The sequence below is a fragment of the Cucumis melo genome, chromosome 9 (genome assembly GCF_025177605.1).
Source record: "Cucumis melo cultivar AY chromosome 9, USDA_Cmelo_AY_1.0, whole genome shotgun sequence".
Lineage (NCBI taxonomy): Eukaryota > Viridiplantae > Streptophyta > Magnoliopsida > Cucurbitales > Cucurbitaceae > Cucumis > Cucumis melo.
Genome location: NC_066865.1, coordinates 9,930,321 through 9,998,736, shown reverse-complemented (window position 1 = coordinate 9,998,736; position 68,416 = coordinate 9,930,321). Strand labels below are relative to the sequence as shown.

Genomic DNA, 68,416 nt, shown 5'->3' with positions numbered 1-68,416 from the left:
TTCTTTCGGCTCAATTCCCACGTGATCAAATTGCTTTTATTAACTTCCACTTTCCTTAACTTATTTTATCTGTTTTCTTTGAAGAAAATGCTATAATTCGTGTGAAATTTTCTGTGTATTGGCTGAATTATTTAGGGTTAATACGTCCCTTTTTATACAGAAACAATCCCTCTAATTGATAAATCTAAATATTACATAGATTGTACAAATGGCAGTTATTGGTTGGAGGAATTTATAACAGACTTTACCTAATGGAAGTTTCTGGGTTTCTATGAGGTGATACATTGGATTGCTAAGCTGGTACTACCGTCGCATTCTACTTTGACGTGGATGAACTCCCCTGGAATGAGTGGGTACCTAATTACTCCCAGTTTGGAGCAAACATACTAATATTGGGTGTGTAAGAGACTTAGTAAGCCAATCAACTAGTTGATTGCATGATGGCACATATCGAACCTCAAGAACTCCACCAGCAATTTCGTCCTAAACAAAGTGCACATCTATCTCGATCTGCTTTGTTTAGGCATAAAAAATAAGATTAACAACAAGGGCTTCTACGCTTATATATCACACCATAGAATAGGTTTGGAAGAAGAACAAACAAATTAAGAAAGAAGCTGATTAATCCATATTGTTTCAGAATTAGTAGCATGAGCTAAGGCTTGATTTTCAGATTCAGTGCTTGAGCGTACGATGACAATATGTTTCTTTGATGATCAAGAAACAAGATTAGGCCCGAAGAAGACACAATTAGCACCTAAAGATTTACAGTATCATCACTATTGGATGGTCAATTGGCAACAAAATAAGCAGTTACTAAAAGATGTTTGGCTGGTTGAGAGTGGAGACCAAAGTGTTCGGTACCACTAACACAACAAATAACTCTTTTCATAGCCGGCCAATGAACATGATCTGTGTGGGTTTTGTTTTTTTTTTTTTAAGAAATTAACTACAATGATTAACAATGTAGGCGATATTTGGGCTTGTGGGAAGCCACACAAGATCTATTTGAAGTTCAGCCAAGAGGAGAAGAAGACTACGTCTGCCAAGTTTTTCAAACTACCAGAAAAGGTAACTCTCCCATGGAAGATTACGTACAAATTATGCAAAAAATAAATAAATAAATGCTGATAATCTTAGTCAAGCTGGTGGTCATGTTCCAGTAGGTCCTTGATATCTCTTGGGGCTAGATGAAACCTACAATCTAATTATACTTGTCATTCAAGAGAAATTTGTGTTGCTTCCCGCAAGTCTTTTGCATTGTTGAAGCTCATTAGTTGGATGGCTATTGTTGGCTTCATAGAATTGTAAAGTCATTGCAGCAGATGAACCGTAACCCATTGCTCAAACTTTGGGTTAACGATTTGTGCAACAACACCATTACTAGGGGAGGATGCGTGGGCTTCAGTACACGCTTCAATACCAGATTCACTAGTTTCTCTTGTCGGCTGCACAATGAATAATTTTCTTAGGGCATGGGTTTCTCCCATATAAGATGAAGACTATTCTACTCTTTCCTTCATTTCTCCGTTATTACTATTCTTTACTTTCCTCTTTCTCCTTTATTACTATTCCTCACTCCTCTATTTCTCATCTATCACTGTTAATTAAAATAGCATTTAAACATTCCTATAGTCTGATTTTCATTTTTATCTTTACAAAATTGTCAAACGTGATTTTATATTCACCTAGCGGTCATAAATTCCCATTAACCCAATACTCTCATGACATATCATGAATAAAATTTCTTGACTTATGTAATGACAATCTTTTTTTTTATCACTAATTATTGTTTTAAATTAAAAAGAAAGTATTACTACTTTACTTTTTTTTAGCAATTATATTTGTTGACCGAAATGTCTAATTCCTTGTAATGACCCTTTCTACGTCCAATTCCTTGTACTTACACCAATTATCGGACGATAGTGAAAAACTTAGTTTGAAACTAAATTTATTAAATAAACATTATTATAATTAACTATTATAACTAACTATGTTTGATAAAATCAATTGAAGAAAAATGTGCATTTCATATATAGTTTATATATGTCAAAAAAGATTAGTGAAAAATTTATATTATAATAGTCTTTATCCCAAACGTAGATTATAATAACATAGACTATAATAATATGCACCCCATGACACAGACTATAATAAGAGTGGGTTAATATTTTCATCATATATATATTATATCGTTATTTTCTTTGATATAAATGTTTGTTTATTTTAAATTTATAAAAATTACTGTAAATTTTTAAAAGTTTGTTCTCTCTTTTAAATATTTTGTTTAATCTTGCTAATATTTGAAAACAACTCTTACATTATTCTTTTAATCTATCAATTACTCTTAGAAATATCCCTCAACGTTGAAATTTTAATGTATTCTCAAGGATAGTTTTGTAAAATTAAAATATCGATATTTCCTTTAATATTGATATTTTAGTCGTGGATTGTATCCAATATGTCTTAAAATTTTAAATACAATATATTTGTGAATTTCATTTCTAATATAGAATGGATGAGATTCACAATTTTGAAAATTTTGGAAACATTACATTAACACCTCCAAAAATTTAAGGTAATTTTGTTGTTTGAATAATTTATGATTAAATTATTATGGATATTAGATTAGTTGGAATTGGAAGTTAGAATTTATTTGATGCAATGTGTTGGATTAATTAAGTACGTACATATAAATTAGTATGTATATTTAATTAAAGATTTTTTTTTTTGAAAATGATACTTTAGGTCAGTAGGTGCACCCAGACATCTACACTAGGTGGACACCCCCTTAGCACCCTTATCATCCCCGCTTCATTAATATATAGAAAAAACAAGTACAACGAAAAGCAAGGGATACAAAATATCAAGAATTGGCTAGAGGTAAGCCCAAATAAATTTAGAAAGCATGAAGATTAATGGCTATAGTACTAGCGTTGTAACCGGAGAAAGCTGGATGTTTAGTAGACCAACACATATGTTTTCCAAACGATTGATGATATATAGATTTTGGGATTTGGCGAAGATTGTTATTAATTTATATTCATCTTTTTCTCCAAAGGTACCCAACTATCGTCTCTCTCCCTTACTTCTTCATTGTTTCGCTAGTCTCGTCTCAAATCGATTGTTTGTTGTCATCTGTTGTTGTTGCTCACCAATTTTGATTAAGTTTGATGAGTTAGGTGAGTGTCTTGGGTCTTTAGTGTGGGTTTTTAGTACCTATTAAAAGTTAATTGAGACTCTAAATTAAGTTTATTGTTTGATTAATTAATCAAAGTTTTTTCTTCGTGTTGTAGCTCATTTGGAGAACTCTTGGCTTTAGTTCGTGGATTTCACATTTTATTCCTAGATAGGTGGAATTGTGGTGTTTTGGCCAAAGGTCAAGGGTAAAGCTAATAATTTCTTAAATTGTGAAGGGTAGTGGATTAGGCTAAGCTAAGGTGTAAAGGATAATTAATAGTATATTAAGTAAAAATTTTAATTATTATCACTATTATTATTTAAATATCTTTTAAATATACAACTTGGATGTATGAAATTGAATTTGAGAAACTTGTTGTCCTTGGAAACATAGTTAAGTAAAGCTCATATTTGCTTAATTATTTTCCTTATGCTTAGGTTAATGTGTGGTTTAATTTTCATCAAGGAATTTTGCAAAGAATTTTAATATATTAAGGTAAGATTAAAATTGTACTATATAGATTGATTGATTGCACATAATTAAAATGCATTGACAGACTTATGTGAAAGTTTTACTAAAATTGTGTTATTTACTTATTTGACTGGACATGTAATTATGGAGTTTGTTGGATGAAGTTTGCATGTTATGTTTATTTGTATCAATAGTAGTTATTAGCTTTAGCTATGTTATGATTTCTACTCTAATTCAAAGTGTGAAGCTAAAACAGAACGTAACAATCCAGAAAGTACAATTCAGACAGAATCCACATATGCAATAAAGAAGCAAAGAGACCACAAGGATATATAGTGGTTCGACCAATTTGGTCTACATCCACTTTGAGAACCAGCTTGGAAGGATTTTATTGAGAGCAAAATTCAAGAAATGATTACAAAAAATCAACAAGATCAACAATCTGTAATTAAAACAAGCAAATCAAACTATACCGTCAACCCAAATACTAAGAACATGAGATACCCCCAGATACCCTTTGAACTGAGACCCAAACCCGTCGGAACTGACCCAAAATGGTAAAACTATCAAAAAAACAACAATACACGAGCCGTCGAAGTGTGTCATCACTACCTGTCGACCGTGACCCAAAACCCGCAAAAAATAAATGCCCAAACTCTGCCCAACTCATGCCGACGCTACCTGTCGCTGTGATGACCAGAGAATGGCACCGTTAAGCTTCGCTTTGAACGTCGAACAAGGAGCACCGCCCGAACTCTATCTCTTTCTCTTCGTGTTTGACTATCAGCTTCCTCTCTCTCAATTTTTCTCTTTGTTTGTTCTTCACAGATTAACCTAATAGAAAAGAAGAAGATTGATATATTTGCAAAAATGCCATTAGGCATAATTACCATTCTACCCTCAATGTTAAAAAGCGATTTTCAAACCTCTTAAATAATTTGTCAATTTTTTCACAAATCTCCGTCTTGACAAACTATTTAAGACACCAAACTGATTCTCCAAACTCCCTATCATTTAAATTTAACATTCAGCTCATCTAATAGGTATTTAAACCTATGAGCTGAAAGAACTTTAGTTAACATATCTGACAAATTCTCAATTGTATGAACTTTGACCAATTCAACATCTTTCTAAGTAATAACGTTTCTTGTGTAATAAAATTTGACATCGATATGCTTAGATCGTTCATGATGAGATTGATTCTTCGCAAGATGAATAGCACTCTGGCTATCACAATGGATGATAAGAATAAACTCTTGCAATAACAACTCACCAACAATTCTTTTCAACCACACTGCTTCCTTAACTGCTTCACCAGGAGAAATATATTTTGACTCGGTAGTCAACAAAGCAACAACTAGTTGTAGGTTAACTTTCCAACTGACAACATTACCATACAAGCATAAAATGTGACTTGATAAGGATCTTCTTTTATCAAGATCTACAGCATAATTTGCATCTGTGAAACCTTCCAACAGTGTTGATTTATCACAATCCCTGCTATAACACAACGACACACTGACACTACCTTTCAAATATCGTAACACCTATTTAACAGCTTTCTAATGTTCCTTCTTAGGATTTTACATAAACCTATTAATCATACTTATAGCATAACCCAAGTCAGGCCTAGTACAAATCATCATATACATAATACTTCCAACAACATTACAATATGGAATATTAGACATCTCTAACCTTTCTTGTTCAGTAATAGGACATTGAGACAAAGAAATTCTAAAATGAGATGCTAAGGGTGTTGAAACCGCCTTGCTACTAGACATATTATACTTTTCAAGCAGTTTAATCACATAACTCTCCTACAAAATGGTTAACAAACCTTTCTCTCTATCTCTCTTTACATCCACGCCTAGGATCCTTTTTAGTTCACCTAAATCTTTCATTTCAAACTTATTACTCAACTGTTTCTTGAGTTCACATATTTGAAGCATTTATTAGAGCTCTTCACAAGTTCGTTACTTGTTAGTGAATTGTACAAGCATATAATCATTGTGGCATCGCTCGATTTGCAAAATAGTTGAACCAGGTATGTATTGAGATTGTTGTTTACTCATTTATGCTTTTGTGAACTATAATATTGACTCGTGAACATAGGGAAGGTTAGCTCTAACCATTGAAATATTGAGTGCCTTGAAGTTGCTAGGATCCAACATTTTGTTTTCAAAGTTACCTTATTAGAATTCTAAAGATTAAATGGTTTATTTTGATATTGCTTGTAGAATGATTGAAGTCATCAGATTGAAAGCTAAGCGATTGTGTAGATAGTCAGGCAATTGTTGAAGGTTGAAGACTGAGAAGACGTTTAGGATTTCTTATTAAGTCTTGTATTAGGATCTTGTTTCATGTACTATTATAGAATGTATATATAAACACAATATTAAGTTTTCATTTTGTGTATACAAATGTAAAAGATAAATATTATAGTTTCTAAAATAATATTAATTTTATTGATTTGTTGGAGCGAGAAAAAATATTTATCTATATGGATTCAATGTGGGTTTATAAAAAATGGACAATAACACAAAAATTAAATAAATATAAATTTCTAAAAATCGACAAAAACGTCTTTAATGTCGGTTTTAAACTGACATTATTGCCCTCTTTAATGTCGGTTTTAAAATGACATCATAGCCCAATCAACATTAAAGGGCTTCAATAACACTATCAAAGATGTCGGTTTTAAACCGACATTAAAGGGCTTCAATAACACTATCAAAGATGTCGGTTGAAAACTGACATTAAAGACCTTTAATGTCGTTTTTAAACCGACATTAAAGAGGCCTTTATGTCGTTTTTAAACCAACATTAAAGCCAAACCGACATTAAAGACCTTTAATAACGCTCACAAAGATGTCGGTTGCCAAGTGACATTAAAGCCCTTTAATGTCGGTTTTAAACCGACATTAAAGGTCAGATTTCTTCTAGTGTTAGACACTAGTATCATATCATCTACATATAACAGTAGATAGATGTACGTACCTTTCTGAGATGGTTTCCAGTAAACACAAACATCATGAGTTCCTGTGGAATCCATACCTTAGAATGAAAGTATCAAACCTGATATACCACTATCTTGGAGATTGTTTTAGTCCATAGATGGATTTGTAAAGACGACAAACCCTGTGTTCTTTACCCTTCACCTCATAGCCCTTAAGTTGAGCCATGTAAATCACTTCCTCCAATTCTCCATGAAGGAATGTTGTGGTGACATCCATTTGTTCAATAAACATATTAAAGTGAATATCAATAGTTAAAATTAATCTAATGGACGAATGCCTCACCACCGGAGAGAAAATCTCATGAAAGTCAACTCCCTCCTTCTGAGTGTAGCCCTTGGCTACCAACCTAGCCTTATACCTAGGCTTACTGTCACCTCCTATACCTGGCTTGATTTTGTAAATCCACTTTGATTGAATGAGTTTTTGATTAGGAGGCTTTGAAACCAACGACCATATCAAATTCTTCTGTAAAGAGAACAACTCTGCTTCTATAGCATTCTTCCACTGTTTCTTTGAATCAGACAATTGCCTCTTTAAAAGTAAGAGGCTTTGTTTCAATACTGTCAGCTGCACAAGTAAGAGTGTAAGCAACTAAGTCAGCATAACCATACCTTATAGGAGCATGTATTTCCCTCTAAGCTCTAGCACGAGTAAGCTGATAATTCTGTAGGTTATTGTTACTTGCGCTTTCTTCAATAAAAGCTCCCTCATCAATCAAAATCCTCTCCTGTTGAGACCGTATATCATCAAATTCAGACTGTTGTGTATCTTCTGTCTCTAAAACTAGTGGCGGCTGATCACTAGATACATCTGAGCCAACTGATGGTCATATCTTTGAAGCAATTCTGACTTCTATCACAACATGATCACATGTCTGTTACTTCTGCTGCTCTTTGACACAATAAGGCATTTTTGTATCATTAAAGGTTACATCTCTACTGATAATGCATTTATTCATCCCCTTTTCCAAGCACCAAAGTTTATAACCTTTTACATCCTAAAGATAACCAATAAACATGCATTTTAGTACCCTCTTGTTCAGCTTTCCATCTTTAACATGAGCATAAGTTGTGCATCCGAACACTCTAAGATGATCTAAACTTGGAGCTTTACCTGCCCATACATCCTGAGGAGTCTTTAAGTTTAAAGTTGTAGAAGGACTTCTATTAATGAGATAACATGCTGTTCGGGCAGCTTCCCCCCAAAATTTCAAGGGTAATGAAGCATTAGTTAAGAGACACCTTGTACGTTCCATGATAGTTCTATTTAACCTCTCAGCCAAACCGTTTTGTTGTGGAGTGTACGTAACAGTGAAATGCCTCGTGATTCCCTTAGATTTGCAAAAGTTGTTGAATTTGTTATTTACAAACTCTAAATCATTATCTGTTCTCAGATACTTAACCTTTCTACCTGTTTGGTTCTCAACCTGTTTCTTCCATTCAAGAAATTTTCCAAAAGCTTCATCCTTTTATTTCAATGTATACATCCACTCTTTCTTTGAAAAATCGTCAATGATAGAAATGAAGTATCTTGAACCTCCCATAGAAGGCCCATTCATAGGACCTTACAAATCTGAATGAACATAATTCAAAATACCTTTGGTTGTGTGCTTCCTTTTCCCAGACTCTACTCTAGTAGACTTTCCCATTATACAATGTTCACAAAATGGGAGTTCAACATTTTTAACTCCTCCCAGCAAACCTTGTTGAGAAAGTGCTTGTAAGCCTCTTTCACTCACATGAACTAGCCTTTTGTGCCATAACATAGACATATCTGTAACTTTGTCTGACGCAATATCAGCACTACTTGAAACTATAGTACCTTCCCTACACATATAGACCATGTCTCAAGGTTCCCCTTAGTTTAACCAAAGAACCTTTGGTAACTTTCATAACTCTATTTTCAGATTTTATGCTATAACCTGATCTATCTAATTCACCAAGAGATATTAGATTACATTTTAGTTTTGGGACATACCTCACATTAGAAGTATTCTGACCATCCCATCATATGTTGCAATTTGAATTAAACCAGTTCCCTTTACATCACAGATACCATTATCACCCAATAAGACTTTTCCCCCATCATCTTTTTAAAAGTTAGTCAGAAAATCCCGATGAGGGGTCATGTGAAATGTGCACCCTGAATCCATGATCCAAGCATCCTTTATATCTCTGTGAGACACCATCAAGACCTCTACAGACTCATACCTATTAGTAGTCTCTGTTGAATCATACACATCAGTAACATTCGCTTCACTAATTAATGCTTCTTTGCTCTTGTTCAAGGGACAAGTTTTCTTAAAGTGTCCTTTATGACAAGGAAACACTTTCTAGATTTCCACTTTGATTTCGACCTAGAACTCCTCTCTTTACCTTTCCAGCTCTTTTTCTCACTTCTCTCTCTGGCCATGAGTAACTCGTCATCCTTGCATTCTTTCTTAATTTCGAGATTTCTAGTCTTCAAAGCATCCAACACTATACTCATGGTCAATGAATCCCGGCCATATTTAATAGCAGCTTTAACCTCTCGATATGTTTCTGGTGATGAATTTAAAAGAATCACTGCTTGATTCTCATCCGAAATCTTCTCACCAATGTTATTGAGATCAACTATAATCTTCTGAAATTTATCCAGGTTCTCTTCTAAACTTTTACTTTGGTCCATCTTATATCCAAAGAATTTCTCCTTTATATATAATTTATTTTGCAAGGACTTTGTTAAGTAAATGCTCTCTAGCTTTTTCCACAACTCCCCTGTAGTAATAGCCTCATCCACTAGCCTAAGAACTTCATCTGACAAATATAAAAGAATAGTTGAATAGGCCATTTCAACCATATCTATTTTTTCATTTTCTGTAATATTTTCTGGAAGTTTCTCTTCATCTAAGATTTTAGCTACTTTATGTTGAACCAAAATAGCTCTAATCTTTTTTTCTCCATAGAGCGAAATCTCTATTCCCATTAAACTTAGACACTTCAAACCACGTCGAAGCTATCTTTACAAAAAGAAAAATTAACCAAGATATATCAACTACAAACTACTACTCAAAACCCAAATCTCTTTTGGATCGAATGGAGCTCTCTGATACCACTTGTTATGTTTTTCGCTCTAATTCAAAGTGTGAAGCTAAAATAGAACGTAATAATCCAGAAAGCACAATTCAGATAGAATCCACAAATGCAATAAAGAAGCAAAGAGAACACAACGATATATAGTGGTTCGACCAATTTGGTCTACACCCACTTTGAGAACCAGCTTGGAAAGATTTTATTGAGAACAAAATTCAAGAAACAATTACAAAAATCAACAAGATCAATAATCTGTAATTAAAACAAGCAAATCCAACTATACCGTCAACCCAAATGCTAAGGATATGAGATACCCGTGGATACCCCCTGAAATGAGACCCAAACCCCTCGAACTGACCCAAAACGGTACTCAAACTGTCCAAAAAATAATGTTGCACGAGCCATCGAAGTGTGTCGTCACTACCTGTCAAGCGTGACCCAAAACCCCCCAAAAAATTGATGCCCAAACTCTGCCCAACCCACGCCAACGCTGCCCGTCGTTGTGATGACCGAAGAATGGCACCATCAAGCTTCTCTTTGAACGTCGAACAAGGAGCACTGTCGGAACTCTCTCTCTTTCTCTTCGTGTTTGACTGTCGGCTGCCCCTCTCTCAATTTTTCTCCTTTTTTGTTCTTCACACATTAACCTAATAGAAAAGAAGAAGATTGATATATTTGCAAAAATGCCATTAGGCATAATTACCATTCTGCCCTCAATGTTAAAAACCCATTTTCAAACCTCTTAAATAATTTGTCAATTTTTTCACAAGCTATTAGGCTAGTGTACCTTGCATGTACGATGTCCCTCGGCATCACCACCTTTAGATTGACATTGATAATTGATTGACTAGTAAATGTATCTTTAGGTTCCCTTTATGATCAATGTGTATTCCTATAGGATCACAACAAGTAGTAGTGGTCTCTTACTAACCATACAGAAACTGCTTGCTTTTAAACATAATTAAATTAGTAATGATCCCAGCTTGGTTATGAAAATTTTGGATTGTTACTTTTTATTTCACGAAATTATGAAACATGATAATAATGATATTCTAGAAATGGAATAAACCTAGAAAATTTTAGAAATTAAATTTGTAAATTAACTTAATATTTTTCTTAATCTTAAATCGGTAAGATATATTTTGACTTAAGAAAAAGAAAGAAATTTAAACTCCCTAATCAATGGAGACATGCAGTTTCTATTATTCAAAGATTAGAACTTTAAATAAATAAAAGAACAACAATCCCAACTTGTGAGCTATTTTCCACAAAGAAAAATCTGATGCTTTGAATGGATTCAACATTAGTCCAAGTCAATGATAAACAGACCACAACAGAATAAAGAATATATATATATATATATATATATATATATATATATATATATATATATATATAAAGATTAGCCTTCTTTCTTTTTTTTTTTTTTTTTAATTAAAAGATAATAATTAAAAATCTCTATAAAAAGCTACTCCAAAAAGGATTTGGAAATAGTGTCGAGTGTATTATTTTGATGATTGAATTAGTTTTGTAAGTGTATTAACTTAAATATTAAATTATTGTAGGTGTAGCAAATAAAAGGTTTGATTGGATATTATTTATTTAGATAAGATAGTTAAATAAAAAGAAAAAAGAAAATATAAAAAGGAAGCGATTTGAAGTTAGGAAGGGAAGTTTTGGGTTAGGGAGCAAAAAAGGTTTAAGGAAACAAATATAGGAAAAGGAAGAGATAAGTAGAAGGTGGTAGACCACATAACTCCCTACTACCACTCCTTCACTATCTCCTTATTTCTCACGACACCAATGACGTAATCTTACACTGTCTACTAATTCTTAGCCTGCGGACGCCTGTACTTGATTCCTCCTCACCCTTCTATGTTTATGCTTCTTCTAAATTGTGTAATAATTAAGGATATCCTCATTTCATTTTAATTAACATTCATATATATATATATATATATGTGTGTTTAGAAAATACAAATGTTTATTTTAAAACATATATTCCCAAGTTGTTGATGTGTGAATATTCATCCTACTTAGAATTTATTACTTACTTTGAAAAAATTTTATTATTCTTTTAAAAAAATTTAACCGCATTCAATGTGTTACTTAGGCAATACATTAGTCGAGTTAATATTTAATGATATGATAGTGATTTGATATATCCTATCACTCATATAAGCTTGCTTGTTTGATTTTAAAAAAGCTTAATTTTTTGTTGGAAGCTTAAATTCATAATTTCATCAAATCTGCATGATTCTCGGAATATATAAACAGAAAAATGATTTCAACTAAAAAAGAGTTTTTTTCAAGTATATAGATTTAGATTAATTGTTTGATATGAAATTCATAGTGAATTCACATAATAATCCATTAATAAATAGGAAATATAGGTTGAAAGTTATCATTCAACTGGTCATTTAAAACACTGACCAAATTAAATTGTGAAGAAAAATCACATTCTTTTTGTTTTAATATTACAAAATTAAACTATCAGATTTGACATAGTAAAGTACTATTTAAGAATCGAATAAAATTATAAATATATATATAACTTGTGTACTTCTATTGTACAAGATTTATGTTGTCAAATTTGATGTAATAAAATATTTGACTTTTTATCTTTACTTTTCAATTTTATGGTGAAGAAATAATAAAAATGTAATATTACTCGAAGATCATAGATTGAAGTGCAGTATGTTTATTTCTTTGATAAATTTCCAATTTTTGATAATAATAATAGAATAGATTGAAGTGAGAGAGAAAAAAACACATAAAATCAATTGCAATGTATGCTAAAGTAAAAGATTATAAATCATTAATAAAATTTATAATTTCTTTAGGGAATAGATTGTTTTTTTCAATTTGGTCAAATTTAAAAAACTTTTTCAAGTTAACTACTTTTTTCAAAAAAAAATTATTTTTTTTGAAAATATATTAAAAATGCTTTTTATAATGGTTTGAAAAAATCATTGATTAAAAACAAGTAAAGACAAATTAAATTAGTGGAAATAATATAACATGTAATCTTAAAATTTCAAAGATAGAAGGATATGGATGACTACAATCACCACAAATGACAAAAAGATATTCAATAGTAACTTAAATAAAATCATACACAAAGTTTTCCAATTGGCTTTTAACAAAAAAAAAAAAGAACATTAAATATCACTCTTTTATAAAAAAAATAATAATTACAAACAAATAAACAAATTAATTAATTAATGAAATAGGCCAAGTTGGCAACATGAGCAAAGTAAAATTTAACTTTCATTACACAAAAATCAAACAAAAGTTGGCCACTAGCTTCTTCCATTGGCTGCCCCACTTGCAAATACTATTGATTTCCCATTTTGTAAGTTTGTGCTTTTTTTTTTTTTTTCCTTCTAAAAACAATAACCAATTAGGTAAAAATAAGAATTTAAAAAGAAAAATATCATAGCTCTCCTATAAAAGTCAACAAAATCCACAAGATTGATCTTTTAAAAATAAACCCACCATAGGAATAAATAAATATTAATATTATTGTTTTATTAGGAGAAAAATGGTTTATGTTTTATTCCTTTTGATTTAGTTATTTATAATATTAAGAATAGGTAATGAGAAAAGGACGAAATTAAAATTACAAAGAAATGAGACTTTTCAAATCTTTCTGTAATTTTGTGGTCTCTTTTTTATCATAGAATACTGAGTAGTGAGGCAAGAAAATAGCGTAATTTTGAAATTGTAATACAATTATTTGGATTTAACATAAATTTTGATATTATTATATCAATAAAATAGTGTGTCAATGAATAATTTTGAAAAATCAATCAAAAATAAAATTCAAATAAATATTTTAAACTTGAATGCTTATTAATTACTTATAAATGATATATTTTATTGCTTTGTGCTTTTTATTATTATTTAATCAACAAAAGAATATGGATCGAGTTGATAGGAATAAAAATAGGTATGAGAATGTATATAGAAAAGAAGAAAAAACAGTATATAGCATTATCAATTACATTGAAAAGTTTGATCTCCAAACGCTAGCTCTTCATTTCATTAATATTTTCTTATATAAAACAAATATATTTGAGGTTTTGATATGGAAAATATTATTAGTATGCAATAATGTTGGAAGTCAATTATTTGGTGGTAGTGTGCTTTGAAGACATTTGTGGCATTTTCCAATCCAACAAACCATGTGAGTTTGATTATTCACTACAAACTCTAATTATATATCTCACCAAATTTTCATATTTATTCTATTTTAATTTCACACTTTTAAATAAAATAAAAGAAAATGTCTCTATTTAATGTTGCTTAATCTTTTAATAGATTTATTGACTCTATTTATAATCTAAAATCCAACTTGTTACATGTGGCATTAAGCCCATCAGTGTCTGAGTGTTTTCTAATAACAAAGTTTAATGCAAAGTTTAGAGATGAATAATAAAATAAAATAATTGGGAGATTTGGTGGAATTTTAATTTGTTTATATATAATTCAAATTATAGTCTTTCAAACTCAACCAAATTGCTTGTTAAGTTTGTTTTAAATCATTTGACTCAAATAATGGAAATTGAGAAAACAAAAAATATGAGTATTTTTTAATTTTTAAAATATAAACAAATATATTATTACATGTTTACATACTCATGTTGTTACCTTTTTGTTAAATTTAAAACATCTATTTCATAGTAATGTATTATTATAAAGTAAATAATATTCAAAAAGGGTAAAATAAAACATGCTAATTAATTCAAAACACTTTAGATTCAACTAAATATTAAACCACTAATATTTTTGTTATCTACCTAGAGCTTAAATTATAAAAAAAAATGCATTCAACTTTGTAGTTCGGTTAGAAAAATATCCTTAAAAGTTTAAAATACACTCAAACTTAAAAATGCTTCAAAAATATTACAACCTAGTATTGGATGAAAATTGTTAAATTTGGTTTAAAAAATACCAATAAATCAATTGAAAATTATAAATACCTTTAAACTAAAAATTATATTTAAAAATGCTCTGATTGATTCAAATTTTACATAAATTTTCTCACCAATTAAAATAAAAAACCTAAATTTTAAGTCAAAACATAAAATTCTAGAAAATCTTACAATATTTTAAATAAAAATTTTCCCTTAAAACATACTAAAACAATAACCGACATTAAAATTTTGAAAATACTCTAAAACTTTTAAAAGTTAAAAAAAATATACTTAAAACTCTTATTAAAAAAGAGTTAAAGAAATACTCTTGTTGTTATATAGCACAAATATGTTAATACCGTCTTATTTCTCTTCTTTTTTCTCCTTTCTGTTTTTCAATATAAATAAATAAAGCGGCACACTTTAGTAAGGTATATTGACTATAATAAGAATAAAAAGAATAATAGAAGTAGCTAGAAATTTTAGGATATAAATGTTTTAACGAAATTGTATGTTAATAATTGAGTGTGTGTTAATAGTCAAATACATTTTTCTTTTGAATTTATTGTTTTAGAATATTTTAAGTAGAAATTTTTATTTCGAAATTGGTGAGATTTTATGGGATTCTATGTTTTAACTTAAAATTTTGGTTTTGATTTTGAATATTAAGAAATTTAGTGTAAAAATTAGATAAATTAAAGTATTTCTCAAATTTTTTTTTAGTTTTAAGGATATTTATAAAACTTCTCAATAATTCAATTGTATTTATAAAATAAAATTTCAACGATATTCATTCAAAACTAACGATAAATATATTTTTTAACTTTTTTTTTTAAGTTTAAAGAACATTTAAATTTTTTTAAAAAATTTAAAGATATTTTTTAATACAAACTAACATTTTTTATAATTTAGTGTTTAGAGTATATTAATTAAGCTGTAAATCAATATTCAAAATTTAAATTTACTATCAAAGGCATTTAAAAATACCGAAAATATAGAGTCTCCTTTTGATAGAACTCTTTATTTTGAAAGATCTAAAGGCTGTCTAAAACAAAAAAACTTTTCCTTTCTATCATAACCATTATGTAGAAGGAAAATATAGCATTAGATACTTTCTCATTTTTTAGCCAAAAGAGGCATTCCATTCCATTATTTGTTTGTCTCTATAGAATAAAATTAGTTTAGTATTTTATTATTACGCTAATTTACATACATATAATAAATTTTTAAATATTTACAACTCGTATAACATAATAAGAAAAATCTATAAAATCCAATTATTTTTCCATAAATTGGATATATGCCCATACACAATCATTTAGAAGAATATTACATTACACGATTGTTGGTTGTTTATGTTTAAAATTTTCTCACTATCATTTAGAGTATTTTATCTTATCGTTTAAATTTAAAGTTTTTTTCTAATATTTAAATTTGAAGCATTTTTTCTCATCGTTTAAAATGAACTACACGATCATGTATCATGATGATCTAAACCATTATTAGACTGTAATACATGATCGTTTAAATGAATATTATATTTTGCGATTATTTATGTTTGAAACTTTCTCATCATTGTTTAGAGTTTATTGTACGATCGTTTTGAAGTCTTTTTCTCCATCATTTAAAATGAACTAGACGATCGTATATCATAATCTAAATCATTATTTAGATTACAGTAGAAGCTTATATTATACGATCGTTTGTGTCTATCGTTTTATCATTTAAATTTTAAAACATTTTTTTTCATCATAAAATAAACTATATAATCGTGTATCATGATCTAAACCATTTTTAGATTGTAATACATAATTATTTTTAGTTGATAATAATAATTTAATGATGTGTGTGTTATAAAGTGAAGTCAACTGCGGGGTTGCATGGACAGATGGCTTTGGCCACAAAAGTCAAAAAAACAACCAAAAAGGAAACAAAAACCAAAGCCTTTTTCTTCTTTTCTTTTCTTTCCTTTTTTTTTTTTTTTCTTCTTTAATTTTGTAACATCACATTTTCATCCACAATTGAATTTTAAATCCTCACTGTTTCACACTCACCAATTCCTCTTCTTTTCCTTTTGTAAAAACCACTGATGTGGCCTTTTACAAACCTTTACTTAACTTCAAAACCCCTTTTTTTTCAAAGAAAATGAAAAGTTTGTTTGAAAGTTTTGGATTGGAGAATTTTCAACTTTCCCCATCATCCAATCAAATGTGTTGAATACTCTCATCCCACATTCCCTGTCACTGACTTCTCATAAACTCTTCTCTCTTTCCTTTTTTTTTTCTTGTTTCTATTACATTCAAACCAACAAACTTGTCTTTTGAATTATATATATATTCTTCTCTATTAAACTTAATCTGTGATTAACGAGTGGCTGAGGAATTAACAAGTAGAAGACAGAGAGGTCCCTATAGAACAACCTTACAGAGATTAGATTTGACTCTAATAGGATGATGAAGAATTCCTTATTCATTTGGAAATTGCGTAGGCAATAAAAAATTATGTTCCTTCAACTTAAAGTTATTACATTTTTCTAAAATAAATAGAAGTAATCTCATGATTATAATCATAATTAAGTCGTACTTAGGTATATTGGGATTATTTGGAACTAAAAGGAATAGTTAATTGAATTATAAATTTGTTTTTGTAGAGTCAGAGATTGAACAGACAAATTGAAATTTCTTTAAAATACCAACTAGCTAGTGGAGACTTCTAAAACAAGATCTCTCTCTTCTTTTTTTTTTTTTTTTTCTTTTAAATTGTAAAATGCCAGTGTTTTAATAATGGGAAAAATCTTCAAGTATGAAGGCATCAAATTTATTCATTGAAAGTGAAGAAAGAGCCAAAGGAAACAGCAAACATGATGAAAGACAGATTGCAAAAAGGTGGGTCATGTTCCTAAGCTTAAATTAAATAATAATTATTTCCTAAAAGAAAACTATATAATAATTTGAATTTTGCAAGAGGAAAAAATATATAAAAATAAATAAAGAGACTGTTTTCTTACATTCAGCTTTTGTTTCTGCCTTTTTAGAGGCAAATATTCAAATGTGAAATGGTTGGACATCTCTGCAGCAAAGTCACTTTGAATTCTGACATCTTTGACAAATTAAAAGTAATAATCAAAAAACAAAATCAATCCTGTTTTTCCAAACTTCTGTTCTATTGTTCATGAATGAGAAGATTTAGTTTCCATTTCATACCAATCTTATAGATTCCTATTTTCATATCTTCGTCCACTTACAAATTTTATTTGCTCTACTGCTGTATATTAAAATAGAAGTGTTCTTTATTAAATTTTGGATCCTTTTCCTAAATTTTAACTAAACAATTTTTTGGAAAGAAACTCTTGATATGATACACACTTCTTTAAAATTAAAATAAGATGATTGATCATTTCCATCTACGATTTCAAAGATATTATGATAGCATGTAAAAATTGTAATGAGCTATTTTACTTTTAGAACTTATTTAGCTACATCCCTTCCAAATGTTTGAACAAATGGAAATATTCATATTTAGAAAATTTACCAATGTATTTATCACCTCAAAAGCTTACATTTTGTCCTCTCCTGTATTTCTACAAATAAAAATAAAATCACAAGAGAAAAGGAATTTACCTTAGAAAAATTCAACAGCAAAGGAAACTCATCAACCTAAAAGAACATTGAAATGTGGAACAGACTACTATTCAATAACTGGTACAAGTAGTTCATGATAAAAACTGACTACTATTCAGCCAAATCACTCTGTATTTACACTTTTAGAACAGAACTACATATTATAAAGACATCTCATTACATTTGAAATAATCTATGCATTCCAAATGTACACCAATCAAATGCTCTATTGGATCATATCAAAATGTTATAAAGAAAAAAATTGTCACTGTTCCATGGATCAAGATGTCATTGCTCTCTGTGATATACTGCTTGGTTACTTGAATGACTCTCGTGAAAGCCAGACTGTTCAGTCTCATTCCAGCAGAAAAGCCAATGACCTATTTTATGCTCGACGTCCTGTACGGTCGTATTTAAGTTAGCATTCTAAAGATTTGTTGCAGTTTCAAAACTCTCTCAAGGATTATTCCCATTTTTGGAGCATAATTCAGTTGAGGGGGGTGAAGGGTGACAATCCCTTGGCATGTTGACTCTCCATTTCCAACAGCATTAAGGATTTCTGCCTCTGGTACCTGTTCCTTTTTGCAGCAAGAGCTGGGGAATAGTTGTCACAAGGTACATATGTTAGCAGAGAATCCAATCAAAATCTTTTGGTGCATAAAAGAAAATGTTAAAAACTAAAAAATAATTCTCAGCATGAGAGCGTATGGTCAGAACGTAGATTCAGATTATGAATATAGGATCCTCTAGATACACGCATACTCATCACCACCAGCGGATATTCGTGATGTTCACAAACATGAAATGCAATGCATCAGAAATGGCCTCTTAACCGGAAAGAACCGACTTCGAAAAAAAATCCAAAAGAACTAAACCCTTGATCATACATTAAAAGAAGAAAGAAGAAAAACAGAACGGGCAGATAATTTGAGATACCATAGCTCTCACAAGGTTCTCACTGCATTCTTCCTTACCCTTTTTTCTCTTCCCCCCATCTTCAACCTGAAGTCAGCAGGTAAGATAGCAGGAAAATAACTATCACAAATCTTCTCTATATTAGGATATCATTTCCTCTCCCCCTCCTACCAACATTGTTAAATTGACTATACAAAAGTACGAAATAGGAGGAAATGAAATTCCTACAGGTCAGATGTCAAATAAAGATCATAACAGAATCAATTCATCCTTCACTTCACTTAAAAGTTCTTTTTTATCAAGGGCCTAAGTTACCAAAACTCATGGTATATCAACATTACAAGTCCAAGCAAATGTTTTAGACCTTCCATAATACTGCAATATAGTAGGAGAAAGAAGAAAGAGAATTTGGAAGTGATTGGGTAGTTTTAAGGGTAGTGCTGGATCTTACAGTTATTTAGGGATAAGTTCACTTAAAAGTTCACTTCACTCAATTCATCCTTCACTTCACTTAAAAGTTCCTTTTTTATCAAGGGCCTAAGTTACCAAAACTCATGGTATATCAACATTACAAGTCCAAGCAAATGTTTTAGACCTCCCATAATACTGCAATATAGTAGGAGAAAGAAGAAAGAGAATTTGGAAGTGATTGGGTAGTCTTAAGGGTACTGCTGGATCTTACAGTTATTTAGGAGGGAAGGGGTAATTTAAATGGAGTGAGGGGAGTCTGTGAGTGAGGGGAAAAATTCAGTTTGTGAGTGGGCTGTTCATCCTTGAAAGAGGACAACAGAGTGTGTTTTTGTTCTTGTTGTTCTGTTGTATTTCGTGTTTTATTTCCAGATTGATAATCTATCAATCTGTCTTTGTACCAAAGTGTCGTTTACCAAGTTGAATAAAGAACATCTACACTAGTGTTCTATCAAATTGGTACCAGAGCCTTTTGCCCCGGGTAAAGGAAAGACAATGGCACAGAAAAGGATCAAAGAGAAATTAGAGACATTTGATCAAGAGATTTCCAGCACGCGTCGAACTTCATAAATTGCTGGTGATTGAAGAAAATCTTGTATCATTGCCAAAAAGTATTGAGTGGCTGGGAATTCAAACCGAGAAGCAACAACAGTTGTTAATGAAGTATGTAGAAGGCAAAGCGAAGGAAATGATGGTGATTCAGTAGCCAGAGAAGGATCATCGAATAGAAACACGGTGAATGACAGCACCATTGATGGAGACGAAACACTGACAAAAGAGGTGAAGAACAAGGGCCAGACCAGCAAAGCTGAAGGTGATGAGAATTTTAGCAACCGCAACAAGTTTAAGAAGGTTAATATGCCGGTGTTTAATGGGTCGGATCCGGATTCTTGGTTGTTCCAAGCTGACCATTATTTTCAAATTCATAAACTATCCGATTTGGAGAAGTTAACTGTCGAAGTGATCAGTTTTGATGGGGCTGCACTAGATTGGTACAGGTCACAAGAACATGAACCGTTTTTAAATTGGTCAAATCTTAAGCAACGGACTGTTGGTTCGATTTCGATCGCTAAGAGAAGGTTCCATTTGTGGCAGATTTGTGGCGATTAAGCAAGAGACTACCATGGAGGAGTATCGGAACTTGTTTGACAAATTGGTAGCACCATTACCACAATTGCCAAAGGAAGTGCTGGAGGAGACCTTTATGAATGGGCTATATCTGTGGATTAAGGCTGAAGTAGAATGTTGGTTTGCACAAATGATGAAATTGGCTCAGCGTGCGGAGAATCGGGAAGTAACAAGAGGAGAAGCCGGATTGAAAACGAATTTAGAAGGTAAGTCTCAGTCTACTTTACCTCATAATAAATTGACTAATCCTTCGAAAGTGAGTGAAAATAAGTCGGGAGGCACAGTTCCAAAGAGAACAATCACATTGCATGGAACCACAACCATAGAGAATCGGCGAGAAGGACCGGTGCATACATTAACTAATGCTGAATTCCAAGCAAGGAGGGACAAGGGACTGTTTTCGTTGTAATGAAAAATACTATGCTGGCCATAGATGTAATGTTAGAGAGAAGAGAGAGTTGAGAACATTTGTAGTCCGGGAAAATGGAGAGGAGTTGGAAGTTTTCAAAGAGGAGGATTGCAAAGAAACCATGGCAATACAGAAGCTCAAAATGGAGGGGGTGGAGAATCCAATAGTGGAACTTTCAATCAATTCAGTTGTTGGTTTAACCAATCTAGGCACTATGAAAATGAGGGGGAGTATCAATAATGAAGCTGTGATAGTTTTGACGGAGCAACCCACAATTTCATATCTAACAAGTTAACATCATAGTTGAAGTTACCGAAGGAGACATCCAACTACGGGGTGATACTTGGTTCAAGAACAGTCGTAAAAGGCAGAGGGGTTTGTAAAAATGTTGAATTGAAGATTGGAGATTGGAGGGTAACTTCTTACCATTAGAGTTAGGAGGGGTGGATGTGATTCTCAAGATGCAATGGCTCCATTCCTTAGGGGTCACAAAAGTGTATTGGAGGAAGCTTACCATGACATTTTACAGGGGAGGTCAAAAGGTGATACTCAAGGGTGATCCTAGCTTGACTAAGGCAAGAGTAAGCTTAAAGAGTATGATGGAATCATGGTCCTCATTTGATCTGGGTTTCTTAGTGGAATGTAGGGCTTTGGAGGGAGCATGACTTTTGCAGAATTTTATGGAGTTGATGACATTCTCACTGTGAACAAGTCTATTCCAGAATTATTGGGAAGGTATGAGGATGTTTTTGATTGGCCTGAAGAGTTACCTCCTAAGGGAGGAATTGAGCACCATATACATCTAAAGAACAGCACTAATCCTATTAATGTAAGGCTTTATCGTTATGCATATCAACAGAAAGAGGAAATGGAGAAATTAGTAGATGAAATGCTTGCTTCAGGGGTGATTCGGCTGAGTACTAGCCCTTACCCGAGTCCTGTTTTATTAGTTAAGAAAAAAGATGGTAGTTGGAGATTCTGCGTTGATTACCAGGCCCATAATACTGCAATATGGTAGGAGAAAGAAGAAAGAGAATTCGGAAGAGGAGAAAGAGAATTCGAAAGTGATTGGGTAGTTTTAAGGGTAGTGCTGGATCTTATAGTTATTTAGGAGGGAAGGGATAGTTTAAATGGAGTGAGAGGAGTCCGTGAGTGGGGGGAAAAATTCAGTTTGTGAGTGGGCTGTTCATCCTTGAAGGAGGATAACAGAGTGTGTTTATTCTTGTTGTTTGAGTGTGTTTTTGTTCTTGTTGTTCTATTGTATTTTGTGTTTTATTTCCAGATTGATAATCTATCAACCAGTCTTTGTACTGAAGTGTCTTTTACCAAGTTGAATAAAGAACATCTACACTAGTGTTCTATCAAAATGTTTATAATATAACTTCAGTCAACAAATTAAATCATTCTTCTGGCTATTTCATGAGGTAAAGGGTGCAAACCTCAATGCATTCTCATGACCATAAGCCTCCCTATAAGAAGCCACAGCCACTTATGATCTAGAGAAAGCATAAAACTTTGAGGCTAAAAGCTAGACCCTCAACCATGGGTGAGCATGGTGGCCCATGCCTCAGAAACCTTCTAAAATATTGCACATACTCAAAAAAAAAAGAAAAAAAAGATACCAATTTCAATTGTTAATTCCAAATCGCAAGTTAGTTTCAAGTGTAAGGGTGATACAAGCGACAGACAGCCTCAAGTTGGATGAAGTCAGATGTGAAGAACTAGATGAATCAATGAGGTGCTAAGGTCAAGTGTATAAACTACAACGCGAACTTTCTCGAGCACTACGAACACCTCACATATTCGAGTCTTAATTTTTTTCCTTGTCACAGCAAGAATTAAGAAAACCATACTCCCCAGTAAATATCATATTGTTAGACTTTGTTAGAGATGATTAACCTCTCCATTATTCCATAATGGAATGGTTGTCTAATTTGAGCCTAAACCCTTCATGGTTTGCTTTAAGTTTCACCCAAAAGGTTTCTTACAAATGAAGATAGCTGTCATTGCCAATATACCCATGATCTTCTCTTTGCCTAGCCAATGTTGCACTCTCAACAATCATTCCCTTAAAAAAGACACCTCCCCTCCATCCATTTGTGGCCCTTGGTCCTATCAAGAAGCTTGTTGGATATACATCAACTTCCCAACCTGGTAATATCCAGGTCATCACTTCTTCCTTTCTAACGTAATTAAATCATAGTGGGATAATTTGTCATCAACCCTCTTCTGCCCCACCCTTAAAAATCCTCCCAACGGATAAAGGCCTTCAAGCCTTCATTAGACTGCCTTGTCTAATAAAGCTTTACTGCTCGCCCCTTTTTGTCATACATAAGATTATCCGTCTTCTCACATGACCATATCTTTTGAGACTCATCACCTTTGTTCAGTGCCCAAGATTTTACCAACACAGTCAAGCTTGGTGATTTTCTTTTATTCAAAATTGGAGAACTCTTTTGTTAATATTGATTGTATCCCAAGGTGCTTGAAACATTTTGGTCTTGAAGAGTGACAAGAATAAGTTCTATGTGCGGTTAGTTGGATTTTACCTAGATTGAAAGATGGGATTCGATAGCAGGTTGTGAGATTGGGTCCATTTCTTAATTATTCAAGTCTTTCTCTAAAAAATAGTGTAATAGTTTGTCCTTATGAAGCTTCACTGGTTATTATTGTTAGTTGTGATTAAAAAGAGTACACTCTTGGAAATCTTAGAAGTATCATCAAGGTACGTTCTCTCACCCCTCTCCCCCCAAACCCTGTCTGCCGGCCACAGTCTTGATTTTTCAGATAAGTCTCAAGAGTTAGGATGGAAGTAGTCAGATGCAAATTAAATCAGTCACATTATTGTATTTGAAAAGAAGAAGGAAGTTGTCACGTTGAAGATGTGGAAGCCAAAAGAATCTTAGCTGTCTCCCACAACCAACTTCATAGGATTATGTCTGCTACAACGGAACTTCTAAGAACACCAGTGGATAGTTACTTTAACAAATTCGGTGACACAGACAGAGGAAGGCTGAAAATTTGGAAGTCCCAAGCAAAGTCAGGATCACTGGCCTTTAGTTGGGAGACATTTTAATCTAAGGGTATGCTCAGGAGAAAGGAAACAGGGTTGGTTGTTATTTTGAAATATGATGGGAAAGTTCATTAAAAGAATGGACTATATCAAATGGTATGAGGGCGATGCATGCAAGACCCCATCTCCGAGATTGATTGAAAAGCAGAGTTATGCAGAAAATGTCAAACTCAGTTACTCTAATGATATTAAAGAAAAGGTCGAGCAATTGAGAGTCAATCCAGTACAAAGACAGCATAAAATGAAGCAAGTATCTGGGCTCACCAACACAAACAGCAAAGCAAAGGCAGAAAACCAGAAGCATTGGGTAATCAAGAATATGGATGTAGCTCCAACCAATTTCAAACAGCTGTGGATTGTGACAAAGCTTTTCGCTTTTGATGATTGGAGAAGTATTCGTCAAATGCTGGAGACAGTTTTACAAGTTAATGTTGTGATAAATCCTCTGTTTGATGAAAATGCTTTAATTAGTCTGGATCAAGGTTCTATCAAGGAACACATAAGGGCAGGAGTTTGGCAATTGATGAGTTCATTTCACCTTAAATTTGAAAAATGGGATAAAATTAATCATAGCAGACCAATTATAACAAAAGGATTTGGTGGTTGGCTAAAAATAAAAATTCTTCCTTTAGATTACTGGAGTAGAAGAATTTTTGAGATCATCGGAGACAACTTTGAGGGACTTGAATCCATAGCCTTTTATCAACCTAACTGTAAAGAAGTTAAAATTAAAGTTCAAAAAACCTATATGGTTATATTCCTTCAACAATAGAAATCAAAGACACGAGGAGAGGAAACAATTTTCTGCATTTGGGGACAGAATAGATGAACCAGCCGAAACTCATAAGGAAAAAATTATTGATTGATGATTTTGAAAACCCCATAGACCTACTGCGCATTAGAATAGTTTTATCTGACAAAGAAGTAGACCTTTCAGGTTTCCTACCAGTCCAAAATGTTGCAAAATCCACACCCGAGACTTTACCAGTAGCAAGAAACCCATTTGAAGCCTTGAAGTTTTTTTCCGATAAACTATTCCTTCTAAGTTATATTTACAATGTAATAATGCTTGTTTGATTGTTAAATGTATTCCTGATAAAATGTTGATTTGATAATGTTTTCAAACCATTAGTGCTGACCCAGTTCTATGAAACTAACTCTATGTGCACATTAGAGAGTAATGCAAGCAAGGGGTTGAGTATACGGGTCTAGGCTAAAATCTTTGGTGTAAGATGCGTCCACCAAAGTGTTGCAGAAAGATGTGTGAGTTTGTCCACATTCAAGCTACGACCCAAGCAATTGAATGTCTGAGTGATGTCCACCTTGGTGCTAGGAGTGAGTTTGCCCACACTAGTGGCTAGGAGTATTAGAGTATGTTTTAGCATCCAGGTCCAAGTGTGATGAGCATGCATCTACCCCAGGAAGTTATGAACTGATCCAGGCAGATGATAGTTTGGCGTGAGGCACCTAGTGAGGGCTCATTAACAGATGGACGCCTGAAGAAAGAAAATGTGAGACCCGTGTCTAATTTTTTTTTCTTTTGTCTAATTAAAGGGGTTATTTGGGGAATAAGTGAATAAAAGTTTTCGAACGAGGCGTTCTAGGTGAAGTTCACGTTGGAACAAAGCGATGTGAGGAGAAAGAGAAGGCGAGCAAGATTAAGTAGGCGGTTTGAGAGTAAACGCAAGCTGAAGTTAGGTGTTTAGAGTTGGAAAAATTATGGAAAGTTTCCTAATTCTACTTAATGGGCCATGTGTAAGAGGTTAGGCTAAGCATGGTTTGAAAAGTTATTAGACTTATACGTGTAGTACTTTAAATAGGAGCTGGCGAGCTTATGAGAATTTAAGGATGACTAATCCAATTTGGGATTGATATAAATAGGGGAGAAAGACTAGTAGAGAGGAGAATTAAGCTAAAATTCGTAAGAGTTACTCTGCCGAAAAGAAGAAGTACTAGGCAAGAAGAAAGATTTGAAGCTAGGCGTTCTGAAGGAAAGACTTAGTGTTGTGAGTTATTTTTCTCAAAAGTGTTTCCAGATTTCTAAAGTTCTCTCTTTTCTTCTTTTGTAATGACTATTCATACATAAATGTTTATAACATAATGCTTTTGAAAGAAAGTTTGTCTTATGTGAAATGATCTCGTTGAACGCTATGTTTGTTTGTAAACCATTAGTCTTTTTCCTATCACAGAGCTAACTATTATGTGCACATAAGGAAAAAGGCAGTCATGTACAAAGAACTGCATGGTCGAATGAAGCTGGCCAATGCGTTAAAAAAGCGTTCAGCTTAGCGGTCTGAGCAATGGAAAATGAACCAAGGAATTCTCCAAGGGATGCTGTTGATGAAAAAGACATCAAAGTTAGGAATGGTTCATGCTCCTGGCGAAAAAAATGTGGAGGACTAATGTGTGTTTATGATTTATTGAAATAAGGCGTTGATGCCTATTTGATGAAAAGTTTTCAACGCTTTGTATACCGGCGAATCTTGTAATTCTAATATGGATTTAAGAAGTCCTTTGGACAAAGGTTTTCTAAAAGTATCACTCACTAAATACTTGACTTAGTTTTAAGTTCTCCTTTCTCAGGTGATCAGGCATTAAGACCAAGTAAGAAAAGCTAAGACGGGTAGCTAAGCATGGAAGCTAAGCAAGCAATCTAAGCCCTTTTATTTTGTACTTTTGTAAATAGGAAACTATTTTGTACATAGAAGCCTTGTACTAAAGGGCTGCATCTTAGTTTTATGAGAGCTTGACAAGGCATTTAAGTCTAATTGTTTGATTCTTGTATTAAGGACGCATGTAAAATTGTAGAAAGCTTGGTTCAAGTAATAAGAAGCAGTGTGGTTATCAGCTATGTCTTGAAGTTATTGTGTTTCCGCAGCTTATGTTATTTTCCATACCGCATAAATAGTTCAAGGTTAAGTTCAAGGACTTAAGTGAGTGTTCTGACATTTCACTTGAGGCGTCAGGGCTGCTCTAGTCGTATTGTGTGTCCCATAGCGCGGTTAAGGGTGCGTGTGGGACAGAATGTGACAGAAAATGATTTCAAAACTTGGTTTCCATATGTTTAAAAAAGTTTTCCAAAATGTTTTTCTAAAATTTGTCACTCACCAAGCATTTGACTTATGTTTTCCAATGTCCCCTAGGTAGCAGCGTAGTGTTCCAAACGTCTCACATAGCTGCTATTGTCCTTGCCTCATAGTGTTCTTGGGTTTAGCATATTACATTTGCTTTTTGTAATTACAGTTATATTGTAAAGAGTTTTAAGTTTAACTTGTTGTAAGAGCATAACATGCATTGTAATGGAAGTTGACAAGTGAACAAAGTTGAAGCCCTAATCTGGATGCATATCTAGACATTGAGAAAGTTTAGTTTCTTCTAGGTCGAGTGCCACAACAACTTGAGATGTTTACATTTCTCTCACCTAAGTCACATCTTCTCTCGGTTTTGTAAGGGAAAATGTGAGAGCTGGTGTGACATCAACTCCATCTACCATCTTCTGTTCTGCAACCACTTGCAGCCATTTTATTAGTTTGATAAACATTTATGGACTATAGAACTTGTTAGCTCTTGTGTTTTCTAAAGCTGAAGGTGCAATAAAGCACCATGGTCTTCTGAGGCTTAATCACAAAACTAAAAGAAAGCACAAGCTTTTTTTTTTTTTTTTTTTGTGAGGCGCAACATATATAGAAGTACTACATTAAGAAGAGAAAGCATGGTTGAAATGGAAATACGAAAAAGCAAACCTCTAAACACGAGAAACTTTGCATTCAGGTTTACTAAGTTTGATTTCTTTTTAGTTAATAGAGAAGGAAGGTGAGACAAAGGAGGCATTCTGTACTATCTTAGTTCCTAACAATACCCCATCACTAGAAAGCCGACGTCACGACGTCTACTCCGACAATACTTCACTCGGCCACACTAGGTCAGAATCCTCTGTCAATTCCACTCTGAAACGTCGACAATCGGCCTAATACCATTGTTAGGTACTTGATCACCTTAGGGAACCACGCCTCAAAAGCCAGTTATTGAGTGAAACAGCCAAGCCATTTAAGTACCACATTGGTCATTCCATTCTAACCAATAGGGGACAAAGACATCCCATACTACCTTGGTTCCTAACAAAAAAATCCTAATTATTTCTATTGTCTTAAAATAATAAAAAAGCCACGAGGCGCAGGGCTTTGAGCCTTGGGGCTTCACAAAAAGCGCGTGCCTGGAGCGCACCTTATTTTGTGAGCTTGCCTTTTCAATGCAAGGTGCCAAACACCGCCTTGAGTCTAGGCATGTACCAGGGTGGGCTTAGTAAAACACTCAAATGGCCCACTCGTTATTTACCAACCATACTTTCAACTTACAAATTTTTTAATCAAAACAATCCAACCTTTTCTTCCCTCTCCTTTGATAAAAAAAAATGAAATTGGGGCCTAACAACATCCAATCAACATGCTGCTTGTATTTTATGTTGAAATAAGAAATCAATGCATAGTTAATAAGCTGAGGTTGCAGTCGATAAAGCTGAATAAATAGTATCCCCAGCCTGAAAGCTCTATAATCATGTCAAACTAAGTAATACTTAATGTTAGGCTACACTTGACCCAATTAGCATGTGCAATATAATTCAGTAGAAGCTCGTGCTTAATTTCTTAATGATAAATAACAAACGTCTTTTACCTTTCAGTTTCTCTTTCGTAACATTTCAGGAAAAATTATAAGGTATCAAGACAAACAGCACAATGGAAGTCTATAAATCTAAATAACAATTGCTTCCATGTAAAAGTTAAACTAGTCACATAATTGATACAAATGCAGGCTAGCTTCGGGTGGGGTAAATAAAAAACGAGGGAGAAAACCAAAGGTCTTTCAACTAAATACTTACACATTAATTCACTAGGCAAGCCGAAATCATAATCATTTCTACGTCTTCTGATGCAGCATATGTAGATAACTGCCAGCAGTGCACAGAAAAGGAACGTGGATGATACACCTATTGCAATTTTACCAGTTTTAGACAACCGCCCATGTTCCCAAAATAGAGGGCATGTTGGCAAGGAAGGCACACCACATAAACCCTTGTTGCTAGACAGGCTGCGAAGGAAAAATAGGGGATTAAAACACAGCACAGAGAACTAGAAGGTAACACGAAACTAAAATACTTGTTACATGATAAGAACTTCTGTAATTAGTGTAGTCAATAAAACACTCAGCCAACAAAAGATTTTCTTTGAATAAAGCCATCTTAAACTCTTTGGAGGCAATTGGGGCACAAACTATACTAAGATTATAATATCTCTTGCTAAAGTAAATACTATTTAAAAGTCCCAATTAGCTACAGTCAACACTATTTTTCAAAGCCATCATTTGCTACAGAACTATTTTCTATAGTTTTTACTATTTATATCCATAATTTTTTTTTATTCTTCATGTGTTTACTATTTCCTTCTCAAACTACAATAGTTCACACCTCAAACACATACTATTGTAACTCAAACTAAAATAAGGTACACCGTAAACACAAACTACTATAATCCGACTATAACAATCCTAGGATTATATAACCAACTCCTTGCTCCAACCTCTATAACTTTTGCAGCAAGATTGGAAAAGCTTGGTAAAGAATGCAGATTGACAGTGTGAATTGTATCTCCGAAGATTAAGATTTGAAGCAATGACTAGCAATATTCCAAATATGAAACCATAAACCAAACATCAGATAATCCTTGGTGACAACTCTTTAAAATCTTAATAGATTTGAAAATCAACACATGAATAGTTTTTATTCTACTTGCACTGAATAAATTCACCACTAATGGATATTAGAAAGGAAAAACACAGAATCGATTAAGTGCATATTTTTTGACCTAGAAGTTGCAATATGAAAATATGTAATCGCTCAATAGAAGTGGAAACTGAAAAGTTTATATTCTACTTGCACTATATACATTCACCACTAATGGATATTAGAGAAGAAAAACAGAGAATAAATTAAAGGCAGATTTTCTGAACTAGAAGTTGCAATATGAAACTATGTAATTGTTCAATGCCTGTTGGGAACAGATATAGTCATGAAAAACCATAATACTTATGTCTTGATTGTAATGACCCAACTTTTTGGACCTAGATTGACTCAAACTGTTACTAAATGCATTTACAAAAATCCTTGAAAAGAGTAGAGAAGAATAATTTTCTTAAAATAATAAAGAATATTTATTTGGGATTCCACGGAAATATTGGAAAACATAAAATAAAGAGTTAAACTAAACTAACTAAAACCTCTAAAAGTAACACTATTGAAACATGAAATATCATAAAAAAAAGTTCATTGACCTCATGGCGCAACCAATAAACAATATTGTCACTTGTTACATATCTCTGCCATTACCCAAGTTTCACCTCTCTTCAGAGGATCCAAGTCCAAATATGTATATGGCTCCGTTAGTTCATCCCCAAGTTTAGAACAAATGCATTGCAAAAACAATTAGAATGGTCCTAGAATAGTCTTAAATGAGTTCCCTCAAAACACAATTGGATGGCATCCTCATCCTATCTTTGTGTCTGAGGTTTAGGTTGGCGCTCCTCCCCCTCCACTGTCTACCATGAACTTTCTTCTATTCTCTCTCAAACTCAGATAAATTATGAGCAGTGTTCACCGGTTAGGAAAATGTGAGTTTTTCTTTTCTTTTTTTTGCCTATGGTTAGGTGATCGAATTTATGTTTGAACTTTACTATGGATTTTCTTTTGCTACTGTCTTAAACGAGTTCCCCTCAAAACACGATTGGATGGCATCCTCAGCCTATCTTTGTGTCTGAGGTTTAGGTTGGCGCTCCTCCCCCTCCACTGTCTACCATGAACTTTCTTCTATTCTCTCTCGAACTCAGATAAATTATGAGCAGTGTTCACCGGTTAGGGAAATGTGAGTTTTTCTTTTCTTTTTTTGCCTATGGTTAGCTGATCGAATTTATGTTTGAACTTTACGATGGATTTTCTTTTGCTACTGGCTACCTACCATAAACAAGAACCCAAATGAATCACTCTTGCAAGAATGTGTTATGGACTACCACAGATCAAGTTGGTTGAATGTCACTGAGAAACCTGAGCTATCATGGGTGATTCTGGACAACCACCATTGAAAGGAGGGTTCACCTTTAGGCTAAAATGCACGAACACTTTAGTTTGATTAGTGTGTTTGCATTCTACACATGGCGAACACTTCAAAACTCCTCTTATTGGACATGCATTGAACTTGCTTAGTGTTTGCAATGACTTCAGAGGTAGTCGTCGTAGAAGTGAACCCTATAGCCACATCTACCATCAAATATGACCGTCTCAAAGATTTGATGGAATGGACCTAAGAGCACTTATTCCATATGGGAATGGTTTAGATATCCGGAAGAAACAATCAAAATCAAAGTCCATGTTGGTTGGTGATTAAAGACCTAGCATGACAGATGGAAGTTAAAGAAGACTTTCTTTCCTGAGTGGCAAGCAAGGATTAAAATATCAGTGTCGGTTTGCATTTCAGTTTTTTCCATGAAGTGAACCACTTTAGCATCAAGAAGAAAAACTCAAAGTATGCAAAGGCATATGAACACCAAGCCCAAGAAAACGGGACGCATCCAAATAAAAATAGATCAATCAAGTTAAACAGTGTCTATAGAATAGTCCCAAAGAAAAAACTACGAGGTCAAAGCTCAAAAAGAAACATGAAATCTCATAAGCAACCAAACGTCACTAGCTCCCTTTCCAACCCTCTAAACACTCTACTCTACTATTCATTTCCCCCAAAGATTCTACATGATAGCACACACCCCCAGCCACCCATAAGAAACAACCTTTCTCATGGAAGGGGGATGGAGGAAGAACCCTTCGATCATATTACTAGTAACCCTATGACAATAGGCAAGCCAAACAACTGGAAGAACATGTTTAAAAAAAATACGCAAAACCCCATCTCCAAAGAATGTGATCGAGAGGTCTTCCTTCACCAACAAATAATGCAACAAAATGGGCCCACCATCGGCCACATCCTTCTCAAAAGTCAATTGAAGGTGTTCCACAACCGTGCAAAACTTGCCAAATACAGAATCTCATTTCTTGAATCTTACCCTCCAAATGGCTGAAAAAACAGACTCACTAGAGAGTGGAACCCAACAAACAAATAAAATATGATTTACAAGAGAAAATGTTCAGAGGGTCGGGATCCCAAACACAGAAATCTCTCCTCCCACGTGTAAAATTAACCTCCACCAATAAAGACAACAAAGAGACAAAGTCAGTTGCCTCCCTATTCACCAAGAGCAACTGAAACCAAGAATGAAAGCGGGCTTCTGACCAGATCAAGAAGTAAAAAACAAGATTTTTAAAGGAAGATTAATGAAATAGCGATGGTGAACCTGAGAAGGAGCATTTTACGCAAAGGAACAAAGGGCAAAGAGGGTCTATGATCAGTCCTTCCATAAATACATATCCTAACTCCCTCCAATGACACAATAGATGAAAGAGGAAAAATGGGTAAGCTTGTTTACATCCTTGGACAGATTCCAGTGTCTTTTTTTTAAAATATATCAACAACTTTCATTGAGAAAAAAATTGAAAGAATGTAAGGGCATACAAAAGAACAAGCCGCTGAAACACTCTTTCTAAAAGGAAGGGGTTCCAACTAAGTAAAACGTTACCAAGTGATTAGTTACAAAAAAGCTTCGAAACCAAATCCCAAAGGAACACATGAAACCTCACTGAGGACCAAACGTCATGAGGATCCATGTCCCTACCTTTGAATATTATTGTTCCTCTCCCCCAAATATCCCATAACACTATACACACCCCTGCTAAACACAAAAAACGGTCTTGTTCTCTCTAAAGGTGAATGGAGGAGGAAGTCCTCAATAGTGGACAAACATCCCTTTGGCTTGCTATTCATACATCAAACTCCTGCAGAATGGTGTATGGAGGAGGAAGTCCTCGATCGTGCACAAACATCCCTTTGGCATGCTATTCATACATCAAACTCCTGCAGAATGCTCCTTGGTAATTGTCTCTATTCTAAACCTGCCTGTTCCATTTATACCAAATTGGAGAAAAACCATGGAAATTTCTTATGGGACAGGGAGGAGGAAAGGGTGGTTCTCATTTAGTTATGACTTACGTGGGAGTCTGTTTACAAAAGTTTGTAGGATGGCAGGACTGGAAACTTAGCTGCCAAGGTTTCGATTCTTTTGTGCAAATCATGTGGCACTTTGCATTAGAGCCACATGCCTTTTGTCATTAGATCATCCCGAGTATGGCGTCACTTCAATAATTGGGATTGTAACATGTAGGGTATTGGACTTTCAAAACCCTCGTACCAAATGTTGGGGGACGCTATTGTATTGTGTTTAGTTTACAATGTCTTCTAGACACTAAGTTTCTGTTGGAGAGTTGGAACATTCTTCATTTTAGGAGATCACTTGATAAATCATACATCTCCCTAGTATCTCTTTCCACATCTTCATAGTCTTTCTGAGCGAGAGTTAGCCAATATTGCTAATTGTATGAGTTTTCTGGATTCTAATTTCTTAGATATAAAAGTGTTTGGGATCTTGAATATTCTGGTGTTTATTTCAGCAAGTAATTTTTTGCAAACTCGGTCTTCCCTTCTCAATCCTTACATCTTCTGCCTCATTTTCTTTAAGGTGTTATTGATTATTTCCTTTCTTGAACTATTGGATCTATTATATTTGCCAAATTTACTTTTTCCTTGTAACGGATTGTTCTTCTATTTGAGAAAACTCTTCTCTCTTAGATGAAATATACAAAAAATATATTATTTTAGCATAGTATCAAAGTAGGTCTAATGAAAACCCTAAAAACCCTAACTTAAAAAAACCGAAAAAACCCTAAATCCCTTACCTCCATATACGTCCGCCACCAATGACGAGTTTGGTTCTTTTTCTCAGATATGTTCTGTCCGTTTTCTGAACTTTATTGCTTCAGCCATGTCAGATACTAAGTCACCTATAGCTCAAGTCAACAATCGTATCCATTCCAATAGCCCCACTATCCAAATAACCACAATCCGACTTAATGGAGACAGGTCACAAAGTGTTAGGTTGTATATTCGTGGACAAGGGAAAATTGGCTACACTACTGGAGAGATAACTATCCCAAAACTAGACAATCCTTTGTTCGATACATGGGATACTAAAAACTCGAAGGTTATGACTTGGCTTGTAAACTCCATGGTTGGAGACATCAGTTGTAATTACATGCGCTACTCTACGACAAAAGAATTGTGGGATTGTGACACAGATGTACCCTGATTTGGGCAATCAAGCACAGGTATTTGAGTAGAATCTCAAATGAAGAGACATACGCCAAAGAGGTAACTCGGTGACACAATACTTTTACTCCTTAAAAAGGATTTGGTAAGACCTGAATCTCTTTGATTCATCTGAGTGGAAGTCTGCATATGATCAAAAGCATTACAGAAAAAAGATGGTCATATTTAGAAGTTTATTGTTGGCTTCAATGTTGAATTTAGATGAGTTTTTTTTTTTTTTTTCGAAACAGACAATGAATTTAGATGAGGTTAAAGGTTGAATACTTGGGAAAACCTTTTATCCATCTATTCATGATGTGTTTGCTGAAGTTCGCAAAGAAGAAAGTCACAGGAATGTTATAAGGAAACTTCATGGAAAATTTGCAAATTGGAAAACTTCTAAGGAAGGGGAGAGAAACTCCCTCCTACACACCTCAAATGCAAATGTTGGTGATTCCAACCTATTTAGCAAGGAGTAGATTGATCAAACCATGAAATTGCTAGACTACTTCTTCATCTGGTACTCCTAGTGTTTCCTTGGCACAATCTGGTAATTTATCTCAAGTCCTCTCTTGCATAAACTCATCTCCATGGATTATAGATTCTAGAGCCTTTGATCATATGACCGGTTCGTCTTCCTTATTTACATCCTACTCCTCTATATATTGCAATGAAAAAATTTGCATCGTCAATGGTAGTTTCACCCCTATTGTAGGAAAAGGAACTATTCCTCTAACTACATAAACTTACATTGCATTTTGTCCTTCATGTTCCAAAATTAGCTTGCAATTTGTTATCTGTTAGTAAAATATCTAAGGATACTAACTGTCGTATTATCTACTGTAACACTCATTGGACCTTTCAAGATTAGGATACGAGAAAGACGATTGGATGTGCTAGGATGATTGATGATCTCTATTACTTTGATGAAGTTTCAACTAGTCATAAACAAGTTCAGAGTTTGAGTAGTTGCCTATTCTCCATCTGTTAAAGAAACTATAATGCTTTGGCATCGTAGATTAGGGCATCCTAATTTCTTTGACTTAAAGTATTTGTTTCCATATTCATTTAAAAATCTTGATTGTTCATTTTTTCAATGTTTAAGTTGCAATTTTGCCAAATATCATTGATCCACTTATTTGCCCAACTCTTATAGGCTTCTTCACCTTTTTCCTGGATTCTTTTTCTGAAAGAGAGACAGGCTTCTTTATTAATGTAAAACTCAAAGTACAAGAGAATTATACAGTGAAAATAATAGAGAAGCCAAAAGGAGAAGGGGATTAAGAGGTGTAGCCATACTTCTGCCGACATCTTAAACCTAGGAAAATCCAAAGGCCAAAAGAAAATCCAAGTACAGCAACTACAACAGTGCAAAACAGTCAAAAAAGTAAGAAATAAAACTGAAGAGAAAAAAAACAATAGAAGAAATGAACCAAAAACAAAAAAGACGGGTTTTCCAAAACCAGCAGACTGGCAGAACTAAGGAATGTGGAAGATGCAGAGGATTAGAAGCAGATTGATCATAAAACTTGGAGAAAGACAGCCCAGTTTAAACCATAGAACTTGAAAGGAGTAATCATTACATTCCTGACTTAAAGAGCACCAGAAATATCCAGCTTCTAACCCACCTGGTAAGCAACCCCCCCAAAAAGTCCTACCAAATCCACAAAGAACCAGCCAATGACCTAGAGCTCCAAAGTGTTTTATAAGCATTATTAAATCTTTCCATTTTAGATTCCTTCAATGGTGGCAGGAACAAAATTGCAGTGACAGAAATACTTCCTAAATTGCTCAAACAAGAATAATACCACAATCTTTGACTATGGACACCAAGTCCTTTGGAAAATCTGAAGATTTTAGCGGGGAGGACCAAAATTATGGATTTTGTACTTTGAGTTCTAATTATGATTCCAAAATTATGAGTTCTAATTCTTTGATGTCAAATGTGGAGGAGTTCTTCTTCAAGGAGAGAAACACTAGACTAACCTGAACCATGGGTTTATACTAGAAGAAACTTGACTCAAAGGAATCGAGAACAACCAATTGATCTATCACAGAACCGATCTAATACCCCAATAAATGATTCTGAAGATCTAGGTAACGTACATTCTCCCTTTACTTCTTCTAATTCTCCCAATTCTTCTTCTCATAATTCCTTGCTTGATGTCTGCGATCTTCATATTCCAATTGCCCATAGGAAAGGTACTCATAAATGTGTCAAATACCCCATTGCAAAGTATCTTTCTTACCATAAATTGTCTGTCATAAAACCAACCTATTTGTTCTAAAGAATATACAGGAGGCCCTAAATGAGTAGAATTGGAAATTAGCAATGATGGAAGAGATGAATGCGATGAAACAAAATTGCACATGGGACATAGTTGAACTACTAAAAGAAAAGAAAACAATTTGATGCAAGTGGGTGTTTACGGTAAATGTCAACCTGATGGTAGTGTTGAGATTCACTCAAACAATGTCCATACGCATTTACTGTGATAACAAGGCAGCAATTTCCTTTACCCACAATCCAATCTTCATGACAGGACGAAACATATTGAAGTCGATAAACACTTAAAAGATCGATGAGGGAGTAATATGCATACCCTACCTTCCAGCAACAAAACAAATTGCAGATGCATTAACTAAAGGCCTTCCAAAGTGTCGATTCAACAAATTATTGACAAGCAGGCAATGACTGGTATCTTCAAACCAACTTGAGGGGGAGTGTTGATTATTTCCTTTCTTGTATTATAATTTATTGTATTGATTGTATTATATTTGCCAAATTTATTTTTTCCTTCTTTGTAATGGGTTGTTCTTCTATATAAGAAAACTCCTCTCTTTGCGAAATATACAAGAAATACATTATTTTGACAGGTGGAAGGTCAAAAATATAGAGGTTAAACCTTTTCCTTGGTTGGTTAACAACTTAATGCGTTAGACTTATCTAGAATTCTCCTTTCCAATTTAGTTAGACTTAAAGGTTCATGAATTCTCCTACGGTGTAATTTATCATGAGCTGGATAGATTATGTTCTCCTGGTATAATTTAATTACGACATAAGTTAACAAAACAAGAGGGGCAACGACCTCTGCTGTCAGCTCCCTGATTGAAGAAGAAAAAAGAAAAAGTTGTCAATTATGTGCTAAGTGACTTCCCTTTTCATCTAAAACAGAACAGTTCTTTTGAAACTGAAATTTTCATTGATCATGGAAAAGTTCAGAAGAAGGACCAAAAAATTACACCTACAGGCAAACTAGGCAGCTACGAATGAGGAATATGCATCATGCAAAATCCAAGAATGTTACTACACTAAAAGCTCAGTAAGCACTGTGAAATATATAAATTGAAGTTTACATACTCAATGGCTCCACCATGCACACCAATAGAATAAAGTTCTTCAGGCACCCGTCCTTCCAATAAGTTGTCATTTAATAGCCTGATAAGATGGAGAGCTACTGAGAGAAAAGTGATGAATCAAACTAAGACCACTAAGAGAAAAGTGATAAACCAAACCAAATCAAGACCACCTCGAAGATCATGTATGTCTCCTAAATCCAGGAACTACATTGAACGTTTGCAACTTTTTCACACAAAATTTTTGGATCTCGTTATTTTCTCAGGCAAGGATAACACTTGAACTAAAATTTGACTTCTACAGTGCATACTAAAATTACATAGTCAATAAAATTATTGTTAAAAATGTTCTTCCATAGTTTAAGGAAGAGAACTCATGCATCAGAAAAAGCGAGGAAGTACCAACAAGAGATATAATTAGGTGAGCAGAATACTCACACAAGCTGCAAATTTCGAGATGCTAAACTATCTGGTATGGATCCTGTTAACTGATTCTTTGACAAATCCCTACAAAGTCCATAAATGCTAGCATAAATATTCATTAAAAAAATAAAAAGAATAAAAAATAACAACTTAAGTCAGGTTTGAAAGTTATTTTGAAATTGTTAAAACCACTTTTCACATGTTTGAAATCACTCGGAAACATTCATGCAAAATAAATTTAGTGTTTAATTTTACACTTTTAAATGCAATTTTCATATCACCAAAATTGAATTTGAATGGTTAAAAACATGTTTCGAAGTTATTTAAAAATGACAAAAATGATTTTAACCATTTCAAAACCACTCTTTTGACATCCCTTAGATTGTTTAGTAACATCAGCATCAGTGTGCAGTTTGCACATAAAAATTAACAGAACAAAAAGGGTTTACCTCAGCAACAAATTAATATAAAATACCGTAAAGTTGTACAGATAACTGCAACTGAACAAGTAAACACAAACATACTTACAGCCGTGTGAGAGAATGTTCACCTAGCCCAGGCGGTATTGTGCCCCCCAATGAGTTGGAACTAAGATTTCTGCAGATTCGGAGGAAATAACAAAACAAAACAAAAATCAAATAAGATTCAGAAGACCTATTAGAAGTTAAAATTTATATGCAAAGACTGATTCTTTAGATTTGACAGATAAAGAAAAAGTGAGATGAGACAAACTAGTTAATCAGATGTTATAACCGACCAGCAATTAGACCTAAGATTATTGACAATTCTCCACTGGCATAAATTAAGTTGAAAGGTGGTTGAATCTATAAATAATACCAATTAGTAGGTTCAATTATAAATTAAGTTGAAAGATGTGGCTGAATCTATGAAACAATACCAATTAGTACAGTCAATTTAGGAGAAAGACGTAAAATTAACATGCTATGGCATCATGACGTATATTTATTTTCCTGTAGAATGTTAGTTAGATTGGAGAGAGATTTAACGTCAATTGAATCATAAACCACATGGTGATAAACTTTTTATTCTACCATGCTCAAATTACAGTAATGGTTAAATAAGAAAGGAAACAGAAAACTGCAGGGTGATATTATAGAAAAGAAAAATAGGAAGAAAGAAAAATTTTCAGATGATACTTACAGGCTTACCAAGTCTGTCAAAAAAACAATTTGGTCGCTGACATACCCTTTCAAGCCTTGGCTTCCCAGATCACTGAAATGACAGATGATTTAAAAAGGTAAATTCAATGGGATCAAAATAAAGCATTGAATGAGAGACTTAACAACAATCTCTTCCTCTAAGAGAACTGACGGAATGCCTTGTGCAAGGAAGAAACAATGGGTTTGAAGTAATATTAATATAATATTTTACTCAAAAAAAATGCATCTAAAGAAGGAAAAACGGATTTGGTACTGCCCTTCTAAAAATGTGGGGTTTTGTGCATTGATGATGCCTTCCTACTTTTTCACAACAGACTAGAATCCTAGTATAAGATGTTAAAAACTAAATCACCTATACGATATTTTGACTATGTTCAGTTCATTTAGACTTTATCACTTCAATTTTTCATTTTTTTTCACATTTTAATGAAAATCCTCTTGCATCATATCAAATCACTAAAAAATTAACATTTCAAGGTTTTAAATGTTTGAGACACTTGCTCACAAAGAAAAAGATCATTTACGATGCTTACATTTGAAATATAACGAGGGCAGTTCCATTCTTGTTGGGACGACATGTAATTCCCTCCCAGGCATCCCAATTTGTAGGAGCACAAGGATCGCCATTCCAACCCATTCTATCAGGCACTCGAAGGGACACTTTCAATGCTCTCATAGCAGATACTACAATCGTAAATAATAATAATCATAATAATAATAATAAAGGTGTTAAGATTGATAAGGATGCCTTTCGAAAAGGATTTGTCATACCCCTCTTCAACTTCCACTCTATATACTTTCAAAAGGATTTGACTGATAAAGTTCCAGTTTTAACCACGCAACTAACATTTCACTGTTTTTTGCAATCCGTTTTCATTTGGGAACTCATCAAACACTTTATGTGCTAAACATTCCCCAGATCCAATCCTAAAGAAATGCCAGAACTACCTAATTTTGTTAGTTTAACTTTCAAATTCTCTATTAATGGAAAAAATTTAAAAGCTCCACCACAAATAACAAGGGAAGCATGCTATAACCCCTCCACTGATAGAGCTCATACACAAGCCCTTCTCACTGAAGTAACGACGAACAAAAAAAAAAAAAAAACAGAGCAATAACCAGAAAATCGTGCATATAAAACAACAAAACGCACATACCTTGCTCTGGCGCAGTGGAAAGATCTCTCGGAACCAATGCGTAATTCTCAAGCCCACTGAGTAGCGGCGAACCAACCACCCCCACAAGCTTCACAATCAAAGCCGAGCTACTCAAATTCTTCATAGTACAAGACCAAGAATAAGCTGCAAAACTTCCAACTTTCGCGAAGATGTCTATTCTAGTCGCATTATTCCCATTAATAACCACATCGAACACTCTCTGCCCTGCCTTCTTCACATTTGAATCAATCTCCGCAAAATGCAACCAAACTAAATAATCCAATTTGGCGTCCACCGGCAATTCGTACTCAAGAACCCCAGTTCCCCCAACTGTCACCGCCTTCTGATACAATTTCATCGGAAAATAATTCGGCTGCTGATCAGTCCCACTTACGGAATTCTTCGTCGACAAAACTCTAACCGATTGTTTCAAACTAGGGATTATAAAACTGGAATCAGACTGCCACGAGCGACCGAAAACATCTGTATCATTGCTAAACCCAGGGCCCCATTGCTCAGACCCGCAAGTAAGCCTCCCGTAGTTAACAAGAATGAAGTTCTCTCCAATGGCGGTTGAGTTATATGACATGGGATTGACCTGAACGAGCTGAAATGACCCAATGACTGGCGAATCGGTGGAAAGGCTGTAGAAGCAGAAATCAGCCTCCCCGTCGCCAATGAAGGCGAAGAGATCAGAGTAGGCGCCATGGCGAGCGAGGTCCTCGGACCAAGGAGAACGCCAGCTGAAGACAAGGGTACCTTCAATGGAGGCATCAAATGAGGGAGGGTGAGATTTACCATCGTAATTGTCATAGACAGTGAATGTTCGGAAGTAGTAACGGCCAGTGGGCAAATTGGGAATAATGTAGCAATTTTTCTTGCCGGAGGATAGAGGGAAGAATCTGAGATTCTTTTCTTGTGGATGTCGGAAAATAAGGGGCTCGGAGACGATAGCAGTGGTGCCGCCGGTGTAGAATCGGTCGGAAAGCCAGGTAGTGCCAAAAGGGTCGGTGGAGTTGATTAGACCACCGCAATCAATGTGGTAAGAAATGCCTGAAATCAAATAAATCATAGTCAGTGGAAGTTGAAGAGTTGGAGAAGAAGGTGAAACAATAAGTAAGTAAAAGCAATGAAATGGAGGTTACTGAAGGGATGAGGAGCAGAAATGGAAGAAGGGGTGATGATGAAGATGAAAATGAAGAAGAAGAAGAGAAAGAATGTCATGTTGATTTGGTGAGAGAATTGATAGATGGGAGAGAGCGAAGTGGGAAATAAGTAAGAAAAAGAAAAGTAAAAGGAGAGAGAAGAGAGAGAGAGACGAGGCGAAATTGGTGGAGAAAAAAGAAGAAATAGTGAGTGGTAGGCACTCAAGAGTGTGAGGAGTTGAAACTTGAAAGCGGAAGAATGATGGATTTTCACATTTCAATCCAAATCCAATCTTGGGAATCAAATCTTTCCCACTCTCACTTAAGTCATCATCTATTTAGAATCTTCCATTCCATTTTTTTTTATTCTTTTTTAATTCTCCAATTTTTTCAATCTAATAATCTTATATTTAGTCATCATAATTCTTTAGATACAGTAAAATAAATTAAAATATATACAATCTATATAAAATTTTGAATTTTATTAATGATAGACACTGATAGACTTTTATTACTATCTATCAATATAATTGATAGAAACATATCAAATATCTATCAACGTCTATCATCGATAGAATCTAAAATTTTGTTATATATTTTAAATATTTTGTCATATTTGTCATTTTGACGATTTCCCTTATAATTTTAGTAATAATGACTAAATATAATAAATCTTATGGGTCTTTTCAAAAATATAACAAAACAGCAAAATATTTACAGTATACAGAACAATTTCGAAAACGGAAAAAACCTACAGGCCCACAATGGAAAATACCAAAAATGCCCCTGTCAACAAAGCACATAATATATTTGGTATAGGATTATTTAGATTTGACTATTGTTTGGGATCGTTTAGATTTGGACACGACTGTTTAGATTTTGATAACCAAATATAAACGATTTTTTAAGATTCTTTGTACCAAATCTAAACGATGTTTTTCAAATATTTTATATTTAGTACACGATCTTGAACAATCAAATAACAGTTTGAAAAAAAAATTAAAAAAATTAAATAGATCTTTTATATTTGTTAATGATCTTGAACAAAATTGTACCAAATAACAGTTTGAGAAAAAAAAAGTGGAAGAGAAGAAAGAAGATGGAAAGAAAAAAAACCCGGAAGAGGGAAGAGAAGGAAAACGATAAAAAGGAAGGATAAACCTTGAATATTTAGAAAAATAGCCACCTTCAAGCGTTTTTTCATTTTGTTACAGACCGTAAATATTTTGTCGATTTGTTGTATTTATGAAAATTTCCCTAAATTTTATATTTAGTCATTATAATTTTATTAACTTGGCATTTTCATGAATAGCAAAATATTTAAACTATTTATAAAATATAACAAAATTTATCAAATTATCTATAGCCTATTTAAAAGTTTTGCTATATTTTATAAATAGTTTCATTTTTTTTTGTACTATTCATAATAATTTCCTTTTAATCAAATTTTATATTTAAATAAATTAGTTAAACAATGATACTTGTTATGTGCAAATTTAGTCTCCTCATCCTCAAAGGATTAGAGAGTCTAAGAGAATTTAATAAGAGTTTGGTGTGACAAATAAGTTAAGTTTAGTGAAGCTTAAAGAAGTCTAGGAGAAAGTTTAGTGAAGCTCATAGTCTAAGAGAAAGCTTATTAGAATCCATGGTGAAGTCTAAGAGAGGTTAAAGAGAGCTCAGTAAAACTCATGAAGTGAGTTTTGTGGAGCTCATGAAAGCCTAGGAAATAGTTCAAAAGGTCCCTTAAGAGAGTTTAGAGGAGTCTAAGGAAGCTTAGACATGGAAAGTTTAAGCTTAGAGCAGCCTAGGAGAGCTTATAGGGACCTAAGCGTGATGAGCCTAGGAGAATCTAACGAAATCAAGGTATGAGGAGTTTGAGCATAGGGAAGCTTGTAAGACTCATGCATGGAGCTTAGAAGAGCTTAAGAGAGCTCGTTGAGAGATTGAAGTCGAAGTCATCCATATTCATAGTGGATAAACCATGAAGTAGATGTTGAGAATTTGATAGGTGTCATTCGTTGTAGTAATTATGATGTAACAACCCATCAAATTAACTCGACAATTATAAGAATTTAAGAGGGTCATTATGAGCTTGAATGACTATTACGCTTTATATTTGGTATAAGTGACCAAAGTCATTGATCGAAGGTACGCCAAGAAACCTTACTATTTTTCTACAATCTAGTTACTTACATACTGAAGACTAAGTTCAGTATAGGAGTGTGTGTGGTTATACACCACACTAATGGCCAATGAGAGAGCGAGGTCCCTTATTTAAGACTTAGAGTTAATACTTAAGAGAAAAATCTCTATACAATCCCTATAAATGAGTATGAGTGAATTGCATCTTGCACCCTATTTCTTGAGCCATTTACCTGGTCTTACCCTTAAAATGGGAGGTTTATTGAGTTAGTGTTGACGAACTGTCATCACCTATGCAAATTTAATGATAATTTCAAGTAAACATGAGTTCATAATTAGCTCAGAACTAAGGTCGAGTTACCTAAGTCATCAAAGTTAAAATAGTCAATTTTAACCATTAAATGGTTTTATACAAACTCTTTTACATACAACACCCCCAACTATCATGTCTCTACATGAGCGATATTTGATCATGTCGCTTGTATAAAATACAAAACAAGTGACATCTATAGTGTCCCCAAAATAAGACGCTCAATCTTACTCTTATATTATAGATCATTTAGATTATCTACGCAAACTTGATTCACATTTATATCACTACATAAAGTTCAAGTACTCATACTATAGTCAAGAAATCTTAGTTTATTGGTTCTACGTAATCTCTAATTTGATAACAGTTCATTGAACAATACCTCAATAACAACTTTATTAAATAATATAATAGTTTAACATTCACAAGTCACGAGTTTTAGGACATAGAACCCAACATAATCAACATTTGTTAACTAACAGGACTGTTCAATCTAGTATGTAGATGCACTCTCCTCAATATAGATATATTTATATTGTCACACCTCCCAAACAATCTTCTCTAGTCTAAGAGAAAGTGTGAGATCAGAAAGTATTGCTCTACACTTATGACACCTACTGACAACTGTCTTAAGGAGACTGAATAAAACATGCATCATACCTTGTATATGTACATGACCTAGGACATTTAACAATACTTACAACATACAGAACTAAAACCGTAACTCAAAAGACATAAACATAACAACCTACTCTCTGAAACATGTCAAAACATAAACTCAATGCATGGTTTAACTAAACAGAGGACACAAAAAACCTAAAAGATAGGAAAACAGTCTGGTAGTAGTAGGTTAGTCTTAAGTATCACGATCTCTACCTGGAACGTGAAAAATATTTAAAACCATGAGTTGTAAGTCCAATGAGTAACGATTTATAAAACATGCTAGTAAATAAACTATAAATAAATCATAGAAAAGCAATATATTTAAATAAATTCGTAAACTTTTCTCATTACTCTAATACTCATTCGTTACATTGTAGCAGAGCATGTCCAATACTCCCAACATCTTTGTTATAGTGAGGCACATTCAACACTCCTAACGACCTCGTTGTCTTGGAGTAAACTCAACACCAAAACCGACTAACTCCTTATGTGCATATAGCATTGCCCCCAAAGGGCTAAACACTTCGATATACGGTCGAAAAGCCTATTGCATACTAAAGTGGGTCCCAAAGACCTAAAATCTCTCCCAAAGTACCATAGCGGGTCTAAATTAGCATCTCTAGAGTATATAGTTATAAAACAAACATAAATAAACTTACTTAACATGGAAATTATCAAAACGTTAACTTACTTGTCTTCTCATCATAAATCTTATGTTTAACTTTAATAAATCATGCTTGGCTTAGTAAATCATGGTTGATTAGAAACTTGAAATCATGCTTTACAACTTAATTCTTTCTTAAATCATGCTTTTCTTCCGAATCATACTTAGCTTGGGTTAATACTTAAATCTTAAATAATAATAAAAGAAAACATGCTTTTGACTCACATTTTTAAGTAAAACATGCTCAACTAATAAACTTTTGAAAATCGTTTGTCACTCATAGCTTTAGGTTGGGTTTTAAACTTATCCTATCTCTTTTTTATCTAAAATAAAATAATTAAATCAAATTCTCTTGATCTTAGTGAATGTCCAAATTTAACTTAGAACTTCTTAAAATTTCAAAAATAGGTCAATCAGCACAATGGCATGGGTTAGGTGCAAGGCATGGCTAGTAGACACATGTTGGCACGGTTTGGCCCTGTGATGGGCATGCTGGCACCCCACTAACCTCCCTTGCTGCATACACTCTTGCACATATGGCCTTTCTACATACCCCCTTGTGCACATGGCTTTTACTATATGCCCCCCTACGTGTGTAGACATGGGAGCTTAGCCTTGTGATGGGTACCTTTGATAACTTATAGAAATACCAGTTATTGTAGCCAACGTAGAATAATGAAGCCTTAACGCATAAGTTTGGAAGAAAACACATAGAAAATTAGAGATTGAATAAGTCACGTATTACAAGTTACAAAAGAGCTTTGTCCCTATTTATCACATTTTATTTATCTTAATACAGAATTTTAGGTGAAAAGAAGAAGAATAGCCCGACGATGAACCATCAGGCGAGGAGACATACACAACCAATAAAGGCGATCAACATAACAAAGCTAGGAATTTTGAAGCACTAGCGAACAAAAAGGTGGTTGGCACGATTATCAAAAAAGATGAAAAGGACATCTATGGTGTAGAGACAACTTTGTTAAAATTAAATAAAGCTCATATTGTCCTATCACATCACAGCTTGCCTATAAACAAAGGTGTCTTCTTCGTTATTCGATGTACGAAAATTAAGCAACGAAGAGCAAGCTTAGTCTTCCATCCTTTCCTTTGTCTTAGGTAAGAGTCTGAAACAGAGAAAGAGAGATCCCTGATCGTTCCACTTAGTGTAAAAGGCAAAAATCAGAGCCTAGGAGTTTAAGAAATCATACTTCGTGGCTTGCTTCATTCCTTTGTACCTCGGGTTGTAATTTATTTGCATTAAGTTGTAACATTAACTCCATGGCGGAAAGACCTAAAGTTTTACTTATATTATTAATGCATTTCTTCTACCATTCTTCCATCTCTTTCTCTCTCTTTTCATTCACATTTAATAGATTGTTTGCATAATGTAGAGTGTTATTAACATTAGAGAATATGGATGTTTGCGTTATCATTACCTTGTCTTATTCGAGAAGAAAAGATAAAGCATTTGGTTGTTATCATCTGACGCGTGATAACCCACGTTTAGCTAATAGGCGACGAGGAGGTTGTAGTAATACAATCTTGTCGTTAACGTTGAATTTAGCATACATCTAAAAAATGCAATGTGGCACCAACAGGTTGCTCGTCTTAACATAGCACTAGAAGAAATATGACCTTTGGTGTCGGTTGAAAAAAATGAAAATGAATGTTTAATGTCGGTTTTTAAAATGCGGATGTTTAATGTCGGTTTAAAACCGACATCAAAGAGGAAGGATTAATGTCGGTTTAAAACCGACATTAAAGCTACTTTTTATTATTATTATTTTTATTTAATTAATATTTCCCTTTTACACTAGGGTTTTAATGCTTTTTCCTTTAACCCATTAGCAGCCGCCTTCATCCCTTCCCTCTATCCCTCTCGTCTCCCCTTCTTGCATCTAATCCTCGTCCATCTTTCATCTCCTCTTCTTCCCTTTCTTCAATCTCCACCGTCGCAAAGTTCCAACTCCCTTCTCTCCGCCTTTGATACCTCTCTCACATAATTCCATCAGACGATGACGGCTATAACCTCAGGTGCAACTTGTTTGTTCGTCCAATTCCTAAGCTTACATAGAAGAAGGCGAAGAAGAGATGGCTGCGATGGTGAGGGCGAGCTCCGGCTTGCAATATCCCGATCGGTTCTACGTCGCGGCTTCTTATGCCGGTTTTGATGGATCACCGAAATTGTCTTCAAAGGCCCTCAGGTCTAAGTTCTCTGATGAGGCCGCTTTGTTACTCTATGGCTTGTATCAGCAGGTACTACCACGTGTTCTTACACCTGTGACTTACCAGTGTTGTTTCAGTTTGGTTGAGGTTTGAGATTGGTGCATTTTTTGTGTGACTTTGGTCGCGTTTTCCCTTTCGATTTGTGTAATGGTGGAGGCATAATGTGTTTTATGAGGGTGTTATTTGCTTCAAGCGTATTTTCATTTTTGATTTAGTCTTTTGTACGAATTGTGGTGACCATTCTCAGTGTTCGGTCCTTGCACTGGATGAATCGGCATTAGATGTGGATCAGGTTGACAACCTAATCAAGTTTTGTCCAACAAAGGAAGAAATGGAATTACTAAAGGTGCTTCTTTCCTTCTGTGCAATTGCTTACATTCAGTGGCCTGAATCATATTGCATTTCCTTTAGTTTGCACTAATTCTTTGTGGTCGGCTTTAACGTCTGCCTTAATTTTGTTTGAAACCTTCTCTAACATTGAATTTTTTGCTTTTACATTCAGGGTTACAATGGGGATAAGGACAACTTGGGAAAATGTGAACAAGTGTGTTAATACATTTCTCTTTCATTCTCTCTCCTTCCAGCTTGCTCCTTTCTTATTTATTTTTTATGAAGATTATAGGCCAACTTATCATGCAATTCAATCCTCAATCCCATGTTCTCGTTTGAACCATGGCTTGGGAAAAATCCTATTTTAGCATCTGAGTCCCTTCTTTTATATAATTATATGCTTTGGTTTTCTTGTTATTTAGAGAATCTGTTTGCTACAAAAAATTTAACCTGCTTCTGTCTTCTTCCCCAACAGTTCTTTTTAGAATTAATGAAAGTCCCATGAGTAGAGTCCAAGCTAAGGGTATTTTCTTTCAAGATACAATTCCGATTGCAGGTGAGGGGACAACCTATTTAATTCTTCCATTCCTTTTTCCTCTTTCCTTTTTTATACTACCTGTCACCAATTTCACTATTTTCACTTTCTAGGCCTCTGACCTTAGAAATTGTCTGAATACTATTAATGCGGCATCTGAAGAGGTAAATGATATTCTTTTAAATTCCCTTAATTTAGGTGCACTGTTTGAACATTTTCACATTTTAAACCCTTTTCTCCATGTGCTAGTCAAATCAGAAGTTCAGTAAAGTTGAAAAGGGTAATGCAAACTATCGTTTCATTGGGTAATGCTTTGAACCATGGAACGGCTAGAGGTGAAAGACTTTTCCCTTAACGCGTTTATGTCTGTACATTATTTTCATAGCTCTAGTTTAATTGCAACTTTTGAATCCTAAGTCATTTAACTTGTACTAATCTTTATATCATCATCATCATCATTATTAGTTTCATTTGCATACCCAAAAAAAGAAAAAAAAAAACCCCAGAAGAAGGGAGTCCTCCTAAAGAAAGGAGCTTCAACTATACGAATTAGAATCTATAAAATAGTTACAAAAGGTCTACGAAATCAAAGCCCATAGGGAAATGTAATATTGAACAAGCAACCAAGCATCATTAGCATCCTTCTTCAGCCCTCTAAACACACAATCATTCCGCTCCCTTCAAAGAATAATTCACATCCCGAGAAGCCCAGTAAAAGCATTATTGATTATACACACACATATATACATACAAATGGTTCTAGATCCAGATAGAACTCTACTTATAAACCAACTTTTTTAGTGATGCCATGCATAAGGCACTAGATACGTTAAATTGAAAAACTTATAACTTTAAAGTAGTACAAGTGTTTACTGGTTCTTACTCTTTTCTCCTTTATAATTGTCCACTGACAATTTTTATTCATGCTATGACATGTGTTTTGTTTCTGTTTTACTATTAGAACTTCTGAATGGTGTCACCAAGACTTATGAGTTCTTTCTATTGTTCATATAGGTTCCGCTATTGGATTTCGGCTTGATAGTCTCCTTAAACTCACTGATACGCGAGCCAGAAACAATAAGATGACCCTCATGCACTATTTATGTAAGGTAGACTTCTCCTATTTTGCTTGTCAAATAATTTTACTGGCTTGCACTCGGTGTATTTCGGTATTTTTTGTATTATATTTGAGTAAAAACATCCTTCTATTGAAGTAAACTCCTGTCCCACCTGCATTTAGTAAGGATGATTTTATTCATAATTACAAGAATCTTAGAATGGATTGTTGGTTGTTGATTGTGTATTTTGTGTTGATATTTTTGTTATGAAATGCAATTGTAGGAAAGGGGAAGGCCTTTAATAACACTAGAGTGAAGCATAGAGTGAAGCGGTCGATTAAGGTGCCCACGATTAGTAACAAGCTAGCAGATATGATGATTATTCATGGAGGAAATATGGCCAAAAGCCAATCAAAGGTTCTCCACACCCAAGGTATAAAAATATGATTGCTTTACTTTTCAACTTATTGTGTTGATGTTGCTTATTTCTTTATAGATTGATATTGGTTTTCATAATAATGTTATGTAAAAAAATGTTGATTATTCATTTGGCGGGCAATATTATGAGCTAATCAATTACAAGAGTTCATAGGTTGCCACATAAAATGTTTTTTTTTTTATTTGGGAAAAGGATTGTATATGATTGCATCTATGGAATATTTCTAATAATAGATTGAAGAGATTTAGGAAAGCCTGATGGCTGAGGTAGACTAAAGAGAGTTATGTGGATTGGGGTGTGGATATAAAATCTTAAAAACTTTTCATCCTTCTCTGCAATTTTAGTACTTCAAACAGCTTTGTTATTCTATATAAATGGTTTATTTGGATATTGTTTGTAGATAATTGAAGTCATATCGGGTTGAAAGCTAAGCGATTGTGCTGAGATTGCCAAGCGACCGTTGAAAATTGAAGACTAAGAAGGCATTTAGGATTTTTAATTATTTAATTCTTGTATTAGAATTTTTTTTCATGTACTATTGTAGAATGTATATAATATTAAGATTTTATTTTGTGTATTCAAATGTAAAAGACAAATATTATAGTTTCTAACATAATATGAATTTCATTGATTTGTTGGCGTGTGAAAAACATATTTATCTACATTGATCCAATGTCGGTCTATAGGACAATAATGTGACAATTAAATAAAAATAAATTTGTAAAAATGAATCCAAAAACTAGGCTTTAATGTCGGTTTTAAACCGACATCAAAGTTCAACCGACATTAAAGGGCTTCAATAACACTATCAAAGATGTCGGTTGAAAACTGACAAACCGACATTAAAGAGGCCTTTAATGTCGTTTTTAAACCGACATTAAAGCCCAACCGACATTAAAGGGCATCAATAACACCATCAAAGATGTCGGTTGAAAACTGACATTAAAGGCCTTTAATGTCGTTTTTAACCCGACATTAAAGAGGCCTTTAATGTCGTTTTTAAACCGACATTAAAGCCCAACCGACATTAAAGGCCTTTAATAACGCTCACAAAGATGTCGGTTGCCAAGTGACATTAAAGGCCTTTAATGTCGGTTTTAAACCGACATTAAAGGCCAAAATTCTTCTAGTGTAGGATGAATTGCTTTTAATTCACTCGAAAAGATTAAATATAAATCATAGCTTAACTTTAAGTATATGGATCCTAAAAGGCCAGCAAGTCTAGCATAAGTATTGAAAGATCGCTCGCCCTAGTTCTGAAGTTAATAGATGCTTTGTATCGCCTCAAAATGTTAATTTTCCTTACCTTTCCTCTAATTAATTGAATATTCATGCATCTGCATGTCTGATACCTGAGTTCATATTCCATTACACTGCGTTGCCATGATCATCTTGCTACTCCAATCGCACCGTAGTGTAAATACTTAGAAGAAATATGATGTCCATAATCATATACTACATAGATATCGCGTAGGATTAGAATGCGTGATTAATCCACTTAGGACACCAATTCTCTATGTTCAATCCTAGATTTACGAGGAAACCTCTCTCTTTGTTAGCACTTGGGTGAGAAAGAGAAGAACTTATACTAAACGTTAAAACATTATGACATGAGCAACATATAGGTAGGATATGTACCTTTTATTGCATGGTCCTAACCTAAACGCCTATTTAAGTCACATAATTAGAACACATCATGGCATATCTACAAGTTAATTTTGTAATGAAAACTACGAACAAGCATCCTTCCTTTACAACGAGTGTCTTTTATGCATTGACACTCACCTCAAGCGAGAAGCCTCTATGCACAACAATTGTTGCTTAATGTCTTGACATTTGGCTAAGGACTAGTTTGCTTACTCAAGCCTTGAAGTTGCTTGCTTTATCAAAATTTTCCAGATTTCACTTCTCAAAACCATAACTTAGTATCTAGTCATCAAATTGAAACACTTCTTTTTACAAAACTTTCTTCTTAACTTTTTAACTAACTACCTCAAAATTTTAGTCAGTAGAAATTTGGCTAGACTCAAATCTTTAAGCACTATCATAGGTTTCTTAAAAAAACTGAACAACTTAAAGTTTCTTTAGAATTCCATCACCTTTCTTCAACTCTTCTTCTTTTAGTAGCCTAGATTCAAAATCTACACTAAAAAATCTTTCGTTTAAGATTAAGTGCATCAATTTTGCACGAGGAAAAATGAAGAACTCTTTAACCAAAGTTAACATAAGTATAAAGTCGTTTGCATGTTTTTAATATGCCACCTCTTGCTCATTTAAGCATATGCTTATTCTTAATCTCCCATATGTTATCTACTAAATTGATTGGTGAGGTTAGCTCGATGCCTAGCTCTTCACTTGGATACCTTAGCCTTGATTGCCAATCTTATTGGTCGCATAGCCTACTATGAACGCATAACCGTTCTTCTAAGCTTGGTCGCATAACAACATACTTGTTCTGCCAAGCCCCTTATCCTAACCTCTCAAATCTAGTTTCCTAGCCTTCTTGCAAAGTCTTGTCGCATCACTCGCACTCTAAGCCGCAAACCCTATTCTAATTGCTCCTTGGCTGCCTACTAACACAACAACACAAACCATACCTAAGAAGTGACATAACAACAACATTAACAAATACCACAAGATACTTAAGAGGTGACAAAGTCTAGAGTTTACATATGTCCACCTGATATAACAATGATTAGTAAGTCAACCTTTCACAGATTGTTTGTAATTTTTGCTAGGGCCAAAATACCATTTTAACTATGAAATTACATCTTATTCCTTAAGCTTCAATTGATCCTCTAATGAACAATTGGTTTATGGTCCAACCATTATACCGAATCTCTCTCGAGCTAATGAGAGGGTGGAGCTCCTTGTTCAAAATATGAAGTGAGCACTTAAGGGAACAATCTCTCTATTAACCTTAGAAGTGGGTAGAGGTGCATTTCGTCTTACACCGATGTCCCAAGCTATCCACTCGCTCTTACCCTTAAATAGATGGTCTATTAAGTCAACGTTGATGAAAGTTGCCCTTACTTATGCAGATCTAAGGATAATCTCAAGTAAACAGGAGTTCATAGTTAACTTATGATTAAGATCGAGTTACCTAGGGTCATCAAAGTCAAAATAGTTAATTTTAAACAGTAAATAGTGTTATAATGTAAAGTGACTACTTCATGATTCAACCTTATGCAAACTGTTTTAGATAGGATGTCCTTACTCACATGCCTCTACATGAATGATTTAGGATCACGTCGTTTGTACTAAATACAAAGTGGGTAGCATCCATATTTTCCTACTTGTTTATTTATATGCGATGTAAGTTCATGCTGTCGTGAGATTTTTCAGACATCCAACCTTATTCCTTCTAGATCGTTTATACTATCTACTTGAATGTAATCGACATTTATCTCACGACATAAAGTTCACGTACTCATACGATAGTAAAGGAACCTTAGTTTATTGCATTTTGAGATTTTAACGAGCAAATCTCTTATTCAATAACAATTTGTTGAACAATACCTCAATAACATCTTTATTGAATAATAAAATAGTTTAAACATTCACTAACTATGAATTTTAGGACATAAAATCCAACAAATATTTGCTATATTTGCAATATTTTCAACAAATTTTCTTCTTAGAAGAATTTTCATAAAAATAATATGTTTGTTGTTTCTTTTATTTATCGATTCAATTTTCTTTCTTAAACTATGGTGCAACTTTTTATTTTGCGTTTTCATTTTAACAAACATCGATGGTAGAAGAAAATTTTAAAATATATTTTTTATTCTTGAATAAATGATTTTCATCTCTTTAAAATTTTAAATTAAGTGAAATCATTTTCATATTTTAAAATCCTGAAATTCAAAATAATTTTTATCATAATTTATATACCAAAAAATTATTATAGGTAATTTTAGACCGAAAAACATAATCCTAAAATACAGATAGTTGCAACAACAATAACAAATTTGAGGTAAAAAATAGAACTCTAAGCAATAGAGGGCTAGCTCAATAAAAGTCTAATTTAATGTGCTTAACCTTTGCCAAAGTTGAAGTAAACCTAATGATATTGCTAATAAGACATGTCCCATGCATGTCATGCCCAAAGCTCATCGTAGGATCATATGTTAAGCCTTGACTAAACCTAGCCAAATGACCAACTGACACACCTTCAACCTGAAGAGTCAAGAGTTATCTGAAAGCAGCTATAAAACCCTATCAAAACAACTTAGGTCAGTCACCCTTATAAATACGTTATGGCACTCAGAAGAAGTGTTTGTTCTCCAATCACAAACTATTAACTTGACGTTCTGATGCACTCACCACATTGTTGGGCATATCCTCTTAATCAATAAATTTAGCATTGTTATCAGGGAAATTGCCAAAAATAAGAGAATTTTAAGGTGACTTAAGAGTTTTAGAATTATTTTCTAAAAAGTAGAGTTTTGGGATAAATAATTTGTGAAATGTCAAAATTGTCCTTACTAAAAAAAACCTACGCTCTCCTTCTTTCCCTCTCCACCATTTTCTCTTGCTCTCCTTTTTCCCATTTCTACCATTTTCTCAGTGGCAGATGACAACTTGATGGATGAGTTGATTTTAATTGCGACCACGAGTGTCAGCCACTTCGTTAGATTGTGAAGAGAAGAATAACTTTTTTGACTTCGACAAATTATTAACAAACATACCCGTCGCGCGACTTCTCAGCAACAATGATGAAAAGTGCTTCCATCGAACGATGACAACAAATTGGATGGTAGAGGCAACTAAGAAAGCAGTGATGGTGCGTTTTACATATTTGGGTTTTGATTTCTTACTCAAATTTAGATAGCGGCGACAAAACGGGGACTTGGATGACAGTGGGCAATCTTTTTCTTACAAATTAGAATTTTTTTCTCAAACTCATCATAGTGAATTGTTCTTTGTTGATTATTTGGAAACTATTCTTTAATTTCTACAGGTTTTTTTTCGTGGTTTTCTAATTAAATTTTCTAATTTGTAAATTGATCTTGATTGCTAAAATTTTGTTTTAAGTAGACTAAGAAAGAAATGTTATACAACTTTTACAATAAAAAGTTTATTGATTTTTGTTGTTTTTAGAGTATTATTTACTGATTTTTGTTTTTTTTTTCAAGATATTGGATAATAAATCAGTTATTATAGTATAGATTTTGGATCTTTGTTGCTTCTAATCTCGTTATGAATTTTTTTTTTATGTTTTTGAGTGAGTTGTGAGACTTTGATCGCTAAGACAATCTACACAATAAAAGGGGATGTATTGGAAAATTTGATGCAATGAATTGTTAGGCATTGGGCTCACTTCACCCAAAAATGGTGGCATATCCCTTGTGTCAGTAGGTTGACGATTGATTTGACCTTACTGCCCAATCTGAATCCAAGATAAGGATTTGGCAGAGACACGTGGTACCTTGAGAATAGCCACCCTCGCAGTGGGCAGAAGTCATCATTTCTGTATGAAAAATGCCACCAAAAAGGCTTATAAATAGGTGAAGTTCAGCTATTTTGAAGCCACTTCTCCTTTACGATTGCTTGAGAAAGAATTGAAAGAATTTCCAAGATTTCTAAAAGCTTAAGACCAATGTGAAGTGCAAGTAAGTACAGAAGAATTTGAAGCTAAGGTTTAAGCAACGAAGCTAACTTATTTGTGAGTGATTCTCCTTTAAAACGTTTTCAAAGAAAAAAAAGGATTTCGAATGTGTTTAAATCTTTTAATATGTATCCATTGAAACCTCGAATATAAATGTTTTCTTCTATGCTCCTAAAGATATGTATTTTAGAATGTGTAAGTTTTCTATGTTAAATGAAATGATGAATTGAGATGACCCTTCTACCATATGCATGAAAAGCCTTACACTTGTTATGTTTCTAGTGTGAGATGCCTTATCCTTGTTGTGTGATCTGGGATAAGATGCCATATTTTTAGTGTGTGCTCTAGAATAGAATATCACATACTTCCTATATGATCTGGTATGGGATGTTCTTTTTGTGTTATTGTTCTGGCATTGGAAGACGCATTATGCCGACTGGAATTGATGGGAAACTCACAAAATACGTTGAGACCTCTCTATGTAGTTGTAACTTGACAAAAGAGTGTGGTAAACGCTTGAGCCAAAGAAAGGGTACAAAGACGTAAGTAACATGCAGAATGATTTTGTTATAAGATGATGAGACTGTAACAAATGCATCTCCACACGATACGAGCCTTAAACTTGATTTAAAGATAAAAATGCCCTTCATGCGATTTATGAATCTTACTAAAGGAATTTGGACTGTGTTACGACCTAACCTATTGGAAGGAATTGCTTTGAACTAATGTATTATTTATTGAGATGCAAGATGTTTATATCGCAAGTTTGAAAAAAATATTTGCAACACGTTAAGACAATAATTGATTTGTAAAAGTGTACTCATAAAGAACCCTACTCACTGGACATTCTTCATCTAACCTTTCAAATGTTTTGTTTTATTCTTCCCCCCCTCCCCCCAAGTTAACGAAGGACATCTAGCATCTTGACATGTCCTTTTGAATGCATCACTTGGTAGTGCCCACTGTCAAATTGCATATCATGTAGAGTTAGGTGAAAGGAGTTAAGATTGTTTTTTTAAGAACCTTTCGTTTTGAAACTGAGAAAGCTTGTACTCATGTTAATTTACTTTTGATCCACTATCAATGAAATCCTTGAGTTTTGCAATTGAACTCTTTAACATTAAATTTTGGCGCTCATTTAATCCGTTCATTAGGCATTTTTTGTGTTATCTCGCAAAGAGGTACTAAGAGGCGCAAATCCAAAATAGGGAGTCTTGTTGAAGAAGAGAAGCGTTGAAGAGTAGAATGATCCTTCGAAAATGAAAGGAACCATCATTCTAAAGATAAAGTTTAACGGAAGGAAGAAGGTTGTGTTGGAAAGAAGGCAACGAAGAAACATGAGGTGGAATTAGAAAGGAAGTGGGCGGTAATGGTCTATCATGAGAAAGAGAAGGTAAGGAATGAAAAGGCGAGAAAAAGAATTTGACTTCTCGAGAAGGAGTAGGCGAGGAAGAGTTTGGCTTCCTGAGAGGATAACTTCCATGCATGAAATGCCAAAAAAAAAAAACTTAATCAAACATGTTATCAAATCACCATAATCACCTAAAACAAATAGAATTAATTTGGAATTTGGTATTTCAAATTTAGGCATTGCGAGATATCTGTGAAATGTTTGCGAGATGCATGCAATATTTTTTAGAAATAAAAAAAAAGCTAAAGAAACACCTCGAACATGTTATATAAATCACCCTAAATCACATAAAACAAGTATATAATTTATTTAAGCTAGATTGGACATTTAAAATTTGAAAGTTGGGAGATGTTTGTGAGTTGTCCACCAGATACAAATAAGTAGCTAAAAATTTTCTAAAACTGGTGTACAATCACCCTAAATAACATAAAACAAGTAAAAAATTGATTTGTGGCTGGACATCTAAAGTTTGGAAATTGCGAGCGGTTTATGAGATGTGTTGGAATAGATGATTATTGTTTTTGTTTATTCATGAATAATGGATGCATCACTTCATCAAAACTAATAACTATTTGTGTTCTTCATGAATGGATGCATCATTTCATGAAAAGTATTATAGTAAAAGACTCGACTTTTCAAATGGCGACGAATAAGTCTATAAATATGGTAATTTTCATTTGGTTAAAGAAAAAAATTTCCATAATCCTTTGTCTTCTTCGAAAAAGATTTTCTCTCAATTGTCCACAATCTTGACGTTAGTAGATCCACAAACTTTCGTCCGTTGATCTTCTAGACGAGGTGCTACTTTTAGAAGAAAGACAATCTGTTCTATCCTGGGAGAAAATTACTCTCAAAACTTAAACACTAGGGTAATAAATTTGTCTTAAAGAGACAACTTAAATTTGTTGGGCTCAAATCTATGATACATATATATTTTTTTGATTTGTTGTGTTGATAATTTTCATAACAATCTTAAGACAAATTTAGTGCATCTTTTTTGTTAAGAAAAAGAAAATTGTTCTATTTTAGTTTAATATTTTTTATGGGAAAACTTGCATAGTGGTAATTGAAGGTATTTATTGGGAAATTGAGGACATATTCTTATATCAATTTGTTGTTGATCATGTTGATTCTATTTTAGAATTTTATATATACGTATATTATTCCACAAAGGTATTATGTGTGCAAATCATGAAAATTATTGTTAGTTTTCATTCAACTAATATCTGCATTTGATTCTACATTTTAATGGGTTGTTATGTACTTTAATTAGTATATAAAACTCTTGGGCAAATGACATTTGAGATTTTCCCTTAGACAAGATTTTATTAATTTTTTTCTGCCGCTTATATAATTTTGGCATGAGTTCACCGTTTGACACATGTGCAATGGATTATTGTTTGATGTTCTCAACTAGTTTTGTATTAATACATGTGTGTGTATTTGATAATAAGTCATGAGTATTGTATTATTTCTGTCATTATTGACTTATATTTTTATATCGTGTATGCATATTGGGTATTAAGCTTAGTGTTCTCATGACATTTTACACTTCAAGCTTAATGGAAAAATGTCTCCAGTTTTATTTGTTGCTTTATTTGACTTTTTTTTTTGTGAGAACTTGTTTGGTAAAGTTATTTACTTTGTTTTACAAAAGTTTGGTGTTTAATTTCACATAAATGTCCTCAACAATTTTTTGAAAAACTTAAATAAAACCTTAATGTGTAAAAGAAATTTAACTTTAAAATTTGTTAAAACAAACTAACTACTTCTTTGAATCATAATCAAAGAGAAATTATTATAAATACCTTGTATCTATGAAGATCAAAGTGTAGAAAATAAAGATCTTGCTCCCATGCATAGTAGATGTAGGTTTATTAAAACCAAACCACTTTAAAATCCCTTGTGTTAATTCTTCTACTTCTCTCTTAATCTTCATCTTCATCTTCATCACCTCGCGAACTCAAAAATCATTCACAGAAAATCAACTCACACACACAAAAGCAAAGGAATAAGAAAAGTCTGAAGTTTCTCTGTGAAACTTTCTTCATGAATGCAGTAAGGAGAAAGAAAAGAGAACAAAAGAAAAAAAAAAGAAAGGAAATAAAGAAGAAAGGTAAAGTTACTTTACCTTTTACTTTTGCATGCATAACATGGCCAAATTTCGATCATGCACGTGCCAGCTGCTACAAATTGGTATCAGAGCCTACTAAGAAAATCAAGGAAGCTGCAAGATTCAAATTCTTGATTCAAAGAAACTCAAAATGGCAGTTGCAAGATATGATATTGAGAAGTTTGATGGTAAGGAAGATTTTACCTTATAGAAAGCAAGGATCAAAGCCATTGTTGTAACGCCCCAAAAATTAAGATAATTTATTGGGCGTTATTTTGAATCCATTTAATGAGAATGATTTGTTTTAGGTGGGAATTGAAATTAATTAAATATTTCTTGGATGAATATTTAATTAATTAGAGGTTTTGGCACGTGGTGTTTGTTAAGTTTTTGTTTAAATGGTAGGTTAAGAGAATTAAGTAAAGTTGTGGATTTTTAGTGTTGTTGAAGTTGAATTTAATTAAATAATTATGGATGTTATTTAATTAAATTGTGGGGTGGAAAGTTTGTTGGAGATTGAATAATTATATGTATATGTGGAAATATATATATAATTATTATGTTAAAGGAAACGATAATTATATTTGTTGAAATATAATTATTTAAGGAAAAAATAGTTGTGTTTTGGAGAAAGGATATTTATTAAAGGAGAAAAAGTAAAATAATTATATTTTGGGAAAATATAATTATTTGTAAAAGGATAATTAATTACTTTGGAGAAAGATAAATAATAATTAATTATTGTAGAAGATAATTAATTATTTTGGAAGAAAGGTAAATAATAATTAATTATTGTGGATGATAATTAATTATTCTGCAGAAAGATAAATCTTGATTATGGAGTGAAGTTGTTATGGTTGGTTTAAGACAATTCATGTTGTGGAAGTTATAAGTGATTTATTGGAAAAGATTTGATTGATTAAATTAATTGAGGACTTAAGTTAATTTGAGATTTTGGAGGGAAAAGTTAGTTTTGGTGGAATTGTAATTAATTGAGTATATATATATGGATATATATATTTGGAAAAGTGAAGTTAATTATATGATGGAATATAATTATATTTGTTTGGAAAAGAAGATAATCCATAAGGAGAGAGATGGTTGATTTGATTGGACAAAAAAGATATATATTTATTTGCAAGAGAGAATAATGGTTTAAATAAATATATATTTATTGTAGATTTTGGTGAGAGAAAAATAATAATAATAAAGAAGTATTATTATTATTACTAATAGTTATAAATGCCTAAGATTAAGGCATTGATTTAGGAAAGATAATGGGAATAAAGATATATGTATATTTTTTTGGTATTATATATATATATATATATATATCCTAAAAGGAAAAGGAAAAGGAAATAATAATAATTATTATTATTATTGTTATTATTTGGGTCTATAAATAGATTGGAATGCTTAAGTTGGAAAATAAAGGAAAAAGAAAAAAGTTCTTTATCTTCTTCTCTAAGATAACCCTCTGCTGTCATCGCCTCAGTTGAAGTTAAGATTGGTTTCTTTGGAAGCTTGAGGATTTAAAGTGATGAATTTTTCATCAAGGATAAAAGAATTTTTCAACCTCCATTTGAGTAACCTTGGTAAGCAAATGAAATTAAATTAATATTTTATTAATTTAATTTTGGATCTATTTGAGGTTTCTTTAAAGGTTCAATTGGCTAAACTTTTTAAGATCTAAATCTTGGATTTTTCCCAATCAAGGTTGAATTGGTTTCAACCCCAATTTTTAGAAAGTTAATTGATTTGGGAGAATTTTTGGGTGTTAGCCAATTGCCAATTTCATTAATTAAGATACTAAGTTTTCCTTTTATGATTAGGATCAAGTTAATTGGAGAATTTTTACTGTCAACTAGGAACTACCTTTGTTTGGCTAAAATCTCCAGGTAAGAGATTCTCCTACTAGACCTTCGAACTGAATTTAAGAGACCGCATGTAATTATGATTATGCATTGATGGTAGCTAAGATGCACAATTTGATGATAATGATTATACTGAGATTATGATGATAGTTGATGTTGATGATGATGACTGAGATTATTATGTTGATGATTGATGATGATAGTTGATGTTGATGATGATGACTGAGATTATTATGTTGATGGTTGATGATGATGACTGATGTTATGTTAAGGACTGATAGATTGATGTTGATGATTGTTAATGCATGATATATTAATCACATGATTAAGGACGTTAAGATTAATACTCATGCCATGTTATGATGTTATGTTATGCTACATGCTATGGATAGGGTGTTCTGTTAACTTTGTCTATTAGAGTCGTACCTGCATGGGTGTCCTTCGGGATCACCACCTATTTAGGACTGTGTGGTTCGACGGGACGCCAGTCTAGCATGTATATAGATATGATTCGAGTGATTCGACGGGGTCCTCGCATCCCGATTGTCTTAGTGTTACCCCCGGGTTCACTACAGACCAGCATGTCCTAGGTGCTCCCCCGGGACACCGAAGACCAGATTTTCGTTCCTACGGGAGCGCATGTTGCACGTGTTCGGGAACGTGCCAGAGATTGGGTACCATTTTCAGGACTCTAATGGGAAGTTAACAGACACCTAGTGGGACTAGTAGTAGGTCCCTTACTGAGTATATGTTTATACTCACTCTTTCTATGTTTAACATTTCAGGCGAAGGTAAAGGTAGAGGAAAGCTGGCGAGCGACAGAGAAGGATCCGTGGCATGCCATATGGGGACTCAGTTTTGCTTCCGCGTTTATGTTTCAGTGTTTTAATATTCCATTTTTAATGAAAATTTATTCTTCCCTCGTTTCAAAAAAAAGTGTCTCTTGTCATTGTTCCCTTTTGGTAACGACCTCAGCTTAGTATAAAGAGTTGGGTCGTTACAGTTGGTATCAGAGCGTCAGCTTTTAGGTTCTGTAGACTAACTTACGATGTGAGTCTTTGATTTTGTCCCTATGGCTATTACGGTCCTTCGTCACTCGCCAGGTATGTATTTTATGATACATGATTATGAATATGCACGTGACCTTGCCTGTATTAAACTAGAACTGCATGAATGTTATGATTTAAATGGTGATGGTTTTGGTGTTGAAGTTTAAGAAAAATGTTGCCACGTAGAGGTGCTCAAAGGGGTGATTGAGTAGGCAAAAGAGTTGGACGTGTTCAGCGTGATGAACTGCTTTGTGACTGGATATCTAAGACATTAGTTATGTTGGTGGTTTTAAAGGAAACTAAAGGCATGGTTAAGTTCAAGTATATCAAACACATTTGACGGTGTTTAGAATTGAGTTGCTGGAGAAGGAACAAAGTAAACTTTAGTGCATAGTTATTTTGGTGAGATTTCAAGAAATTGTTTTGAGTTTACCATGAAGGATAAGTTACATCTAGTTTAAAGTACAAGTGATGAAATAACGAATTTCTTTAGAATAACTAGCTAAGTTGATGTCATTAAAGAAAGCCAATAGTTGGACAAGAGTTTGAACTTTATCAAACAAGAAAAGAGAAATTAGTGAGTTCTAAAGATTGCTAAATGGTGGAGAATACCTTATTAAGGTTGGAAGTCCGAAGTTGGAAAATAGAACGTAGTTTTTGAAGAGTTATGAATTAAGTTTCACTTGGATAAGTGTAAAGGAAAGAAAAGTGTTTGAGAAAAGTAATATTTTGTCAAGTGAAGTAAAGCGTTGCGCAACATGAGAGTTGCACTTAGGAAAATATTATGGGAGAGTTACCAAGTTGACAAGGCTACTTAGGAACAAGAGTATGACAAGAGAGCTCGATACTCGAAATTGTTCAAGGACTAAAACTTTCGAGGACGAAAGTTTCTTAGCGAGGGAAGATTGTAACACCCCATAAATTTAAGGAACTTATTATGGGTGTTACATTAAGTGGAATTAGAAGTTAAGGAATGTATTTGGTGTTTTGTGTTAGATTAATTAAATATATATACATGGGTGTGTATATTTAATTAAAGATTTTGGAATTTGGTAGAATTTGTTATTAATTAAGACGTGAGAGCCAAGTATCCCAAGCTGTTCAAAGATTAGAACTTTCGAGGACGAAAGTTGTTAAAGGAGGGAAGATTGTAACGCCCCAAAAATTAAGATAATTTATTGGGCGTTATTTTGAATCCATTTAATGAGAATGATTTGTTTTAGGTGGGAATTGAAATTAATTAAATATTTCTTGGATGAATATTTAATTAATTAGAGGTTTTGGCACGTGGTGTTTGTTAAGTTTTTGTTTAAATGGTAGGTTAAGAGAATTAAGTAAAGTTGTGGATTTTTAGTGTTGTTGAAGTTGAATTTAATTAAATAATTATGGATGTTATTTAATTAAATTGTGGGGTGGAAAGTTTGTTGGAGATTGAATAATTATATGTATATGTGGAAATATATATATAATTATTATGTTAAAGGAAACGATAATTATATTTGTTGAAATATAATTATTTAAGGAAAAAATAGTTGTGTTTTGGAGAAAGGATATTTATTAAAGGAGAAAAAGTAAAATAATTATATTTTGGGAAAATATAATTATTTGTAAAAGGATAATTAATTACTTTGGAGAAAGATAAATAATAATTAATTATTGTAGAAGATAATTAATTATTTTGGAAGAAAGGTAAATAATAATTAATTATTGTGGATGATAATTAATTATTCTGCAGAAAGATAAATCTTGATTATGGAGTGAAGTTGTTATGGTTGGTTTAAGACAATTCATGTTGTGGAAGTTATAAGTGATTTATTGGAAAAGATTTGATTGATTAAATTAATTGAGGACTTAAGTTAATTTGAGATTTTGGAGGGAAAAGTTAGTTTTGGTGGAATTGTAATTAATTGAGTATATATATATGGATATATATATTTGGAAAAGTGAAGTTAATTATATGATGGAATATAATTATATTTGTTTGGAAAAGAAGATAATCCATAAGGAGAGAGATGGTTGATTTGATTGGACAAAAAAGATATATATTTATTTGCAAGAGAGAATAATGGTTTAAATAAATATATATTTATTGTAGATTTTGGTGAGAGAAAAATAATAATAATAAAGAAGTATTATTATTATTACTAATAGTTATAAATGCCTAAGATTAAGGCATTGATTTAGGAAAGATAATGGGAATAAAGATATATGTATATTTTTTTGGTATTATATATATATATATATATATCCTAAAAGGAAAAGGAAAAGGAAATAATAATAATTATTATTATTATTGTTATTATTTGGGTCTATAAATAGATTGGAATGCTTAAGTTGGAAAATAAAGGAAAAAGAAAAAAGTTCTTTATCTTCTTCTCTAAGATAACCCTCTGCTGTCATCGCCTCAGTTGAAGTTAAGATTGGTTTCTTTGGAAGCTTGAGGATTTAAAGTGATGAATTTTTCATCAAGGATAAAAGAATTTTTCAACCTCCATTTGAGTAACCTTGGTAAGCAAATGAAATTAAATTAATATTTTATTAATTTAATTTTGGATCTATTTGAGGTTTCTTTAAAGGTTCAATTGGCTAAACTTTTTAAGATCTAAATCTTGGATTTTTCCCAATCAAGGTTGAATTGGTTTCAACCCCAATTTTTAGAAAGTTAATTGATTTGGGAGAATTTTTGGGTGTTAGCCAATTGCCAATTTCATTAATTAAGATACTAAGTTTTCCTTTTATGATTAGGATCAAGTTAATTGGAGAATTTTTACTGTCAACTAGGAACTACCTTTGTTTGGCTAAAATCTCCAGGTAAGAGATTCTCCTACTAGACCTTCGAACTGAATTTAAGAGACCGCATGTAATTATGATTATGCATTGATGGTAGCTAAGATGCACAATTTGATGATAATGATTATACTGAGATTATGATGATAGTTGATGTTGATGATGATGACTGAGATTATTATGTTGATGATTGATGATGATAGTTGATGTTGATGATGATGACTGAGATTATTATGTTGATGGTTGATGATGATGACTGATGTTATGTTAAGGACTGATAGATTGATGTTGATGATTGTTAATGCATGATATATTAATCACATGATTAAGGACGTTAAGATTAATACTCATGCCATGTTATGATGTTATGTTATGCTACATGCTATGGATAGGGTGTTCTGTTAACTTTGTCTATTAGAGTCGTACCTGCATGGGTGTCCTTCGGGATCACCACCTATTTAGGACTGTGTGGTTCGACGGGACGCCAGTCTAGCATGTATATAGATATGATTCGAGTGATTCGACGGGGTCCTCGCATCCCGATTGTCTTAGTGTTACCCCCGGGTTCACTACAGACCAGCATGTCCTAGGTGCTCCCCCGGGACACCGAAGACCAGATTTTCGTTCCTACGGGAGCGCATGTTGCACGTGTTCGGGAACGTGCCAGAGATTGGGTACCATTTTCAGGACTCTAATGGGAAGTTAACAGACACCTAGTGGGACTAGTAGTAGGTCCCTTACTGAGTATATGTTTATACTCACTCTTTCTATGTTTAACATTTCAGGCGAAGGTAAAGGTAGAGGAAAGCTGGCGAGCGACAGAGAAGGATCCGTGGCATGCCATATGGGGACTCAGTTTTGCTTCCGCGTTTATGTTTCAGTGTTTTAATATTCCATTTTTAATGAAAATTTATTCTTCCCTCGTTTCAAAAAAAAGTGTCTCTTGTCATTGTTCCCTTTTGGTAACGACCTCAGCTTAGTATAAAGAGTTGGGTCGTTACAGTTGGTATCAGAGCGTCAGCTTTTAGGTTCTGTAGACTAACTTACGATGTGAGTCTTTGATTTTGTCCCTATGGCTATTACGGTCCTTCGTCACTCGCCAGGTATGTATTTTATGATACATGATTATGAATATGCACGTGACCTTGCCTGTATTAAACTAGAACTGCATGAATGTTATGATTTAAATGGTGATGGTTTTGGTGTTGAAGTTTAAGAAAAATGTTGCCACGTAGAGGTGCTCAAAGGGGTGATTGAGTAGGCAAAAGAGTTGGACGTGTTCAGCGTGATGAACTGCTTTGTGACTGGATATCTAAGACATTAGTTATGTTGGTGGTTTTAAAGGAAACTAAAGGCATGGTTAAGTTCAAGTATATCAAACACATTTGACGGTGTTTAGAATTGAGTTGCTGGAGAAGGAACAAAGTAAACTTTAGTGCATAGTTATTTTGGTGAGATTTCAAGAAATTGTTTTGAGTTTACCATGAAGGATAAGTTACATCTAGTTTAAAGTACAAGTGATGAAATAACGAATTTCTTTAGAATAACTAGCTAAGTTGATGTCATTAAAGAAAGCCAATAGTTGGACAAGAGTTTGAACTTTATCAAACAAGAAAAGAGAAATTAGTGAGTTCTAAAGATTGCTAAATGGTGGAGAATACCTTATTAAGGTTGGAAGTCCGAAGTTGGAAAATAGAACGTAGTTTTTGAAGAGTTATGAATTAAGTTTCACTTGGATAAGTGTAAAGGAAAGAAAAGTGTTTGAGAAAAGTAATATTTTGTCAAGTGAAGTAAAGCGTTGCGCAACATGAGAGTTGCACTTAGGAAAATATTATGGGAGAGTTACCAAGTTGACAAGGCTACTTAGGAACAAGAGTATGACAAGAGAGCTCGATACTCGAAATTGTTCAAGGACTAAAACTTTCGAGGACGAAAGTTTCTTAGCGAGGGAAGATTGTAACACCCCATAAATTTAAGGAACTTATTATGGGTGTTACATTAAGTGGAATTAGAAGTTAAGGAATGTATTTGGTGTTTTGTGTTAGATTAATTAAATATATATACATGGGTGTGTATATTTAATTAAAGATTTTGGAATTTGGTAGAATTTGTTATTAATTAAGACGTGAGAGCCAAGTATCCCAAGCTGTTCAAAGATTAGAACTTTCGAGGACGAAAGTTGTTAAAGGAGGGAAGATTGTAACGCCCCAAAAATTAAGATAATTTATTGGGCGTTATTTTGAATCCATTTAATGAGAATGATTTGTTTTAGGTGGGAATTGAAATTAATTAAATATTTCTTGGATGAATATTTAATTAATTAGAGGTTTTGGCACGTGGTGTTTGTTAAGTTTTTGTTTAAATGGTAGGTTAAGAGAATTAAGTAAAGTTGTGGATTTTTAGTGTTGTTGAAGTTGAATTTAATTAAATAATTATGGATGTTATTTAATTAAATTGTGGGGTGGAAAGTTTGTTGGAGATTGAATAATTATATGTATATGTGGAAATATATATATAATTATTATGTTAAAGGAAACGATAATTATATTTGTTGAAATATAATTATTTAAGGAAAAAATAGTTGTGTTTTGGAGAAAGGATATTTATTAAAGGAGAAAAAGTAAAATAATTATATTTTGGGAAAATATAATTATTTGTAAAAGGATAATTAATTACTTTGGAGAAAGATAAATAATAATTAATTATTGTAGAAGATAATTAATTATTTTGGAAGAAAGGTAAATAATAATTAATTATTGTGGATGATAATTAATTATTCTGCAGAAAGATAAATCTTGATTATGGAGTGAAGTTGTTATGGTTGGTTTAAGACAATTCATGTTGTGGAAGTTATAAGTGATTTATTGGAAAAGATTTGATTGATTAAATTAATTGAGGACTTAAGTTAATTTGAGATTTTGGAGGGAAAAGTTAGTTTTGGTGGAATTGTAATTAATTGAGTATATATATATGGATATATATATTTGGAAAAGTGAAGTTAATTATATGATGGAATATAATTATATTTGTTTGGAAAAGAAGATAATCCATAAGGAGAGAGATGGTTGATTTGATTGGACAAAAAAGATATATATTTATTTGCAAGAGAGAATAATGGTTTAAATAAATATATATTTATTGTAGATTTTGGTGAGAGAAAAATAATAATAATAAAGAAGTATTATTATTATTACTAATAGTTATAAATGCCTAAGATTAAGGCATTGATTTAGGAAAGATAATGGGAATAAAGATATATGTATATTTTTTTGGTATTATATATATATATATATATATATCCTAAAAGGAAAAGGAAAAGGAAATAATAATAATTATTATTATTATTGTTATTATTTGGGTCTATAAAT

At 33.2% G+C, this 68,416-nt stretch overlaps 1 protein-coding gene and 1 long non-coding RNA gene across 2 annotated transcripts; both read right to left on the bottom strand.

Moving 5' to 3' along the window:
• Window positions 1-9,885: 9,885 nt before the first annotated feature.
• Window positions 9,886-10,723, bottom strand: LOC127150823 (uncharacterized). Its single transcript, XR_007823413.1, has 2 exons — window positions 10,531-10,723; window positions 9,886-10,390 (listed from the first exon to the last, which is right to left on the bottom strand). It is a non-coding gene; the product is annotated as an uncharacterized LOC127150823 (long non-coding RNA).
• Window positions 10,724-18,307: 7,584 nt separating this feature from the next.
• LOC103503373 (receptor-like protein 4) lies at window positions 18,308-42,052 on the bottom strand. Its single transcript, XM_008467550.3, has 9 exons — window positions 41,834-42,052; window positions 40,689-41,741; window positions 40,065-40,215; window positions 39,512-39,583; window positions 38,879-38,947; window positions 38,366-38,434; window positions 37,932-38,009; window positions 29,152-29,360; window positions 18,308-18,876 (listed from the first exon to the last, which is right to left on the bottom strand). The coding sequence occupies exons 1-9, from the start codon at window positions 41,910-41,912 to the stop codon at window positions 18,770-18,772; spliced, it is 1,887 nt and encodes a 628-aa protein (XP_008465772.1). The 5' UTR covers window positions 41,913-42,052; the 3' UTR covers window positions 18,308-18,769.
• Between the last annotated feature and the right edge of the window lie 26,364 nt (window positions 42,053-68,416).

What these genes read in the sequence shown, in the direction of transcription:
- LOC103503373 (XM_008467550.3), bottom strand. Translation starts at nt 41,912, where the DNA reads ATGACATTCTTTCTCTTCTTCTTCTTCATTTTCATCTTCATCATCACC. An exon ending in TTCTGCTCCTCATCCCTTCA is followed by an intron (nt 41,742 to 41,833) that starts GTAACCTCCATT and finishes ATTTGATTTCAG; the next exon opens with GCATTTCTTACCACATTGAT. An exon ending in TCTCGAAATTTGCAGCTTGT is followed by an intron (nt 38,010 to 38,365) that starts GTGAGTATTCTG and finishes CCATCTTATCAG; the next exon opens with GCTATTAAATGACAACTTAT.